Source organism: Hippopotamus amphibius, chromosome 1 (genome assembly GCF_030028045.1).
Source record: "Hippopotamus amphibius kiboko isolate mHipAmp2 chromosome 1, mHipAmp2.hap2, whole genome shotgun sequence".
NCBI lineage: Eukaryota > Metazoa > Chordata > Mammalia > Artiodactyla > Hippopotamidae > Hippopotamus > Hippopotamus amphibius.
In genome coordinates, this window is record NC_080186.1 from 109,181,336 (window position 1) to 109,253,424 (window position 72,089).

General features: G+C 40.9%; 1 protein-coding gene across 1 annotated transcript; it reads right to left on the reverse strand.

Moving 5' to 3' along the window:
* Window positions 1-12,770: 12,770 nt before the first annotated feature.
* LOC130834940 (myomegalin-like) lies at window positions 12,771-33,977 on the reverse strand. The gene is made up of 11 exons (XM_057706083.1): window positions 33,899-33,977; window positions 31,804-31,935; window positions 30,998-31,117; window positions 29,356-29,545; window positions 28,626-28,750; window positions 19,970-20,128; window positions 18,501-18,617; window positions 17,719-17,945; window positions 16,446-16,589; window positions 15,223-15,361; window positions 12,771-12,916 (listed from the first exon to the last, which is right to left on the reverse strand). The coding sequence occupies exons 1-11, from the start codon at window positions 33,975-33,977 to the stop codon at window positions 12,771-12,773; spliced, it is 1,578 nt and encodes a 525-aa protein (XP_057562066.1).
* Between the last annotated feature and the right edge of the window lie 38,112 nt (window positions 33,978-72,089).

Consider the following 72,089-nt stretch of genomic DNA (forward strand, 5'->3'; position numbering starts at 1 on the left):
CCTGTGTTCTGGTGTGTGGGGGTGAGTCTTTTCCCTCTGATGATCAGGGCCATGTCAGGTGCTGTGTTTTGGAGTGTTTGTGAGCTTAGGGTGACTCTAGGTAGTCTGTGCTGATGGGTAGGTTTGTGTTCCTGTCTTGTTTGTTGTTTGGTGTGAGGTGTCCAGCACTGACAGTTGGGTGGAGCCAGATCTTGGATTCAGATAAAGGCCTCGTGAGATCTCTTGGTGATTAATATTCCCTGGGGCTAGGAATTTTCTAGTGGTCCAGTATCCTGTACTCAGTGCTCCCCCCCGCCCCCCAGAGCTTCAAGCCTGATATCTGGCCAGGGAACCAAGGCCCCTCAAGTCACTCATCACAGCAATAAAGGGAATTAAAATTAAAAAGGCTAAGAAAACCCTAGACAAATGATAAACAGTAAAATCAAACAAACAAAAACAGAAACAAGGAAACATGCACATACACAAAAGAAACAAAAATAGAAACAAATAAAGGCAAAAGAGAACAACCAGAGAAACAAAAGAACCCAAGAATAAAATCAAACGATTAAAAAGAAAACTAAGGAAAACACAAAAACAAAATACAAAAGCAAAGTGCCAACTGAAGAGTAAAGCAAAGAAACAAACCAACAAAAATGATTTAAAAAAAAACAAAGGAAAAGGGGAAAGAAAACAGAACAAGACAAAAGCAACAACGAAATATTAAAAAAAATTTAAATATAGTAATAAAAAGGGAAAAACACAGAAAAGCAAAGTAGAAATGGGAATATTAAAAATATAAAATATATATTAAAGAAAACAAAAAGAAAAAATAAGGGAAAAGAACACAGAACAACAGAGAAACAAATTAAAAATAGAAATACATTTTTAAAAAATGTTATTAAACATGAAGATCCCAAAAGCCTAAATTAAAAAAAATACTAAAACAACAACAAAAAGCCCCAAACCAGCAACATAATAAATCAGAACATAATAAAAATATTAGTAATAATTATATTTCCCTGAGGTCTCAGCTATAAGTGTCCCTGCATATGCCATGATCCACAATCCACCTCTGCCTCCCCAAGAGGCCCTCCTCTGTCTCTGGGCTGGTCCCTGGACCTACTGTGGACCCTGTGAGGACCACTGAGACTCTCATCTGGCCCAATTCCTGTGTGTGCTTGCCCCTAAAGTTCACAGCTGCCAGAGCTAGACCATTTTCATTTGTGGGAACACTCATTGTTTACTCAGATATTCCATAGACACAAGGTCTACCTAGCTGATCATGAGGACTTAGTCTGCAGCTTGTGCAGCTGATGGAAAGATTTTCACTCCTCTTCCTTAGTCGCCCCATCACTGGGGTTCAGCTTTGGTTTTATCTCCACCTTTGCATGTGATCCACCCACAGGAGCCTGGTCCTGAGGCTGCCCTGGAGCTCTTGGGTCTGCCCCAGTAAGGACAGGGTGCAGAGGTGATACGACTGCTTGGATCACAGGAGCTCCAGTGGCACCAAATGTGCAGGAAGCCAGTGGCCACAGGCACAAAAGATATGGCCTTAATGAGGGCCTTTTCTGGTGTAAGGCATGTGAGGGCCAGCCTTGGCTGGGCTTTTTCTGGAGCCTGGAAGCAGGCTTGTGAAGGCTATCCCTGAGAGGGCTTCTTTTATTGTCTGTCAGCAGACATTGGCATGTCAGGGGAGAGAGAGGCTACAGTAGTGGCTTCACCCCTGCGTGTGACTCAGCAGTATCACCCTGCTTCCATGGCAGTCTGGTCTTCCTCTGAAGGCATTCCATGCTGTGGTTTTCCTCCCTCCCAACCCCTCAGTCCGTCTCCCCACAGCCAACAGCAATTCTCACTCCAGGCTTGTTCTCCAATACCCACACTCCGGCTCCCATCCCCCTCCCACACCTGTGAACACATGTCCAGTCCAGGGAACTTAGGGCCATGGAACGGACCATCTCTGTAGTTCTCACTCTGCCTCATCTGCCACAGATTGGCCACTTCATCCTCCTCTGACAGCCTCAAATGCTTCCCTTATGTCCCAATCAATCCCCCTGTTGGAACAGGCGTTTCCCCAGATTCAGGAATCGCTCTTCTGCTTCACCTCCCCCACCCTGGTGTGCAGGTCCCGTCCTGCTTCCTTTCCTCCTCCTTCTCCCTTCTTTTTTTTCATTCTACAGTTTTGAAGGGATATTTCCAGTCCTTTCTGGTGTCCAAAGTCTTCTGCTAGTGTTCAGCTAGTGTTCTATGAGAATTGTCGCATCTATAGATGCATTCCTGATGTCCCCCTACTCCTCCATGTCCCCCTACTCCTCCATCATCTTCCTTTGTTGAAGATAGACTGTAGGTGTGTGGGTTTATTTCTGGGTTCTCTGTTCTGTCCCACTGATCTATACATTTATGTGTTAATACCATGCCCATTTTGATTACTATCACTTTGTAGTATTGTCTGAAGTCTGGGAAGTTTATGTATCCAGTGTTGTTCTTTTTCCTCAGAATTTTGGCAATTCTGGGCCTTTTGTGGTTCCACATAAATTTTAGGATTATTCTAGTTCTGTTAAAATTATCATAAGTATTTTGATAGGGATTGCATTAAATCTGTACAGTTGCTTTGGGTAGCATGGTGATTTTAATAATATTAATCTAATGCAAGATCAGGAGCTATCTTTCCATTTCTTTGAATCATATTGTTTCCTTAATAATGTTTACAGTTTTCAGTGTATAAGTCTATCACCACCTTGATTAAGTTTATTCATAGTTTGTCGGGTTTTGTTTTTTGTTTTTGGACAGGATTTTATTTTATTTTTTAAAGCTCTTCACTGGAATATAATTGCTTTACACTATTGTGCCAATTTTTGAGGTACACCAAAGTGAATCAGCTGTATTTATACATATATCCTCATATCCCTACCCTCCCATGACTCCCTCCCACCCTCCCTATCCTGGCCCTCTAAGTCATCACCCATCATCGAGTTTATCTCCTTATGTTATGCAGGAACTTCCCACGAGCCATCTGTTTTACATTTGGTGGTGTATATATGTCAATGCTACTCTCTCACTTCACCTCATCCCAGCTTCCCCTTTGCATCCCCCCCACCCGTGTCCTCAAGTCCATTCTTGACACCTGCATCTTTATTCTTGCCCTGTTGCACAGGATTTTAAATGAGACATTTTTTTACTTTCTCTTTCTGATATTTCATTGTTAGTGTAAAGAAATGCAACAAATTTCTGTATATTAATCTTGTATCCTGCTGCCTTACTGAATTCATCTTTTAGTCCTAATCATTTGTTTGTGGGGTCTTTCAGGATCTCTATGTAGATATCTACAAATACTGACAGTTTTACCTCTTCCCTTCCAATGTGGATACATTTTATGTCTTTTTCTTGTCTGATTGCTGTGGCTAGGACTTCCAATACTATGTTGAATAGAAGTGGTGAGTGTGGGCATCTTTGTCTTGTTCCTGAATTTAGTGGGAAGGCTTTCAGCTTTTCCCCATTTGGTATTATGTTGGCTGTGGTTTGACATAAATGGTTTTTATTATGTTGAGGTATGTTCCTTCTATACCTACTTTGGTGAGTTTTTATCATAAATGGATGCTGACTTTTGTCAAATGATTTTTCTGAATCTATTGAGATGATCATTTGTTTTTGTCTTTTGTTTTTGTGGTGTATCACATTGATTTGTGTGTGTTAAACCATCCTTGCAACACTGGAATAAATCCAAATTGATTCTGGTGTATGATCCTTTTTATGTATTGTTGGATTCAGTTTGCTAATACTTTGTTGAGGATTTTTGTATCTATATTTATTAAAGATTTGGCCTGCAATATTTTTTCCCACATTGCATGGCTTGTGGGATCTTAGTTCCCCAATCAAAGATTGAGCCCATGCCCTTGGCAGTGAAAGCATGGAGTCCTAACTACTGGATCACTAGGGAATTCCCAGTAATTTTCTTTTTTGTAATGTCTTTATCTGGTTTTCGTATCAGGGTGATAGTGTCTTCCTAGAATGAATGTGAGAGTGTTTCCTTGTCTTTAATGTTTTGGAATAATTTCAGAAGGATATTTATAAGTTTTTCTTTGTATGTTTGGTAGACTACCCAGGAAAGCTGTTCGATCCTGGACTTCTGTTTGCAGGGAGTTTTTAAATTTTATTTTATTTTATTGGGGTATAGTTGTTTTACAATGTTGTGTTAGTTTATACTGTACAGTGGAGTTCTCTGTGCTATACATCAAGTTCTCATTAGTTATCTATTTTATACATATTTGTATATATGTGTAAATCCCATTCTCTCAATTCATCCCACCTCACCCCTTTCCCCACTTGGTGTCCATACATCTATTCTCTACATCTCTGTCTCTATTTCTGCCTTGCAAACCAGTTTCTATGTACCATTTTTCTAAATTCCACATATATGCATTAATATTATTTGTTTTTCTCTTTCTGACTTACTTCACTCTGTATGACAGTCTTTATATCCATCAACAGACAAATGGGTAAAGAAGATGTGGTGCATATATACAATGGAATATTACTCAGCCATAAAAAGGAAAAAAAATAGGTCATTCGTAGAGATGTGGATGTGGGTTTTTTTTTTTTTTAATTACAGATTCCACTTTACTTCTAGTGATATATGTCTTCAAATTATGTTTGTTCTTGACTCAGTTTTAGCAGGCCATGCACTTCTAGAATCTTGTCCATTTCTTCTAGGTTGTCCAATTTGTTAGCATACAACTGTTCATAGTATTCTCTTAAGATTTTTTGTTTTTATGTGCTATCATTTATTATTTCTCCTCTTTCATTTCTTATTTTTTTTATTTGAGTCCTTTCTCTTTTCTCCTTGGTGAGCCTGGCTAGAGGTTTGTCAGTTTTTGTTTATCTTTTCAAAGAACCAACTCTTGGTTTTATAGATTTTTTTGTTTTTTAATCTCCATTTATTTCCTCTCTGATCTTTATTATTTCCTTCCTTCTGCTGACTTTGGATTTTGTTTGTCCTTCTTTTGCTAACTCTTTTAGGTGTTAGGTTATGCTGCTTGAGATTTTTTTTTAATGTTTCTTCAGTGAGCCTGTATCATTATGAATTTCCCTCTTAGAAGAAGAGTGAAATTTCTATCTTAGGATGCTTTTGCTGCATCCCATAGATTTTTTCTAAGCTCTTTATTGGAATATAATGGCTTTATACTCTTGTACCAGCTTTTTGAGGTACACCAAAGTGAATCAGTTGTATTTATACATATATCCCCATATCCCCTCCCTCCTGTGACTCCCTCCCACCCTCCCCATCCCGGCCCTCTAAGGCATCACCCATCATCAAGTTGATCTCCCTTTGTTATACAGCAACTTCCCACTAGCTATCTATTTTACAGTTGGTAGTGTAAATATGTCTATGCTACTCTCTCACGTAGTCCCAGCTTCCCCTTTGCCCCCTGCCCCCACAGCCTCATGTCCTCCAGTCCATTCTCTGCATCTGCATCCTTATTCTTGTCTTGTCACTGGGTTCATCAGTACCACTTTTTTTTTTTTTTTTTTTTTTAGATTCCGTATATATGAGTTAGCATACAATATTTGTTTTTCTCTTTCTGGCTTACTTCACTCTGTATGACAGACTCTAGGTCTATCCACCTCATTACATATAGCTCCATTTCATTCCTTTTTATAGCTGAGTAATATTCCATTGTATATATATGCCACGTCTTCTTTATCCATTCATTTGTTAATGGGCATTTAGGTTGCTTCCATGTCCTGGCTATTGTAAATTGTGCTACAATGAACATTACGGTACATGTTTCTTTTTGGATTATGGTTTTCTCTGGGTATATGCCCAGTAGTTGCATCCCATAGATTTTTGAAAGGTTTTGTTCTCATTTTCATTTGTTTCAAGGTATTTTCTGATTCCTTCTTTTGATTTCATCATTCACCCATTGGGTTTTTAGTAGCATGTTGTTTAGTCTCCATGTATTTATCCTTTTCCCATTTTTCTTTCTGTGATTGATTTCTAATTTCATACCATTGTGGTCAGAAGAGATGCTTGAAATAATTTCTATCCTCTTAAATTTGTTGAGGATTCTTTTGTGACCTAGTATGTGATCTATCCCAGAGACTATTCCTCATGAAATTGAAAAGAATGTGTATTCTGGTTTGTGGGTATTTTTTGTTTTTATTTTTTTTGGTTTTCTGGATGTAGTGTCCTTTAGATAACAATTAACTCCAACTGGTCTGTTGTGTCATTTAGGACCTCTGTTGCCTTATTGATTTTCTGTCTGGAAGATCTGTCCATTGATGTTAGTGGGGTGTTAAAGTCTTCTACTCTTATTGTATTCCTTTCAATTTCTCCCTTTATGTCTTTTAGTATTTGTTTTATGTCTTCAAGAGCACCTATATTGGGTGCATATATGTTAGTGAGTGTAATATCTTCTAGTATTGATCCTATTATCATCCTATAGTGTCCTTCTTTGTCTTTCTTTATGGACTTTGTTTTAAAGTTTATTGTGTCTGATATGTGTTTTGCTACCCCCACTTTCTTGTTGTATCCATTTGCATGGAAATATCTTTTTCCATTCCCTTACTTTTAGTCTGTGTGTCTTTCACCCTGAAGTGTCTTTTGTAGGCAGAGTATTGTGGGTTTTTTTTTAATCCAATCTGCCACTCTGTCTTTTAATTGGAGCTGTTAGCCCATTCACAAAGTAATTATTGATAGGTATGTACTTATTGCCATTTAAATCCATATTTTCCAGTTGTTTTGTAGTTCTTTGTTCATTTCTTCTTTTTTGTTTTTCTTTTGTAGTCTGATGATTTCCTTTTATAGTATGCTTAAGTTCCTTTCTTACTGATTTTTGTGAATCTATTATGTATTTTTTATTTGTGGTTACCCTGGTTTTCAAGTATGTTGACCCATAACTATATCTACTTGCTTTAAACTGGAAGTCATACTAGTTCAAACACATTATAAAAGATCTACATTTTTACAATCCCCTCCCCCACATTTTGTGACTTTGATGTCCTATTTCATATCTTTGTGCTTATCTTCTTACTGTTACTTGTATTTATAATTGCCTTCATCATGCTTTTTTATTGTTTAAAATCTCTACTGGCTTATTTAAATGATCTTCAGTCCTTTTATGTATACCTTTCATATTGTGATTTTCATTTTCTATAGATTCTTGCTTCTTTTCTATTTAGAGAAGACCCTTCAATATTTCTTTTGGGGGAGGTTTAATATTGCTGAATTCTTTTAGTTTTCACTTGCCTGGGAAACTCTCTCTCTCTATCTATACTAAGTGATAATTTTGCTGGGTATAGTATCCTAGGTTGAAGGTTTTTCCCTTTCTGAACTTTGAATATATTATGCCACTCCTTTTGGCCTGCAAAGTTTCTGCAGAGAATTAGCTGATAGTATTATAGATGCTCCCTTGTAACTGACTCTCCATTTTTCTCTTGCTGCTTTTAGAATCCTCTCTTAAACTTTTGCCATTTTCAATATGATATGTCTTGGTGTGAATCTGTTTGGGTTCCTCTTGTTTGGGATCCTCAGTGCTTCTTGTATCTGGAGTTCTGTCTCTTTCTTAGGTTTGGAAAGTTTCAAGCCATAATTTCTTCAAATATATTTTCAATCCCCTTTTCTCTTTCTTCTCCTTCTGGAATCCCTATTATGTGAAGGTTGGCACGTTTCCTATTGTCCCATAGATCTTGTATGTTGCCTTCATTTTTAAAAAATTTGTCTTTCTGTCTCCTCTTCTGATTGGTTGATTTCCATTAGTCTATCTTCCAGATCACTTATTCATTCTTCTGTATCATTTAGTCTGGTATTCATTGCTTCTAGGTTGGATTTTTATCTTGGCAATTGAATTGTACATTTTTGACTGGTTCATTTTTATAGTTTCTAGATCCTTGTTACAGTGACCTGCATTTCTGTTGATAATTTTTCTTAATTCAGTTAGCATTTTATTACCTCCTTTTTTATTGAAGTATAATTGATTTGCAATGTGTTAATTACTGCTGTACAGCAAAGTGATTCCGTTACACATTTATATACATTCTTTATATATTCTTTTCCATTATGGCATATAATAGGATATTGAATATAGTTCTCTGGGCTATATAGTAGGACTTTGTTGTTTATCCATTCTACATATAAAAGCTTACATCTGCTAACCCTAAACTTCCATTCCATACCTCCACCAACACCCTCCCCCTTGGCAACCAAGAGTCTGTTCTCTGTGTCTGTGAGTCTGTTCCATAGGTAGGTTCATTTGTGTCATATTTTAGATTCCACATATGTGATATCATATGGTATTTGTCTTTCTCCTTCTGACTTCACTTAGTATGATCATCTCTAGCTGAATCCATGTTGCTGCAAATGGCATTATTTTCTTCTTTTTTATGGCTGAATAGTGTTGCATTGTGTGTGTGTGTGTGTGTGTGTGTCTGTGTATGTATCTCACATTTTCTGTATCATATCTTATGTATCCATCCATCTATTGATGGACATGGACATTTAGGTTGTTTCCATATCTTGGCTACTATGAATAGTGCTGCTATGAACATAGGGGTGAATGTATCTTTTTGAATTATAGTTTTATCCAGATATATGCCCAGGAGTGAAATTGCTGGGTAATATGGTAATCCTATTTTTAGTTTTCTGAGGAACATCCATACTGTTTTCCACAGTGGCTGCACCAACTTAAACTTCCACCAACACTATAGCAGGGTACCGTTTTCTCCACACCCTCTCCAGCATTTGTTATTGGTAGACTTTTTAATGATGGCCATTCTGACTGGTGTGAGGTGGTACCTCATTGTAGTTTTGATTTGCATTTCTCTAACAATTAACAATGTTGAGCATTTTTTCACATGCCTATTGGCCATCTGTTTGTCTTCTTAGGAGAAATGTCTATTTAGGTCTTTTGCCCATTTTTTGATTGGGTTGTTTGTTGCTGTTTTTGTTATTGAATGTAGGAGCTCTTTGTATATTTTGGAGATTGAGGTCTTGTCAGTCGCATCGTTTGCAAATATCTTCTCCCATTCTGTAGGTTGTCTTTTCATTTTGTATGTGGTTTCCTTTGTTGTGCAAAAGCTTGTAAGTTTGATTAGGTCCTATTTGTTTATTTTTGCCTTTATTTCTATTAAAAGACTGACCTAAGAAAACATAGGTATGATTTATGTCAGAGAATGTTTTGCCTATGTTCTCTTCTAGGAGTTTTATGGTGTCATGTCTTATGTTTAAGTCTTTAAGCCATTTTGAGTTTATTTTTGTGTATAGTGAGAGGGTGTGTTCTAACTTCATTGATTTATGTGCAGCTGTCCAACGTTCCCAGCATCACTTGTTGAAGAGACTGTCTTTTCCCATTGTATTTTCTTGCCTTTTTTGTCAAATATTAATTGGCCATGGGTGTGTGGGTTTATTTCTGGGTTCTCTATTTTGTTCCATTGATCCAGATGTCTGTTTTTGTGCCAATATCATGCAGTTTTGATTACTATTGGTTTGTAGTATTGTCTGAAGTCTGGGAGGGTTATGCCTCCAGCTTTGTTCTTTTTCCTCAGAGTTGTTTTGGCAATTCTGGGTCTTTTATGGTTCCATATAAATGGTAGGATTATTTGCCTTCTTATGTAAAAAATGTCATGGGTAATTTGATAGGGATCACATTAAATCTGCAGATTGCATTGAGTAGTATGGCCATTTTAACAATATTAATTCATCTAATCTGAGAGCATGGGATAGCTTTCCATTTCTTTGCATCATCTTCAGTTTTCTTTATTAATGTTTTATAGTTCTCAGCAAAGAAGTCTTTCACCTCTTTGGTGAGGTTTATTCCTAAGTAGTGTATTTTGGGGGTTGTAATTTTAGAAGGTATCATTTTCTTACATTCCATTTCTGATAATTCATTGTTGGTGTGAAGAAATGCAACCAATTTCTGTATGTTAATCTTGTATCCTGCTAACTTGCTGAATTTGTTTATCAGTTCTAGTAGCTTTTGTGTGGAGTCTTTAGGGTTTTCTATATATAGTATCATGTTATCTGCATATAATGACAATATTACATCTTCCCTTCCAATTTGAATACCATTTCTTTTTCTTGTCTGATCACTGTGGCTAGCACTTTTAATACTATGTTGAATAGAAGAGGTGAGCATGGGCATCCTTGTCTTGTTCCAGATTTTAGCAGGAAGTCTTTTGAGTAGTATATTGGCTGTGGGTTTGTCATAAATAGCTTTTATTATCTTGAGTTTATTACCTCCTTTTTGAACTCCAGGTCTAGTAGACTTGTGAGGTCTGTTTCATTATTTGTTCTTTCAGGGGATTTCTCTTATTCTTTTAATTGGGAGTAGATCCTCTTCCTTTTCATTTTACTTAAATTTCTCTGTCTCTATGATTTTAGGAGAAATATTTACCTACTATAGGAGTGTCCCTGTGTAGCCTCCATAAGTCTAATATTTTTGGTGTGAGAGCTGGTTTCAGTAGGGATGCCAGCCATGCCTTTCCTCTGTGTGTGCTGACCATTATCCCCTTGTTAGCAGGGTGTGATTGGTGGTGTAGTATCTATAGCCTGTGCTGGATGTGAGGTGGAGCTTCCTCTCTGCACCATGTCATGGCCTGGTCAGGGGGCCAGGTGTGCTCTCCAGTTGTTGAAGTAGAAGCCTTGAGGGCTGAGTTTGATCAGACTCTGTTGCACTTGGGTACATGCCCTGCCCCAAAGGAGGTGAGTGCTGAAGCAAGTGAGGCCTGTGTGGTCACAGAGGACCTATTCTCCACCTGTGTAGGCATCTACAGCTCCACTCAGAGGCAGCCCAAGATGGTGTCCTTATTGTGTTTGTTCCACATCTAGTGTAAGACTGTGGTGTGGAGTGAGCTGGGGCTGGAAGTTGGGGGGTTGTGACTGTAGGGATTGAGATGGCTGCACTGCCACCTGAGATCTAGGCTGCCTCTCTGGCAGACTTCACCCAGGACCTGTCTGCCCCAGATCTAGTGCAAAGCTGGAAGCCCAACCACTGTGTACTCCTGAGTGTGCTCACAATGGCTGTTGCAGCCCCAACTGGACCACACCCCAGGCCCTCTGGGCTGTCTCTGCCTAGCTAGATCATGTCTTCTCCCAGGGCCTGTCTGCTCAAGATTCATTGGTTGGCCCTTGCACACTCCTGTTTTGCCACCTCCCACACTAATGTTCACCACGTCTACACCTGTCACTCTGAGCCCTTGCTGACTATGGCATCTGAGGCCACACTTGGGTCACACCCCATGTGTCCTGGTCTGTCTCTGTACAGCTAGATTGAGTCACTGCCAAGATCTTGTGCCAGGTTGTAGCATGGAGTGAGTGGGGCCAATGTGTTTGCCCCTTTGGATTGGGAAGTACAGCAAGGAAGGTGCTCCTGATGCAAGACTCTCTGCCCTGATTGTTGACAAAGCCAGCATGTACTCTTGGTGAGTAGAGTCTAGCCTTCTCCAAACCTTCTGTCTCAGCAGATGTCCCAAGAGGCAAGGGGGCCTGGCCAATCCATATAGGATCCCATGACTGGGATACCCAGATTGTGATTCTACCTGCTCACTCCCCAGAGCCAGGGTCCACCCTTGTGAACCCTTTCCTCCTTGCAGATGCCTCCCAGGGACCCAGGTCCTGACCTGATTCTTCTTTTTTTTTTCCTTCTGTCCTACCCAGTTAGAAGTAGATCTTTCTTGCAGCATTAGTTTACAAGAGTTCTTCTGCCAGTTTTCAGTGAGAAGTGCTCTACATGTCAATGTATTTTTTGATGTGTTTGTGGGGGATGGGAGCGCCACATCTACCTCCTCCACCATTTTGATTCTGTTTCAGATGGTGAGCTTTTAAATGACAGTTTGTCTTTCCTATTTCTACACTTTCGCCCTGAGGACTGGTATAGAAATTAGAAACTAAGCAGGTAAAGAAAACTTTATTTCTTTATACACATTTTGCTTTAATAGCCACCAAAAAGACTGTTTCATTTCCTCTCACTGACCCTGTCCATCAGTTATGTAGCCTTCAACATATCGCTATAGCAACATATATAAATATATATCATACATTTATACACACATACACACATTCAAAAGCACTGTGGAGACACAGACTAGGCTTTAGCACAACTGGGGGCCCCTCACATGTCACTTAAAAATGATCACTGGTTTGCTTTACACAAGACTTTCAGTGGGCTTGGTGTGGCCATCAGTCCCCAGTTTGCAGAGAAAATTTGGGATGACAAAATTGGACAGCATATTTAGAGTAAGGTCAGTACACTTTTTGGAGATCATAATAGAATAGAAATAGGAGATCTAGGCTAAGCATGAGATGGCATCTGGAAGTCATCCCTTTCACCATGTGGATTCAAAGCTCTCAGGTGCTGCCGTGTAGACTGACCCCCAGTGTAACTGTGACCCAGCTGTACTGACCCAGGTCAGGGCATCAGGGCCCTGCCAACACTGTCCTACAGGGCACTGCTGCTCAGTCCTGTGCTTTTAGATCTGCCATGGCGCTCCAGTGTTGGGACCACATGCTCCACTGCTGGGGAGCAGGTCCCATTTCCCCTGAGTTGACCTTCTGGGGATAGATGATGAGGGGTGAGAAATGTACTGTTCCTGGTTCCCATGCCCCTTGGGTGTTCAAAGCAGTGTCACAAGGTCCTTACAAACTGAGCCTGTTTTGCTTAGTGCTGGGCCCAGTGGTCCTTGGCTGGTTATTCCTCAACCACAGAAAAGCCCTTCTGCCTTTCACCCTGCACCACCAGGCCACATCTGTGACTCCTTCCAGACCCTCCAGCAGGTGTGGAGGAGGGGGGCCCAGATCCTCCTCAGCAGACAGGGAGCTGTGAAAAAGGGGGGCAGGCCCATCCTTCCTGCTGTTTGGAGGACCTCTGGTGGCTACGCTTCGTGCTTGGCTCCTGGAAGGCAAGGGTCACAGGACTGGAGTGCATGGAAGAGCCCTTAGGGATTTCACCTGGAGGCCAAAAGAACACAATCAAATTGAGTCCATTATCAGGCCTTGCTGGTGGCTAACTGAGGCTGGAGCGAGCGCTGAGTGGTGACAGAAGCCAGAAGCATGGTGAGAGCCTGTCAAGAGGATGAGCTGAGGGGTGGGCTGAGGTCTGGAGGAGCAACTGGTGCCACCAGGTTAGAGGACAAGCTTCCCACCACCTCCTGTGGTCATATCTCTGCTCAAAGCCACTGCACACCAGGTGGCCAGATCCTACCACCCCCTCTTCAGGTTCCAGTTCACTCTCCAATTCACTTTGGAGCAAAAGGATGGCTTTTGTGATTGCTCAGGAAAAGACGTGCTTAGTATGAAACAGGCACATATAGACACCCTGTTGTAGGAAGGAGAGGACATTTTGCATGGAGGTCCCCCTGTTACATTCACGTTCTGTTTACTTGATGAGGAGAGGGAGGGGCCAGGTCAGCAGGGACCTCAGAGTTCATCTAAGTCTAGTGCCCCATCTTACAAATGAGGATCAGCAGTCTCACAGAGATTGGGTCTCTGTGAGAGACCACAAAGCCACACAGGCAGTTAGTGAGAAGCCTGGGATTAGAACTCAGGCTTCGGGATCTTTCCAATGGCCTAGGGGAAGTGGGAAGGATACTTCCAAACTGGGGAAGCCAGCGGGTAGGAGAGGCTGTTGGGTTACCTTTGCTGGGACAGGAATAAGGCTTTACAGAGGCAATCTTGTAAGTATTCTTCTAGAAAGGCTCAGGAAAGAAAGGAATCATCAGAGAAAAACAGAAGAAATTAGAAAATAAAAAATCGAAACCAAAACAAACAAACAAAAAAACAGAGTTAAATTATGGCCCAAACTATTTTCACACTGTGGGGTCAACATTCCCTTAGGTTACAATTTACGAACATTCCTAGGAATACACTCAATTGCTTATGGTAAAGCTTTAAAGTCCAAGGTAAAAGGTTTAATTTTGATTTCTAAGCCATTTCTAAGACCTCAAGTTTTTCTTCAAAGTGGTTGCTAAAGAATATGTTAATGTTTTAAATAAATGTAGAGAAATGTCTACCATAGAGATAATATCTTTCCCTTTAAGTTTCAGTTTTTACTTATTACCAAATTCTCTTTTAGATCACTAAAACCCAACGATTTTCTTTTGTGTTGTTGCTTAAAGAAAAATATGTCAACATTAAATTGCTGTTTTCAGCCCAATAGTGTGCAGTGAAATCAACTTATTAGGTTGCATCTTTCCATGATTTTTTCACATAGTGGTTTAGGAAACCCCAGAACACATGAGTGCCCTCAGGATCCCTTTACTGAAAGCTCACAGGGCAGACTCCATATGTCCTCTGACCTCGATAATCAACTGAACTGCATTTCTCCCCACTCCTGACCTGGCATAAAGGAAAGAGAATTGGGGTAAAGAGAGAAGATTATGGCAAAGTGAGAGTCAACTGAGAGGTCAGGGGAGATTGCTGATTTGAGTGGGAGGGCTGATAGGGATGGAATCTAGAGGGATGCTCACTGAGGACCTGTGCTCCTACAGATGGACCAGCAATCTCCTCCCGGAAGGTCAGAGCAGGTCAAGGATCACCTGCATGCTCTGATGACACATGGCAATAAGTTTGGGGTGGGCTCTATGGCTCTGACTGTTGCAATGGTTTCCTTACCTCCAGATTAGTCCTTGTCTTCTTTAAAACATCATGTGTCCTGGTCACTGAAACAACAAAACAGCCCCCAAAGGCAAAATTACCAGCATGGCCTATACTTGCCTTATGTGTTCTAAAGCCTGTCTTTTATTTATTTATTTATTTATTTATTTATTTATTTATTTATTTATTTATTTATTATTTTTGGGGGGTACACCAAGTTCTATCATCTGCTTTAATATACATATCCCCGTATTCCCTCCCTCCCTTGACTCCCCCCCCACCCTCCCTCGAGTCCTCCCCACCCTCCCCGTCCCAGTCCTCTAAGGCATCTTCCATCCTCGATTTGAACTCCCTTTGTTATACAACAGCTTTCCACTGGCTATCTATTTTACAGTTGTTAGTATATATATGTCGGTGCTACTCTCTCGTAAAGCCTGTCTTACTGGCCACTCAGCTCGGGGTCTCCTGCCGCCTGCCCCCTTTCAACTGCCCACATCCCCTCCTCTGCCTCCATGATTACTGATGGCACAGGAGGTTCAGGGACATCATATCAGTCTCCCCCACCCCCTAGGCTCTCTGGTCACTGTCCATTCACAGCACAAGTGGGGAGCCTGGAAGGATCCCCTCATTCCCTGCCCCATTCCCTGGCTGGGAGCACCCACACTGGCTGAAGATGAACTGCTCCAAGCTCTCCTTCTGCTGGTTGGCGGTCTTCAGATGCTCAGCTGTGCTCTGAAGGAGACTCTCCTGTCTGGATAGTTTGGTTCTCAGTTCCAGAAGCTCCCTTTTCATGGACTCTCCCTGGGAAGAAAAGCAGGCTCTCTGTCAGAAGGCATAAGCACCCTGTGTTTCGTGGCTCTTTACAACTCTAAATAGGGTTCTACAATCTTCTTAACTATTTCTGGATCAGATTCCCCTCGTTAAAGCCTCTCAAACCATCCAGCTGGTGATGGCTCAGGATGGGCCATGAGGTGGGAACACTGAGGACCTGGAAGCCCCCGTGCAGATTAGCACAGGCTACACGCCTGTTGCTGCAGAGAACCTGACTCCAGGCCACACTGAAACCCAGCTGTGAACAAGAGCTCCGATTTAGTGCTGACATGGTTATATCACTTGGGCATCACAAGTAAGACTTGATCATTAGGAATATTATGCCTGAGAGACAGGTCTGACCTGAGAGAGTCAGCAAGTTTGTAAATGTATCTGGGAACCTCAAGATGGGAAAACACTGCCTCCTTGGACTTAGCATAAATGAGTCCCCTAAAGTGTCAGTGATCTTAGTCTGGAGTTAGATCCCCTGGGAGGGATTCTCAAACCTGCCTATCTAAGTTCACCAACCAGAGAGCTGCGTGAGATCTGAGAGCACCTTGGGGAGGCTGGCTCTCCCCAGGCCTGACCCAGAGATGCAGATTTAAGTGATTTTCTGGGATTCCAGTGGGGGGCTGAAAGAGGCTGGGCGACTGCTGGTGACATTTTGTGATCCTGCCTGACGATGTGGACCTGGGGGTGGGGGTGGGGTTAGGTTGGGAAAGGGAATGTTGATGTTTTAACACGGCCCTGAAGTTCAGCTCAGCGAGACTTCAGAAAGTTAAAGAGATGGAACATTTATGGGTTACCAGGGCTCTCATGTCTCTGCCTCCTCCATGTCCTTTCCTTTTCCTCTTTGATTACTTCTCCTGGGGGTCAGAGGTGGGGGAGAGGGGATGTAGTCAGAGCTGCACTGAAAGCAGCCACCACAGAGGAGAGGTCTCCCTCCCTCCAGGGACACTCTCTTCAAGTGCCCTTTGTTCCAACTGACCATTTGGCTCCTTATCTTCAAGATCTGCCGACCAAGGAGGCAGGGGATATTTGGGGGCAGATCCAGTAGAGAATGCTGGCTTCTTACCACTTTGCCACCCAGTGCAGGGCCATGGGAGCTTGGCAAGGCTGCTCGCCAGAACATGGTGAGGAGGGAGGCGGACTCCTCCAGCCGGTGGTGCAGGGCATTGGCGCTGCTCCTGAGCTCATGGATGGCTTCACTGCCCATCATCTGGGAAAAGAGGGTGGTAGCCATGGGCATCTCTGCAGCTGAGAGATCATTTTTTTTTTTTTGCTGAGCCCAGGCCTCAGCTTCCTTTGTGAGTGAGGTATGGACATGGGCCTGCTTGAACCTGTGAAATCCTTTCCTAACCTGGAAGCCAAGGTTCTTTGACCTCAGGAGGGACCACCCAACTTGCAAGAATTCATTTGATTCCAGCTTCCCGCACACTCTTTAGCTTCTAGTCCTGCTTCATGCTCAAGAGTCTATGGTCCCTATTTTTGCACTGGTCCCCCTTGCCCTTCCCTGAATCACACCTTATGCTTCAAATTTGCTGCACCATTTGTAGTTCAAAGGACTGAGGTGCCGCTCGCTTTACCTGGCATGTTCTCCTTCCCAGAGAACCTGAACATTCCCTAGTTGCACCCCTTACCCCATGAACCTGTTACTTTCCTTGCCTGGGATAATAGCTGATTCTGGGTTCATGCCCTCATACCCAGAGCACTTCTAACACTGCCTGGAGCTCCTTGTTGTATGGTGTGGGGCTCCCTCTCTAGTGTGGGGGCTCCAGGGGGCAGGGCTGTCCCTGCATGCCTGTGCATCTCCAGTAGCTCAGCAAAGCAGCTGGTACCTGGATCTCTCCCTGGGAAAGGGCTCTGAGAAACCTTGCTGCCTGCTCTCCTCCCCTCCTCAGTCTGCCACGCTCCTCACCCCTTCTACACATCTGTCCATATGGATGCAGATTCTCCATCTCCAGCCAACTGATTAAGTGATTTTATGCTGCCCACAGATGGTCATATGCCAGCGTGACTTTAGCAGATAATAAGCTACCAAAGGGTACTGGGTGCAGCATTGCATGTATGTTGATGCTTAATGTGCTCTACTGATGAGGATGGCAATGCTGCACCTGCTATTCTGTGGTTCTGAGGGGAAATATCAAGTCAGCTGCATCTGGAACCAGAACAGAGCTTGTAGTGAAATTAGCAGATGAAGATGAAAGGCCTAGCTAGATTAAATGGAAAATGTATCCTCAATTGGTAGGAGATGTGGAGCAGGCAAAAAAATAGTGGGAGAAGGAGCTAAAATCAGAAGAAGAAACGGCCTAAGGAAAAGGTGCACCTAAGAGCTCAAACATGATTACCTCTGTGCCTAGAGCTTCAAGGCCAAGGAAGTTGCAGGTTGATCTCACAAGGGATGCTACCTTCTTGACCAGCAGTCTGTCCTCTTCAATCTGCTGTCTTAGGGCACTATAGTCATCAATGTGGCCAATGACATGGCGGCCATGCTTATTGGCAAAGGAGCCATCAGTAGCATCACCCTCCAGCTTGGGAGGGTTCTTCATTACTGGAGAAGCATCCAAACCCAGCTCTGAACATAAAACCACAATAACACAGAATACACTGTTATTTATAGTCATCCTTAGTTCAATCCAAAAGGGACATCAGATAGTGAAAGAGGCCACAGACAAGAATGACAGTCTTGGAAAGTACAAGGGTGAAGTCCATAGATATTCTGGGTTCTAGATTTTTATAATCTTTCTTACATCATCTCATAATGATAAAATTGCCAGGAGGCAAATTTTATCCTTATTGACAAATGAAATATTCAGGACAGATACTTAAAAATTTTAAATTTGGGGGTTGAGAAGACACAGACAAGGAAATTAAGCTGGATACAGAGAGCACTTTCAAGAAGGAAGAGATTATAGTGCAATGAAACAATACCAGAACAATAGGAAAACCACAGGAAGAAGAAAAATGACCAAAAAGGCAGCCACAGAAGGTGGAATGAGTAGGGCTAAAGGCCATGGGACATGTGGAGAAAAATCTCTAAATTCAGATAATGTGCCTATAGAGAACCAAAAGTTACTTGCAGTGTCATTTCCCATCATTAGACCCTGAATCCCATAGTTGCCCTATTTACCATTTTTCCTGTTGGAGGTTGTGGTCTCTGAGCCAGAAGCAGCAGAAGAGGAGCTGGGGAGGACCAGAACTGGAGAATTCATGCCCACATCCCGAACTGGAGGGGAGGCAACTGAATCTAGGGAGTACACATAACCACAACTTTAGAAACCCTGGAACACACTGCTCCCCAAACACATGCACAGCCTGTTTTCACCACTGGGGTCTACGGCAACATGACTCTCCTCTTACAAAATCATCACCCATGTACCACAATCAAAACCAATAGCAAACAAATCACTTAGTTTGGATCAAGTTCCTATAATTGAGGGCTGTTCCATGAGAAAGCAACTTCTAGTTTGAAACATTATTAGGTACATTTTTCTAACCCCAGATTTGAATATAATATTGTATGTAGTATGTCTAATACAATGCTTTGTAATTAAATATAAATATGCATAAATATATGCAGTATACATGTTAAAAATATTTGATCAAAGAATGAATGGATTTATGGGCAGATTAAACTCAGCACTCTAATCACCATTCTGGTGAGTCAGTACTAGAAAATATGTAGTAGTATAAGAAGGGAGACATACTAGAAGGCATGTAGTAGTATAAGAAGAATAGGAGACATAAGCCTTGGTGAATTTGAGGTGCCCTATTGGAGACCAGACAGCAATCCTCCAGGGGAGTAATTGGAAAATATCTGAAGAGACAGAAATAATCCTGCTCAGGCAACTGTGACTTAGAACCTGCTTTCCAGCTCAGGCCTCTGTGCTGTAGGATGGGGAGGAGGAGTGACTGAGCCAGTGGGGATGAGTCCTGGCTGGTGTTGCGCAGAGGCACTGAGAAGGGAAAGCCTGAGAGGGAGCAGAAGCAATACCAAGACAGAGCATAGGGAGGCAGAAGGAACAGACAGGAAATCAAAACCTCTGCTTCGAATCCTGGGTTGGCCTCTTAACTCCTTAGCACGTCAGTTAATTGTCTCAATGCCTAAGTTTTCTCATGTGAAATACAGAGATAGTAAATCCTCCCCTAGCTCTGATGAAATTATTTGAAAAATTATCTGAAAACATGGTAAATTTTAAAGCACTCTGCAAATATAAGGAATAAGCATTAACATATATAGCTGTTAATTGTTGTGTACTTATTGTGACAGGCAGTTGTAAATTATTTCATTTAATGCTCCATATAACTATGCACAGTATATATTATACATATCTTCATGTTAAAGATGAGGAAACTAAGGCTTAAATGCCTGAGGAGTTTAAACACTTTTCCCAAGACAAACAGCATGTAAGTGGCAAACTCAGAATCTGGAGTCAGATCTGACCTTAAATCCCATAATCTCAGGCACTGTATCAAAGCATCTTTGATTTCACCATGATCTTAAGGAGTGTGGAAGAAGTAAGATTGTCCCTTCCACCACAGACATCCTGGGGACCTCCTCATTGGCTGAGGGCTTGCTGATTTCCTTTTCCTTCCTACCTTGGAAGAGCAGCTGCTTGTTTCCAGGGTCAGTGTTGTTGGGGAATTTCTGGTTAACAGAGGAGGGGCTGAGGCTGGCTTTGCTGGCACCACCATCCAACTGCTGTTCAAGCTGCAGTCGCAGACAGTTGTTCACCTGAATGCTCTGCTCCAGCTGCCCTCTCACAGCTCAGATCTCTGCCACCAGGCAGCTCAAGTCACTGCCCAAAGGGACTTGGTGACAGGTATCCCAGGTGTAAGCTGAAAGTAGAGAGAGGAGGGAGTCTGGTGGCACTGAACCAAATATTTCCAAGCATTTGTCAGAACACTCCTCCCTGATATTCCTTTCTACCAAGGTCCCAGGAACACACCTATGACAGATGTCACTTTTCCTGTGTGGGGTCTGGCACACACTGAAATGGCATACACTCCAGCATGGAGTTTCCTTGAGGCTCAAATGACCCTTGTGCATCTAGAGAGCATTTGATTGGCAGATGAAGTCAAGCCTATTATTTCATCTCCTTATTAACCTTAGTCTTGCAGGCTAGAGAGCAGGGTCTTCTAGGGCAGGAGATCAATACTGAACTAGAGAAGGGAACGGGCTGAAGGAGAAGGAGATGGATGACCTCCACATTTAGGAATCAAAAGGACAGGAGGAAGACATCAGGCCTTTGGGCAGCAAATAATAATGGGAGTGGGGTACCACAGAGCAGGGATCATAACTAATTGGACTTCTCAAGTTCTTTTTACCTTCACTCACCACTCATAGCCTGTTTCTATGTACTGGGGGAAGAAGAGATCTAAGAAATATTTTACAAGACCATAAGTGCTCATCTAAAAATGTTGAAGTCAAATGTATTTAAAAAGGTAAAATTTGTTTTGGTTTTTAGCAAGGCAGTAGGATGCATATACCACATAATACATGTACCCAGTTGCATCAGGGCCACAGCCTTAACCAAACGCATCAATATTTATGCAATGTGCTATGTGAATATTCCCACTAAAAGGGATAAATGAAGAGGAGAGCAGGACAAGATGGCAGAGTAGAAGGACCTGAGCTCACCTCTTCTCATGAAAACACCAAAATCACAACTAACTGCTGAATGACCATCAACAAAAAAAATCTGGAACCTACCAAAAAAGATGTTCTGTATCAAAGACAAAGCCACAACGAGATGGTAGGAGGGATGCTTTCATGATATAATCAAACCCCATATCAGGTGGGTGGGAGACCCGCAAACTAGAAAATAATTATAGGAGTGAGAGTTCTGAGCCCCATGTCAGGCTCCCCAGCCTGAGGGTCTGTAATAGGAAGGAGGAGATATCAGAGCATTTGGCAAGTGGGGCTTCAGTGTAGGATCTCCACAGAACTGAGGGAAACAGAGACTCCAGTCTTAGAAAGGGCACACAAGGTTTCATGAGCACTGTGACCCAGGGCAAAGCAGTGACTTTATAGGAACCTGGGCCAGACCTACCTCCAGGTCTTGGAGGGTCTCCAGGGGAGGCAGGGGTTGGCTGTGGCTCACTGCAAGGACACAGACACAGGTGGCAGAAGCCCCAGGCAATAGTCAACAGCGTGAGCTCTCCTGGAGGTTGCCATTTTGGCACTGAGACCTGGTCCCACCCAACAACCTACAGGTGCCAATGCTGGGTTGTCCCAGGTTAAACAACCAAGGGGATGGGAACAAAGGACCACCCATCAGCAGACAGGCTCCATAAAGTTGTGCTCAGTCCAATGCTGCCTCTAAACATACCCCTTTACCTGGCCCTTTCCACCAAAGGGACAAGACCCAACTGCACTGACTAGTCAGCAGGCACCAGTCACTCCCACGAGGAAGCCTGCACAAGCCCCTAGACCAACCTCATCCACCAGGAGTCAGACATCAGAAGCAAGAAGAAATAAAATCCTGCAGCCTGCAGAAAATAGACCACAAACACAGAAAGTTAGAAAAAATGAGACAGCAAAGAAATATGTTCCAGATGAAGGAACAAGATAAAACCCCAGAAGAACAACTAAATGAAGTGGAAATAGGCAATCTACCTGAAAATGAATTCAGAGTAATGACAGTAAAGATGACTTGAAATCTTGGAAAAAAGAATGGCGACACAGATTGGGAAGATACAAGAAATGTTTAACAAAGAGCTAGAAGATACAAAGAACAGAGTTGAATAATACAAGAACTGAAATGAAAAATACACTAGAAGGAATCAGTACCAGAATAAATGAGGCAGAAGAATGGATAAGTGAGCTGGAAGACAGAATGGTGGAAATCACTGCCATGGAACAGGATAAAGAAAAAAGAATGACAATAAATGAGGACAGTTTAAGAGATCTCTGGGACAACATTAAATGCACCAACATTCGCATGATAGGGGTCCCCGAAGGAGGAGAGAGAGAGAGAGAAAGGGCCTGAGAAAATATTTGAAGAGATAACAGCTGAAAACTTCCCTAACATGAGAAAGAAAATTATCACCCAAGTCCAGAAAGCACAGACAATCCCATATAGGATAAACTCAAGGAGGAACATACTAAGACACATAGTAATCAAACTGATAAAAATTAAAGACAGAGAAAATATTAAAAGAAACAAGGGAAAAGCAACAAATAACATATAAGGAAATCACCATAAGGTTATCAGCTGATTTTTGAGCAGAAACTCTGCAGGCCAGAAGGGAGTGGCACAATATATATAAAGTGATGAAAGGGAAGAAACTACAACCAAGAATACTCTACCCAGCAAGGCTCTCATTCAGATTTGACAAAGAAATCAAAAGCTTTACAGAGAAGTAAAAGCTAAGAAAATTCAGCACCACAGACCAGCTTTACAACAAATGCTAAAGGAATTTCTCTAGTCAGAAAAGAAAAGGCCACAACTAGAAGCTAGAAAGTTATGAATGGGAAAGCTCACTGGTAAGGCAAGCATACTGTAAAGGTAGGAAATCATTTGCACACAAATATGATATCAAAACCAGCAATTGTGAGGAGAGTACAAATGCAGGATATTGGAAATGCATTTGAAAGTAAGAGACCAGCAACTTAAAACAATCTTTATATATATAAAGATTTTTATATATATATAAATTTAATTTTTGTCAATTTGATTACAATCTTTATATATATATATATATATATATATATATATATATATATATATATATAGACTGCTATCTCAAAACCTCATGGTAACTGCAAATCAAAAATCTACAATTAATATACAAACACACAAAAGGAAACATCAACCCAAACACAACACTAAAAACAATCATCAAGTCGCAAGAGAAGAGAACAAAAGAGGAAGGGAAGAAAAAAGACCTACAAAAACAAATCCAAAACAATTACCAAAACAGCAAGGAGAATATACATATCAATAAGTACCTTAAATGTAAATGGATTAAATGTTTCAACCAAAAGACACAGACTGGCAGAATGGATACAAAAACAAGACCCATATATATGCTGTCTACAAGGGACTCACTTCAGATCTAGGGACACATTCTTACTGAAAGTGAGGGGATGGAAAAAGATACTCCATGCAAATGGAAATCAAAAGAAAGCTGCAATAGTAATACTCATATCAGACAAAATAGACATTAAAATAAAAATTGTCACAGGAAACAAAGAAAAATACTACATAACGGTCGAGGGATCAATCCAAGAAGAATATATAACAATTGTAAATATATATGCACCCAAAATAGAAGCACCTCAATATATAAGGCAGATGTTAACAGATATAAAAGGAGAAATCAACAGTAACACAATAACAGTGGGGGACACCCCACTTACATCAATGGACAGGTCATCCAGACAGAAAATCAATAAGTAAACAGAGGCCTTCAATGACACATTAGACCAGATGGAATTAATTGATATTTATAGAGCAATTCCATCCAAAAGTAGCAGAATATACATTCTTCTCAATTGCATACAGAACATTGTCCAGGATTGACCACAGGCTAGGCCAGAAAGTAAGCCTTGAAATATTTAAGAAAATTGAAATCATATCAGGCATCTTTTCTGATCACAACACTATGAGATTAGAAATCAGCTATACAGAAAAAAAAAACTGTAAAAAAACACAAACACGTGGAGGCAAAACAATATGCTTCTAACCAACCAATGGATCACTGAAGAAATCAAAGAGGAAGTAAAAAAAAAGAAACCAAGAAACAAATGAAAACAAAAATACAATGATCCAAAACCTATGGGACACAGCAAAAGCAGTTTTAAGAGGGAAGTTTATAGCAATACAGACTTACCTCAGCAAAAAAGAAAAAGCTCAAATAAACAACCTAACCTTACACATAAATTTATTTATTTCTCCTCTGAAAAATAAATAGAGATAAAGAAAACAGTAGAAAAGGTCAATTAAACTAAAAGCTGGTTCTTTGAACAGATACATGAAATTAATAAACTTTAGCCAGACTCACCAAGAAGAAAAGGGAAAAGGCTCAAATCAATAAAATTAGAAATGAAAAAGAAGTTACAATGGACACCACAGAAATATAAAGATACATAAGAGACTACTGCAAGAAACTATATGCCAATAAAATGGACAACCTAGAAGAAATGGGCAAATTCTTAGAAAGGTACAATCTCCCAGAACTGAACCTGGAAAAAATAGAAAATATGAATAGACCAATCACAATTACTAAAATTGAAACTGTGATTAAAACACTTTCAGCAAACAAAAGCCCAGGACCAGATGGTGTCACAGGCAAATTCTATCAAACATTCAGAGAAGAGTTAACACCTATCCTTCTGAAAATATTGCAAAATATTGCAGAGGAAGGGACACTCCCAAACTCGTTCTATGAGTCCACCATTACTGTGATACCAAAACCAGACAAAGATACCACAAAAAGGAAAATTACAAGCCACTATCACTGATGAATATAGATACAAAAATACTCAAGGAAATACTAGCAAACCAAATCCAACAATACATTAAAAAGGTCACACACCAGGATCGAGTGGGATTTATCCTAGGGATGCAAGGATTTTTCAATATCCATAAATCAATCAGTGTGATAAACCACATTAACAAATTGAAGGATGAAAACGATATGATCATCTCAATAGATGCAGAGAAAGCTTTTGACAAAATCCAATGCCATTTATGATAAAAACTCTCCAGAAAGTGGGCATAGAGGGAACCTACCTCAACATAATAAAGGCCATATATGACAAACCCACAGCTAACATCATACTCAATGGCAAAAAGCTGAAAGCATTTCCTCTAAGATCAGGAACAACACAAGGATGTCCACTCTCACCGCTTTTATTCAGCATAGTTTTGGAAGTCCTAGGCATGGCAATCAGAGAAGATAAAGAAATAAAAGGAAACCAAATTGAAAAAGAAGATGTAAAACTGTCACTGTTTGCAGATGATATGATACTATACATAGAAAATCCTAAAGATGCTACCAGAAAACTATGAGAGCTCATCAATGAATTTGGTAAAGTTGAAGGATACAAAATTAATGCACAGAAATCTCTTGCATTTCTATACTCTAATGACAAAAGATCAGAAAAAGAAATTCAAGAAACAATCCCATTTATCATCACATCAAAAAGAATAAACTACCTAGGTATAAACCTACCTAAGGATGCAAAAGACCTGTACTCTGAAAACTATAAGATGCTGATAAATAGAAGATGACACAAACAGATCAAAAGATATACCATGTTTTTGGATTGGAAGAATTAATATTGTCAAAATGACTATACCACCCAAGGCAATCTACAGATTTGATGCAGTCCCTATCCAATTACCAATGGCATTTTTTGCAGATCTAGAACAAAAAATCTTAAAATTCGTATGTAGATACAAAAGACCCCAAATAGCCAAAGCAATCTTGAGAGAGAAAAATGGAACTGGAGGAATTGGGCTCCCTGACTTCAGACTATACTACAAAGTTACAGTAATCAAAGCAGTATGGTATTGGCACAAAGACAGACTTATAGATCAATGGAACAGGATAGAAATCCCAGAGATAAACCCATACATCTATGGTTAATTAATCAACAACAAAGGAGGCGAGATTATACAATGGATAAAAGATAGTCTCTTCCATTAGTGGTGCTGGGAAAACTGGACAGCTACATGTAAATGAATGAAATTAGAACATTCTAACACCATACACAAAAAATAAACTCAAAATGGATTAAAGATCTAAATGTAAGACCAGATACTATGAAACTCTTAAAGGAAAACATAGGCAGAACACTCTTTGTCATAGGCTGCAGTAATATCTTTTTGGATCCATCTCCTAGAGTAATGAAATAAAAACCAAAATAAATAAAAGGGACCTAATTAAACTTAAAAGCTTTTGCACAGCAAGGGAAACCATCAACAAAATGAAAAGACAACCCACAGATTGGGAGAAAATATTTGCAATCAATGTGACCAACAAGGGATTAATCTCCAAAATACACAAACAGCAAATGCAGCTCAATATTGAAAAAAATAAACCACCCAATCAAAAAATGGGCAGAATATCTAAATAGACATTTCTCCAAAGAAGACATACAGATGACCAAAAAGCACATGAAAAGATACTCAACATTGCTAATTATTAGAGAAATACAAATAAAACCACAATGAGGTCAGAATGTCCATCATCTAAAAATTTACAAACAATAGATGTTGGATATGGTGTAGAGAAAAGGGAACCCTTCTATACTGTTGGTGGGAATGTAAATTGGTACAGCCACTATGGAGAACAGTATGGAGGTTCCTTAAAAAATTAAAAGTAGAGCTACCATATGATCCAGCAATCCCACTCCTGAGCATATATCCGGAGAAAATCATACTTCAAAAAGGTACTTGCACCCCAATGTTCACCTCAGCACTATTTACAATAGCCAAGACATGGAAGCAACCTAAATGTCCATCAACAGATGAATGGATAAAGAAGATATGGTACATATATACAATGGAATATTACTTAGCCATAAGAACAAAATAATGCCATTTGCAGCAACATGGATGGACCTACAGATTATCATACTAAGTGAAGTAAGTCAGAGAAACACAAATATCATGATATCACTTATATGTGGAATCTTAAAAAATGATACAAACCAACTTATTTACAAAACAGAAACTGACTCATGAACTTAGAAAACACAAACTTATGGTTACTGAAGGGGAAAGGAGGTGGGAGAGGGATAAATTAGGAGGCTGGGATTAACATACATACATTCTAATATAAAATAGATAATTGACAAGGTCCTACTGTATAGCACAGGGAACTCTACTTAATACTCTGTAATAACCTATATGGGAAAAGATTCGGAAAAACATAGATATATGTATATGTATAACTAAATCACTTTTCTGTACATCTGAAATGAACACAACATTGTAAATCAAATATACTCCAATATAAAAAATAAATTTTAAAAAATTTTTAAAAAGAGAAAAAAAAATAAAAAGAGAAAAAAGTGTGAAGACTTAACCTGATTTCAAAATTTACTATAAAACTAACAATGAAGACAGTTTGGTACTGGTGTAAGAATAGGCATATTGATTAACGGAACAGAATGGAGAATTCAGAAGTAGACTCACATATATTGGCTAGTAATTTTTTTTTTTTTGCCTTGGCAATTGTTTTTCAATAGAGATGCCAATCAATGTCATGGTGATGAAAAATCAATTGTGTTTCTATATCTTAGCAAAAAATTGTATTTGGCAATTGAAATAAAAATGTTATCCCACACACATGTATCCCACACATGAGAAATATTTATATATAAATTAAAATAAGAATGATGAGTATACCAAAAATTACAAAATCCTACTAACAGCAGTTATGGTCAACTGATTGTCAACAAAGCTGCCAAGGTAATTCAGTGGGAAAAGGGTAGTCTTTATAACAAATGGTGCTGGAAAAACTGGATATCAATATGGGACAAAAAGAACTTTAACCTTTTTCTCACATCATATACAAAATTAACTCAAAATGAAATGTACGCCTAAACATAAGAGCAAAAGCTATAAAACTGCAAGAAGAAAAATACAAGGAAGTCTTTATGATCTTGAGATAAAGATTTTTTAGCTACAACATGAAGAAAAGCATAAATGATAGAAAAAAATGGATTAATTAACCTTCAACAAAATTTAAATGTTTTGCCTTTCAAAGACACTAAAAAGACTTGGAGAAAATATCTGCAAATTATTTTTCTGGTTAATTATATCCAGAATAAAAATTTCTTTAAAAAATCTTTGAATTTTCTCACTGGGGAAAGGTCAGGGTGGGAGCAGGTTGCCTGCAACATTGGCTGCATGGGTGATCAGAATTCACAACATTTGAGACGTCTTCAAATGATGATACCATCAGGACAGTTCTTTGCATTTTTTTTTTTTTTTGAATCATTGTATAATCTGGACTTTGATTAACTTGTCTCAGACCATCCAGGTGGGTGAAGTTTGACTCTTGTGGCCTATTTTTAAGGATGTGTAGGCTGTATCTTGCTCATGTCACCAACCTCTGGGCTTTGTGTGTGAGAGTGCCCCTCTCTTCTTATTGGGACCCTCAATGACTGAGGTTTTTTTCTGAGACAGAACAAGGTAGGTTTCCAAGATCTCCACAACTCCCAAGGTAAAGAATTCATCAGGATCCTTAGCGAGAGCAGGGAAGCTCATAGGGTGGGGAAGAGGGGAAAACATACCTTTCAGCCCCTTCTTGGAATTGCCATTAAGTGCCTCGTAGATCTGCAGCTCTGACTGGAGGGACTGGAAGAGCTGCTGTTTCTCTTCACACTGTTGCTGCAAGAGGGCCAGCTTATGCTGCAGCCTGTCAGGGGAGAAGCAAGGGACCACTGAGCTGGTAGGGCCCCACCAGGGCAAGAGGCTATGAGCCAACTTTGGCATCATAGAATTTCAGCCCTAGATGTCAACTCAGGGGTCATGAAAACCATTGCTTTTAATTTACGGATGTGGCAACAGAGGCTCAGGAAGGTAAAGTAACTTTGCTTGGAGTCATGCCATTAGCTACCATACCTAGGACACACTACCTGGTATTCTTACTGCCCCACAGTGCTCTTTTCATGTTGTCAAGAAGTTACAGGGTTTATGCTGGGGACTACCATTATGGCTGGTGTAGAAGCTTCCTAGGTTATGGAGGGACTAACATCCTAAAACTAACTGGAAGCACAAGAATGTACTTTCTGTAGAATCTGATATGCTGAAGGCTTCCATAACAGGGTTTTACTGTCTCAACTTTGGAGTGAAAAAGGCATTCCCAGAGAAGTCCTTCCTTCTGTTCAAAGTTACCCATAAATCCAGATTAGCAGAGGGGATATTGAGGTTTCCAAAAAGGACCATTAACTGTCTTGCCAATATCCCTTTTTCTAAATCCGAAAATGGGGCCACCTTCCTTATCAATGGGCTCCCTCTAACCTGGAGTCTTTCTCCTGGAGAGATAGCCGTTCCTCCTGGAAATGCAAGATCTCCTGTTGCTTCTCCTTCAAGTCTTCCAAAAGCTGCTGTCGTTCCACCTTTTGGTGCTCTAGCTCCATTTCCAGCTCTTGAAGTTGGGATCGAGAGGTCAGCAGAGCCTCCCTCAGACATTCTGTTTCCTGGGAGTGCTCTGGTGAGCAGAACACAGGAGTACTTATATTGTAGGGCCAAAGGTCACAGGAAGATGAGCCCAAGCATATCCATCATGACAATCAGAACTAAGGCAAAAGGAAGGCCAGCTTATGCTGCCAGGGGAGGCAAAGTGACTGTCTGACTGTCCACACACTCAGGGGAATGGGAACCTCTTTCTCTGCAATGCCCTTTGATCCCCTGATTTAATACGGCCCACCATGCTTTTAGAGAAAACACTCTGCTTCCTAACGCTCTTTATTTTCTAACCACTCACATACCTACTGTGCAATAATCCATTCTTGAGTTTTTCCAGGGATCAACATAAAAATTTCTTGACTACAGTTTTTAGTATATAGTATTTTCATCATATTGAAAAGAGAGCCATCTGTTCTTTCCTGGTCTGGCAGCATCTCTCTGATCTTCAGGATTTCTCAAAGGCTATTGACAGGGACTCTGAGAACAGGGCTCTGGTGCTGTCAGTCGTCTGGGGTGGAATCACCTGGGCCTGGCGGACTGAGCTCATTTAAATCTTCCTGTCTTCTCACCTGTGAGGTCTGTTCTGGTCTTTCCAGGCACACAGTGGTAGTTTAGTAGTTCTACCTTCTCCCTTATCTATGGCTTTTGTTATCTTCCCAAATGGTGACCTTTCCTCTCACATCTCTTGCTCCGAGGAGGCTAACTTGGCAATATCTCTTGATGTCTTTTTCCTTTTCCACAAGCATTCTTTCATTCTGGGCTTCATCCTCTTAGCCACTATTCTTTGTCTGTTATGGCTATTCAATAAATATTTGTAAATAAAAATAATTTGTGATTGAAAACATTGATTTCATTAAGTCAACTAACACTAAGGTCAGCTGTCCCCCAGGCCACACAGGAAATGATGCCCACACGTGGATGCCCACTGAATAGTGTTGGGAACGCTCTGGAGGACGTTTTGGTAGCACCTCCAGACACAGAGTCATGAGGACTAGGGACCAAAGAGGAGCCCTGGGTATATGAGTAGGGAGGTGGTGAGGAGACATGGGGATAGCAGATCAGCACTGGGAGGGACACAGAGAGCTGCAGCAAAGTCTGGAGAAACCTGAGAGAGCACATAGGCTTCATGTTCCTTCCTTTCCTGGGTCCAAACTAGCTGTGAGTTGTGTGCAGGTAGAACAGGCACTAACTGGTATCCAGTTTGATAGCTAATGACTGAATGTGGGTTGCACAGAAGTGGTGGGTTTACTAGAGCTCCTCATCCTTGGAGCCTAGGAGTCTAAGGACCCATGGGTGGGAATTGTCAGGAAGCAGCCCTTTCTAGGCTGATAATAGCTCTGGGAGTTGGGGTTGATGGGTCTGGGTAGCTCAGTTCTCTCTTTTTTGTCTCTTTGCTTCTCCAGTTGCTGACTGGTGTGGCCAGGGAAAAAAGGGACCCAAGAGTGACCACAGTTTGTGGCTTTTGACCACTCACCTCTGGAAAGATGACTGAGCTGAGCCTGAAGGCTCCGGTTTCCTTCCCTAAGGACTCTGTTCTCACTGCAGAGCTGAGGCGTGGACTCCAGGCTTGGATTGTAGAAGTTAGAGGTGGGTCCTGTCTCGGGAAGTGCAAGCAGGCAAGTCACACAGTTGGGTATCAGAGCCTCCCTGTGTTGCTCACTCTGTGTCTCCAAACACACTGTCTCAACCCAGCAGAAAACCCTGAGGACTTGAGTCCTGGGCCTAAAGCCTGTTGGGCCGAATGCCTGGCTTTCGAGGGGCTCCTCTGCATGGGTTCTTTGCATGCATTTCACATGCCCTGGCTGCAGCTGTTCAGGAGGCTCTCCTCCCTAAATAGCGGCTGCTGCGGTGTGGGCAGGACAAGGGCGTGTGGAAGGGACGGCCTCCAAGTGTCAGCAGCCTGCGGGAGAGTGTGGGGAGGAAGGCCACCTCGGGAAGCGGCTGGGGGAGGCCCTGCAGACCTGGCTCTACCACTTGCCAATCACAGGACCAGGGCACAGAAGTCAGCAGGCAGCATGTGAGCAGGTTAAGGATGGATGAGAGAGAGGATTCTGGGGACCATAGCTGGTTAGATGTGCAGTGAGGAAAGCTACTCTCTGAGCTCAGATGCAGCTGCAAAGGGAGGAGAATAGTACTTACCCCCCTGCCTTGTTGACTGTAAGGAGCAAGTGGAGGGAAGCAGACCAAGGTGCTTTGAAAATTTTGAAGCTCTGCCCAAGGGCAACTTTCATATTCTCCCTAATTTATGACCAGAAATAGGAAGCCGAGGGCCTCTCCTACCGCTTCCGTGGGCAGTGGAGCTGAGCCTGTGTTCCAGCCGCTCCCCCAGGCAGTCGTTAATGCAGATGGACTCCTCCAGGCGCTGGCGCAGGTTCTGGATTTCACCACGATGCTCATGTAGCAGGTCAGTCCCTGCAGCCACCCAGCAGGGCAGGAGGAGGTTGGAGATGAGAAGCTGGCCCCCTGCCTTTGGAGCCCACGTTAGGGGCTGGGGCTCTGCCAGCAAGATCCCTAAACATCACTGTCCTCTCACAGGGGCATCTAGAAGCTCAGGTGACTTGTTTAAAGAGTCAGTTGGCTTCAAACACAGGACAGCTGATGCTAACCAAGCCCCATGGGCCTCCTCCATACAGGGGTGTGTGTAAGGGAGTTGTAAGTGCACATGTACAGTTACTAGGGTAGGTGCTAAGTGTCAGGGGTTTCACATGGTTTAAAGAAAAATCACTGAAGGGACTCTCTTGGTGGCGCAGTGGTTAAGAATCCCCCTGCCAGTTCGGGGACATGGGTTCGATCCCTGGTCTGGGAAGATCCCACATGCAACTAAGCCCATGCGCCACAACTACTGAGCCCATGTGCCACAAGTACTGAAGCCCATACGCCTAGAGCCCCTGCTCTGCAACATGAGAAGCCACCGCAATGAGAAGCCCACATGCAGTAACAAAGACCCAATGCAGCCAATAAATAAATACATTAATAAATAAATTTTTAAAAAATCACTGAAGGCTGTGGAAGTCGGCCTAGCACTTGCTAAATGTCTGGCCATCTCCTGAGCTAAGTTTGCATGTAATGAGGCAGGCCTCTCCTCTACCCTACTACCTTTCCTCTTACTGACCCTTGACTGAACATTTGTTAGCAAAGGACAAAGCCCTTCCTCCACCCTTACAGAGAAGGCCTAAGGTAAAAGTTAGGTCCTCACGTCAGCTCATCCTATGTGGTTAATGACTACTACTCAATGCTTCCCTCAAATTACTTTTAACGTGAAAGGAAGAAAGCCCACTTAACTGTTTCCACAGGGACATGTCAGGTGGTGTCCACTGCAGAGGAGCTGGAGTGATTGTACTACTGCCTTCTCTTAGTGTTTCAACGAACCGTTCCATTGCCTCGTCAAGGCCAGTGCCTTTGGTGGCTGAAGTTTTCAATACTTGCCATTCCTAGTCCTCCAAGCTGGTAACCCAAGTGAATATGCCATCTCCAAGGGAGACATGGCCTGGCCCATGTCTTTTTTACTAGCAAACAGCACTAAAATGGCTTTTCTCTGCTCTTCTTCCTCCAACACAGAAACTAACTCTGATTTAGAAAAGCCAGTTAGGTCTCGGTCACAACTGTCCACCACACGAATGGCTGCATCTGTGTTTGCCTAATAACATCTCCAGTAGGGCCTGCTCCTTGTCAGTATGGCACCGATCCAGGGCTCTGAAAGCTGATTAGAGAGTTGGGAAAAACACCCCCAAGAAAAGAAAAAGGATGCAGAAAAGAGCAGTGGGAGGGGTGCCAATGACAGACTACGTCAACTGCCTCATTTTGCTTTAGACACAGCCTTTTTCTGAAGATCACAGTTCTCTTGCTGTTGGCACTGAGCTGCATCCCAGCGTTCTCCCATACAGCTACACCTGTCCAGGTGGTGAGATGCCTCTTGGACCTGACCAGGGGAGCTAGGAGTGAGAGGGAGAGTTTGAATTGGGTTTTCTCCACAAGACATGTTTATGGGGTGGGGATCTGTGTAGAAACGCCTCCCTTTCTGTACAACTCCTGACTGATGGAAGAATGTTCTGTGACTGTTGGTGGCTGGCATTCTGGAAGGGTCTGAGAGTGGGCTGCGAGGGGCCCAGGCTGCAGGGACAGAGAAGGACATGAATGTGAGAGCACAGAGGTGGCCGCGGACTTGCTCCTACCCCTGCTCAGCACCGAGGCCCTGGACAGGGAGGATAACGGATGCACTCAGGAAGGACTAAGCACTGAAAGGGCCCTTTCCTTTTATCCCCACGCCGTGAGCCAGACACCAGAGGAGAAATGGAAGAGCCACCCAGGTAGGAAAGGGGTGGCTCCTCAACGAGATGTCACTTCACAGGCTGAGCTGCTCGGCTGTGTGCTTTACCTGTGGGTTTGGATCTGGGCTGATACCCGCAGGAGCCCGGGGAGAGGTCCCCACATATGCTCTCTGCCGGAGGCCACATCCTGTCCCATGGCCACTGCTGCCCAGTGCTGTGCTGCCCCTGGAGGAGAGTGGGGCTGGGCGGGGTTGGGCCCCCATCCTGGGAAAGGAGACATTTCTCCTTGAGAGGCCACCTTGCCAAGGGACGTGCTGTACTTAAGCTGCGTCATCCTTGTTGCCACTGGGGAGTCCTAGGCTGTTTCTTTAATGGTTCGGCCTTTCCTTGCGTGAGAATCTCCTTCAGATTTTTGTCTGAAATGCAGTTTCTTGTGCCGTCTCCCCAGAAGTTTTTAACAGTCCCATAGTGACCGTGACGTAGTGTTCTATAGGGTGCAGCTAGTGCCCAGGGATTGGAGCCTGTCTGCTGCATGATATCACAGTTACTCATCCAAGGTTAATACTATTTTCTCTCTTTTACATTGTACAGTGTTCTCTATTAAACTTGCGATCCATATGTTCCAAGGGGGTAATGAAATCACCATGTAAAGCAAGCTAGGTGCATGGTGGAGTTGGTATTTGCATCTTGGACTGCTTTTCCTAGGACTGTGCTTTCATTGCTTTTGCACAGACCTAGGGTAGAAACTGATCGGAATTAGGGTAGAGAGTAGATGACACTGGTAAAAGTTAGTAACTCCTGGTAACTAGCAGTACATAAATACTGCTTGACAAGTATTTACTGAATGTTCTATGTGGCAGGCTCTTGAGCAGGCACTGGGGAGGAGGGGGGAACAAGGCACGCAGAGCACCTGCTCTCAGGAAGATGACCCATAACACAGGAGCCAGATGTTTGTAGAGAATCACATACATATTGATATATTTTTTAAATTAATGACGATGATGTATTTAATACTCATGGGTACCTTGGTCCCATTGTGTCAGCCAGGATTGATAACTGAGTATCAACAGAAGACTATTGAACAGCAATAAAATTATTTTTGGAGAATGTCCTTCAGTTTTTTTTTTAATTACTTGACATTTTTTGGCTGCATTGGGTCTTTGCTGCTACTTATGGGCTTTATTTCTAGTTGTGGCTAGCGGGGCTACTTCATTGCAGTGTGCAGGCTTCCCATTGCGGTGACTTCTCTTGCCGCAGAGCACAGGCTCTAGACCTATGGGCTTCAGTAGATGTGGCTCGAGGGCTCTAGAGCACAGCCTTAGGAGTTGTGGCGCACCGGCTTAGTTGCTCTGCAGCATGTGGTATCTTCCCCGCCCAGGGATCGAACCCGTGTTTCCTGCATTGGCAGGTGGATTCGTAACCACTGTGTAACCAGGGAAGTCCCCCTTCAGATAGTTTTGTCTTACTAATGGAAATACGTATGTTTGATCTAATGTCCCCTGAAATTCAACCATGGGTTCCTGGTGCTTTTGGACAGAAAGGCTTATGGTCAAGGTTTGTGTGGTGACTCTGCTGCCACCAAGTGGTATGGGCATGTAGGGAACATCTCCATACAGATCTCAGCTTCCTCGTCAGGAAGATAAGGTTATTCAGGTTCTCCAAACTCCCTTCTTGCTGAATTTTTTTCCGAGGGCACGAGAGACTGAGATGCATGTTAAATGTGCGCTGGGACCCGCAGCCAAGAGCTGACCTTGGTCCCTTCTCTGTGTGTCCCCTACAGGAGCCTCAACTGAGCTCACACACCAAAAACACAGAAATGAGGGAGGAGATGGAAGAAAGAAAATCAACTGGTCTGAAGGATGAGAAAAATCCAGAGAAAAACAAGGTAATGGTATGGGAGGTGGTTGCCAAGGGAGGTGAGACGAAGGACAAGCTGAGTCCAGAAACATCAAGGGATAGTGAGGCGTGCACAGAGCATCGTCCAGGTCCTCAAGGAGCACCTCAGCTGAGCAGGGAGGACTGGGAGAGTAAGTTACTCCACAGTGAACTTGCGCACCTGCCGAGGAGATCCACAGGTTGGTTCAGGGTTGGCTTATACTTCTGGGAAGCACCAACTCCAGGGGGAAGAGGATGGGACCTTGATGCTCTGTCCTAGACCCCCCAAACTCAAACTTGGAGCTTCCCAGTGGTGGATGCCCTCCCAAGTAAGTGTTCACTAAGACGGATAAATAGTGTGTGGAGAAGAATTAGAGATATTCATTCTTCCCAGGGACCAGGCTAATGGGACCCTTGTTTCTGAAGCAGAGATAGTAATAATATTCTTCTGCATTTACCGTTTCAAAGGCTTTACATACAACATCTCTGAACTATATGTTGAGTGCTTAATTTGCCTTATGTTGTGTTAACAATTTGGAGTTGGAGTTCCTCTATGAGTAATATTTCCATGAGGAGATTAAAGCAGTGAGAGGAAGAATACAAGTGCATAGTTTCAACAAAACGTGGTGGCCCTCAGTTGGGATTTTGTGGCAGCCCAGAGGATGGGAGGGGAGGCCAAGGACTTCTCTTCCTAATGACAGAGTGAACCATTGAGAGGAATCCCTGAGGACAGTTGTGTCTTCATCAGAGTCACCACAGGCAGGTGTCCTAGGATGAGGATAGCGTAGGGAAGGCTCCTATTAAGGAAAGGGATGCTACATCCTGGGAGAAAGCAGAGCATCCCTGACAGGACAGTTGGACAGAAATGTCGTTAAGATGAGTGGAGACTTGCAAGCATGTTTATTCAGTCAGTGAACAAATATTGCCGAGAGCCTCCTCGGTTCTTGACTCAGTGCCAGGAGTCATGCACACAGACGAATCAAATGTTGTCCCAAACTTCATGGAGCTCTCCATCGAGTAACAACAAAATCATGAGAGGTGTAGTGGTGGTGGGCTCATTGGAAGAGATGATCAGCGCTGCTTAGGGATGACCTCATGGGTGGTCCTGGTCCCCCTTCTCTTTTTTCCAACAGCTACATGGTCTCTCCTGGCCCAAGAACCCTGGTTCTCAGCCAGATTTCAGCTTCTCAGGATACAACTCACACCTGGGCTCCATGTTGGCTCAAGGCATTCAACACTGTCACGGTCTTCAGAGATAACTGCTAATATCTGTAGCTACTGACTATGTCCTGGGCAGCTGGAGAGACAACGAGGCAAGTTTGATTTGTCCTATACGTTCATCCTTGTCATCATGATGCGTGATTAGCTGTTTCCTCTCAAAGTTAAATACTCTCCAGTCTTCAAGATTCTCTCTCCATATCAAAAATCATTTAAATATCAGCCATATTTCTAGACTTGTAGAATTTGGTGTTTTATCTCTAATTGTAGATCAAATAACTAAAGTGAAAAGGAGTAAAGCAAACTCCAAGTTTGCAGTGAGATGTAGGATGGTCTGGGATTGAAATCCTGGCTTTTGATATGCAGATGGTTGATAAACCCAATGACTTTTGTTTTCTTAAAAACAGAATTACCTAACACTCCCGAATTCCCTCCTCTTCTTTGTCCTATCAAGTTCTATGAAATATAACATTTCTGCTCGTCTAGATAACTTGGATTCTCAGTTAGTGGAGCTCCATGAAGACATTACTGAGCCCTTGTGAGTAAATCACTATGGTCATTCCACTGGAGGATACAAAAGGAGGATACATAAATCTTTACTGAAAGAAGTTGAAAGGTGATGGTGCCCAGCTCAGCCTGGGTGTCTGTAGGTGAGAACATCAATAGCGGACAGCAATAGCCTCATCCTGATCAAAGGGAAGATGTGAACAGGAGCAATGACAGCACCTGGCTTTCTACCTCCTGAAGAGTCAGGTTACAAAGCACCTAGAGAGTCTCCTCCAGAAAGTGTCCTGGGTACCAACTGTCATATTTGACTGTCACAAATTCTTGGCATGGGCTCCCTCGCTGTGTTTCCTTTCCCAGATTCTGTTTAGATGGTAGCAAATTCAAGAGAAAAAGCAGAGGGTTGGACTTGAAAAGAATGAATAATGTGTGGTTTGGCAATGAATCTTTAAAAGATCAAGATCCCACTCAGAATGTGAGGTTTCAGGGAATGCAGTGCATGGGTGGGGTTTAGTGTCATGTAGTGAGAGAAAATTTATTGCCTTTAGAGGCACCTAATGACTTGTGAAGGCAGCACATTCCTCAAATAACCCAAATGATAACCCTTCCTACCAAATGACAAACAGAGCCTTTCACTTCCACTGGTCTTATGGAAACAAGGGGCCCTTAATGCACTTAAATTAGATGAGCTTGAAAATGGCTCTTCCTCTAGGGCCATGGAATGAAACAGATCCCATGGTCGGTGACCTAGGAAGAGGCAGAGCAGGTTTTATGACAATAGCCACAGGTGGTGTCGAAAATTGTCTTGAGCTTTTGGAGCTGCAAATGAGTTCGCTCAGAAGAACCTTCCATGTAACAAAAACATGTTTAGCAAAATTTTGTATCCCATGGACACTAACTGTTCAGCCCATTATCTGCAATCATCCTGTACATAATTAATCTCTATTGTCTTGGACCACCAAGGACCTTTGAGAGGAGTTCAGGAACCTGCACATCAGCACACATACCTGAAATGGAAATGGCATATTTTTTTCACAAGCTAAAAATAATAAAGTTCTTTCTCATTTTCAAATTATAGTCTTTGACCTAACTGAAGAGTTGACTACCAAAATATTAATGGGTAATCATGCTCACTAATATGCAGCTTTACACACAGCTTATGATGATTTTGATAAACAACAATGTATAGCAATTGTTTGTACAGATTGCCACAATGTCATCCTGGAATGTCAATGGAAGTAGTGAGTGACATTATACCACCTGTCAGACCCCCCACAGGAAACAGGTAAAAAGGACGGGGTCAGCCAGCTCACTGTATACAATGGTATGTAATGTACATAACTCTTAAATTGGTTGATCATAAACCACTGAGAGTAAATCTATGTTTATACTGAGTTTTGGGTCCAGTCAAATAGGCAGAACATTCAGAAACAACTGTTTGGACTGTGAAAAGAATGGAAATAAATTCTTTGCTCATGAGTTAGAAAACTCACTATTTTTGAGGTGTCAATTTTCCCCAGTTTGATTCAGTGCAATCCAACTAATAAACACAGTGAGCACCTTTGATGGTAACTGATCAGCTGATTTTAAAATGAATTTGTAAATGCACAAGACATAGCAGAGTCAAAACACTTTCTATAAAATGAGGAACAAAGTTGGATGGCTAACTCTACCTGGTTTCAAGAACTATTTTCAAGTTGTAGTAATCAAATCACTATGGTATTCTGTAGTGGTCAGTCAACAGATTAATGGAAGAGAATAAAGAGTCCCCAAATAAACCCATATTTATAAAGAGCCTGACCTTTTTTGACCAATGAAAAAAGGTAATCCAGAAAAGATACTCTTTTCAACAAATGGTGAAGAAATCTTTCAAACGGTGATGATCTCTTTCAACCTTTTCAGCTAGTGGATATCTATATCCATATGAAAAGTAGTTAACTAAATGAGCAGAATCCATATCTCACACCATGTACAAATAAGTAACTCAAGATAGATCATAGATCTAAATATAAACCTGAAAACTGTAAAACTTGTAGAAGAAAACATCGAGGAAAGTAGTTGTGACTTCAGCTTAGACAGAGATTTCTTAGCTCATTACCAAAGATATAATCAATAGAACAATACATTGATAAAAAAGACTTCATAACCATTGAAAACTTTTGGTCTTTAAAAGGCACTAGGGGGCTTCTCTGGTGGCCCAGTGGTAAAGAATCTGCCTTCCAATGCATGGGACACAAGTTCAATCCCTGGTCCGGGAACTAAGATCCCACATACCATGGGACAACGTAGCCCACGAGCTGCAACTACTGAGCATGCAAGCCACAACTAGAGAGCCAGTGTGCCACAACTACAGAGCCCACGTGCCGTAACTACTGAGCCCACACACCACAACTAGAGAGAGAAGCCCACATGCCACAACAAAGAACCTGTGCGCCACAACAAAAGATCCTGTATGCCACAGTAAAGATCCCGTATGCCCCAGCTAAGATCCAGTGCAGCTAAATCAATATATATTTAAAAGGCACTGGTAAGTAATGGCAAGTCAAGCCACAGTTAGTAAAAAATATTTATAAATTGCATATTTGATAGAGGACTTATACCCAGACTATACAGAAACTCTTAAAACTGGAAAAGAAGACAAAGAGATCAACTTTACATTGGGGAAAAGATTTGTATAGTAATTCTGGAAACAGGCAATGTAAGTCATCCACCTAACTCTTCTCTTGTAAAACTGCTTTGATGAATCAAGAACATTCAAATTTCTATATATCTTTTAGATTAGCTTATAAATGTCTACCAAAATATCTTCTGGAAGTTTGGTTGGGTTTGTAGAGATCTGTTGATTAATTTGGTGAGAATTGACATTTAAAACATTGAGTCATCTAATCTACAAGTTTCCCATTTATTTATTCTCCATTTATTCAGTTCTTTAATTTGTCAAAGTAATGTTCTGGGTTTTCATTGTACTGTTCTTACACATGTTTTGTACGATAAGACAGTGCAATAAAAAAATTGGTTGGGGGTTGGGGTGGGATGAATTGGAAGATTGAGATTGCCATATATACATTACTAATAAGAAAATAATTATCAAATTGTACACTTTAAATATATGCAGTTTATTGTGTGTCTATTGTACTTCAATAAATGCTCTAAAAAATTAAAAATATTAAAATAAATAAATTAATTTAAAAAAAGAATTGGTCAAAAGACCTGATGAAATATGAAGTTTTTGCAGAGTCTCGACAGTGTGGGCAGAAATGTGCAGATGTGCATTGTCATGCAAGATTACCATGCCCTTGGATAGCAGTCCTCTGCATTTAATCTGAAGTTTAGGCTTCAGCTCTTCAATAAACATCTCACTGTAAGGAGCACTGTTGATTGTTGAACATTTTTCCTGGCAATGTTCCAATATTGGCCCTTGGGAATCACAGGAAATTGTAAGCATCAATTTTCCTGATGATGGTTGAGTTTTGAACTTTTTCTTGGTCAGTGGTTGAGGATGTTTCCATTCCATCCTCTTCCATTTACTCTGAAGCTCGTAGTGATGAACCCACAGCTCATCACCAGTAATGATTCTCTTTAAGAAACTTTCACCTTCCTTAGAGTATGGCTCCAAATTTTCTTTGCAGATATCCAAGCACTTCTGTTTATGCTGTTCCATGAGTTGTTTTGGGTACCCATCTCACAGACACTTTTTGAAACCTAAGTCTATCATGGATTACTTCGTTTTGAGGTGTTAAAGTGGCCTCCCTATAGTTCTGATCTTGCTCCATTGAACTTTCACCTGTTTGGTCCCCTGAAAACATCCCTATGAGGACGAAGATTCACTTCTGATGAAGAAGTGAAGACAGTGGTGCATTCGTGGCTCGCAGCTCAGCCTAAAACATTTTTTAATGAGGCAATATGAAAGTTTTTTAACACACGGACAAAGTGTATTGAAAAGCAAGGAGATTATGTTGGAAAATGATGTATGTGTCTTTTCTAAAACTTAAACTAAATTCTACAGCCAGAACGTGGATAATTTTTGACTCACCTTCTTGATGACTCTACAAAGCTACAGTAGTCAAGACAGTATGGTACTGGCACAAAAACAGAAATATAGATCAATGGACCAGGATAGAAAGCCCAGAGGTAAACACACGCACATACGGGCACCTTATCTTTGACAAAGGAGGCAAAAATATGCAATGGAGAAAAGAGAGCCTCTTCAATAAGTGGTGCTGGGAAAACTGGACAGCTACATGTAAAAGAATGAAATGAGAACACCAAACACAGAAATAAATTTGAAATAGACTAAAGACCTAAATATGAGGCCAGACACTATAAAACTCTTAGAGGAAAACATAGGCAGAACACTCTATGACATAAATGACAGGAAGATCCTTTTTGACCCACCTCCTAAGAGGAATGGAAATAAAAACAAAAATAAACAAATGGGACCTAATGAAACTTGAAAGTTAAGAAGATGAAAAGACAACCCTCAGAATGGGAGAAAAAATTTGCAAATGAAGCAACTAACAAAGGATTAACCTCCAAAATATACAAGCAGCTCATGCAGCTCAATATCAGAAAAACAAACAACCCAATCCAAAAATGGGCAGAAGACCTAAATAGACATTTCTCCAAAGAAGACCTACAGATAGCCAAGAGGCACATGAAAAGATGCCCATCACTTATCATTAGAGAAATGCAAATCAAACCTATGTATCACCTCACACTGGTCAGAATAGCCATCATCAAAAACCCTAGGAACAACACATGCTGGAGAGGGTGTGGAGAAAAGGGAAAGTAAACTGTTGGTGGGAATGTAAATAGATACAGCTACTGTGGAAAGCAGTATGGAGATTCCTTAAAAAACTAAAAATAGAACTACCATATGACCCAGCAATCCCATTACTGGGCATATACCCTGAGAAAACCATAATTCAAAAAGATACATGTACCACAGTGTTCACTGCAGTACTGTTTACAATAGCCAGTACGTGGAAACATTAGCACTGTTTACAATAGCCAGGACATGTGTCATGTCTATCGACACATGAATGGATAAAGAAGATGTGGCACATATACACAATGGAATATTACTCAGCCATAAAACGGAATGAAATTGAGTTATTTGTAGTGAGGCGGATGGACCTAGAGACTGTCATACAGAGTGAAGTAAGTCACAAAGAGAGAAACAAATACCGTATGCTAACGTATATATATGGAATCTAGAAAAATAATACTGGCGAATAGCATGGCAGAGTGGGAATAAAGATGCAGGTGTAGAGACCGGACTAGAGAACACAGAAGGAAAAGGGAAAAATGAGGTGTAGTGAGAGAGTAGCATTGACATATATACACTACCAAAGGTAAAATAGATAGCTGGTGGGAAGCTACTGCATACAGAGGGAGATAAGCTTGGTCCTCTGTGACAATCGAGAGGGATGGGATAGGGAGGGTGGGAGGGAGGCTGAAGAGGGAGGAGATATGGGAATATATGTATACATATAGCTGAGTCACTTAGTTGTATAGCAGAAATTAGCACAACATTGTAAAGCAATTATACTCCAATAAATGTGTATAAACAATAACCAATAAAAAGAAAAGATGCATGTATAAACAGAGCTGATATATTCATACAAATGGAAAACTACTTAGCAATAAAAAGAACGAACTGTTGATGCATATAGTAAGATGGATATACTTTAATCATTATGCTGCATGAAGGAAAGCAGACAGAAAAGAGTATGTATATGGATCCACTTATATAAAGTTGTTAAAAAGGCAGATTCATCTATTCTGGCAGTGGTTGCCTGTGGCTGAGAGTTGAGGGAGTGCTGGACTGCAAAGGGGCACAGGAAAGTTGTGACAGAAGGGAAATACCCTGGATCTTGATTGTAGCTGTGGTTTTAATAGTATATACATCTATCAAAATGCGTTGAATTGTATACTTTATTTTTTTCAGCATCTACCCAGAAGTGAAGCATGTCACTTCCACGCATATTGCTTTGGCCAAAGTAAGTCACAGAGCTATTCCTAACTTTTTTTTTTGGCAAAAATTTATTTATTTATTTATTTATTTATTTATTTATTTACTTACTTACTACCTTACTTACTTACTTATTGGTTGTGTTGGGTCTTCGTTGCTGCACACAGGCTTTCTGTAGTTTTGGTGTGTGGGGGATACTCTTCATTGTGGTGTGCAGGCTCCTCATTGTGGTGGCTTCTCTTGCTGAGGAGCACAGCTCTAGGTGTGCAGGCTTCAGTAATTGTGGGACACAGGCTCAACAGTTGTGTTGTACAGGCTTAGTTGTTCCACAGTATGTGGGATGTCATTGGGACAGGGATCGAACCCGTGTCCCCTGCAATGGCAGGCAGATTTGTCACCACTGCGCCACCTATGAAGTCCCTTATTGTATACTTTAAAGTGGTGCAGTCTCTTCTACCTGTATCATATCTCAAGAGGATCCATATAAAAATCCACTGCAATTCTTTCTTCATACTAGCAGTGTTTAGAAAATAAAATTCAGTGAAACATAATAGAGATTCACATCCATAATCATTAAATGCTTAAGAACACATATACTGAAGACTCCTGAAAACCATTGCTGAGAGAAATTAAAGACCTAAATAAATGGAAACATATGTCATATACATAAATTAGATGAGTCAATATTTTTAGAATGTCAAATCAATGTTATTCCGAATAATATTGCAGCAGGCATTTTGTGGGGGAATTTGCAGGCTAATTATGAAATGTATATGAAGTCAAAGTATGTAGATTGGCCAAGACACACTGAAGAAAAATTAAGTTGGAAGACTTACTCTACTGGATTTCAAAATTCAGGTGAAAACTATAGTAATTAAGACACTATACTATTGGTGTATGTAAACACAACACAATTATATCAATGTGAAAGAGTAGAGAGTAAAAAATTTACCCACATCCATATGCAATTATTTGATTTTTTAAATAAAGTCACCAATATGCATAGCAGAGTAATGAAAAGCTTTTCTGCAAAATATGATAAAACAAATGACTATTCATTTAGAAATAATTTAATATTAAAAATCACTTCTTTATAAAAACAGATGATTGAACTTGGTGTACCCCCCCCCAAAAAAAAAAAAAAAAAGAATTCCAGCCAACACATGGGACAGGATAACAGAAAAAAAAAAAATCACTTCTCTCCATATACTAAAGTTAATTGGAGATGTTCTTTTTAAAATTGCAATGCTTTTTAAAGAATGATGGAATGTTTTCTTGACTAAGGCATAGACAAAAATTTCTTATACAAAATGCCAAGGCACTCACCACATATTAAAAAATTGAATAAACTGGATTTCATAAATTATTGAATCTTTAACTTACCATAATTTCCATTTAAAAAGTGAAAAGGCAACCCATAGACCCGCAGTTATTCCTTGCAATACATATATCTGACAAGAGACTTCTGTAAAATATATAAAGAACTTTTATATATCACAAAGAAAATTACAAACAATGTAGTGTATTTTTGAGCAGGAGATTTGAAGCAGCATTTCTCAGTAGAAGATAGCCAAATGACCAATCAGCTTTTGGAAACCGAAATGGGAAGCCACTATAGACATCAGAATGGCTAAAATTTAAAGACTGAATATATAAAGTATGTGGGAACATACAGAAACTGGAACAGCTCTATATTGGGGGGAGAAATGTAAAATGACGCAACGATTTTGCAACCTCTGTGTCAGTTTCCATTCATTGACCAAGCAATTCTCTTCTTAGGTGTATGTACCTAGGAGAAACACGTGGATGTGTGGACAAAATAATTTGTGCACCATTATTCATACTTACTTTGTGCAGAGTAGCCAAAAACAAATCTGTTTATTACCTGAAAAATGGATAGTCCAATTGTGCTATAATCATAAAACAGAATATTTCTTAGCATAAAAATAAAGCCAAATTATCGACGTGGCCAATTAAGATTGAACGTCAAAACCAGATATCGTGTGAAAGAACCCAGGAAAAAGAGAACATACTGCATCATGCCATTCATATGAAGTGCAAGAGTAAACAAAATTATCTCTGATGAGGAGATCAAAACATGTTTGTCTTTGGCAGAAGGGGATGGTCTGGCAAGTAACGCAACAGAACTTTGGGGAATGGTGGGGAATGTTCTATACCTTGATCTGGATGGTGATGATACAATGCATCCGTATGTTAAATTCACTGATCTGTACTTCTAGGTTTTGTGCATTTTGTTCTAGGCAAATTACACCTCAATGTAGAACTGAAGGCATTGAAAAGAGGGATGACAAAGGGTAAAACAAGTGATAAACGACAGAAAATAGATGAGATATTCAACATATAAATAACAGGCTCCCTTGAGAAGAAACCCAAAGCAATGGAACAAAACAAACACTCAAAAGTATACTTAATGAGAAAAGTAATAAAATTTAAAAGTCCAAATGATATTAAAATGACACACTGCCCCCTTGGGAAAAATCACCCTAGAACAACAAATGCAGATGTAGTCTTGTAAAAGTACTGCCATTCAGTTTAATGTAAAGGTACAGGGTTGCCTTTGAAGGACAAATTGAAATGGTTTCTAATGATCAAAGCTCTCCTTGCCAAATTTTGATGTCAGGAAGTTTTATAACCATTCTGAGCTTTTGTGTCATGAGGAAAAGAACAACACCTGACTTATAAGATTGTTCAGAGGATTAAATATGATCACTTGAACTATAACAAGTGCTAAGAACATACTTGACTTTGTTCTCCTTTATTCACCTTAAACTGATAGAATGCAATTGGCAGAGAACACATAATGTGTCCTAAAATAACTATTTTCCCACCATTTCTAGAAAGAAGTCCTGTTAATAGTAGAAAGAATTGGAGAGGGACAAGAGCCTTTTGAACAGCCATCCTTCAACCCTGGAGCATGGCTAGTTTCCTTCTAAAAGAGAGATGAAAGTCTTGACCAGGGCTCACCCCTGCAGTCTTCCCTGTCTGGAATGAAATGAGGAAGTCCACTATAGCTTTAGAACAACCTTGACTCCCAAGTGTTCCTCAGAAAAACAATCAGTTGTTCCACTCTAAAGATACTGAACAATTTTTGAAACCAGGAGGGGTCAAGGCTAAACTGAACCACATCACCAGAACTCTCACTTGAATCACAGCCCGGATATTAATACGGTTTCCCAGATCGCTGTTATAGCACATGAAGGATCCACTGCAGTGGGTGACAAGCCTGTGGATATCAATCAGGTCTGTCATTGTATATATACAATGTATATATATTCATTGATAGGAAACAAAATTCAAACATGTCCCCCATCCTAAAAACCCAAGGAAGTTCTCATTCGAAGCAATGCGTTGGAAAACACCCAGGCATAATCTTTGTAATCTTTGATGAGGTAATGATTTCTTAGATGACATCTTAAGCAAAAACAACAGTGAATAAATAGATCAAAGGATTTCATCAAAATTAAAATCTTTTGTGCTTCATGGTGTCTTAACCCTGTGAGCTACCGAGGGGAGTGGTATGATTTGTCAATAAGAACGCTGACCAATACAAGGTCTTTATTTTCCAGCCCTGACAAGTTTCTTCAGCCTCCCTCTTGGCCCTTTCCCCACGTTCTTCATGCTATGATCTGACTGATTAAAAATATCTGAAGTCACCAAACACTTCATTCTTTCTCTGGCTCCTGGGTTTTTCTACATGATGTTCCCTGTGTTTGAGACATTCTTACCTGCCCTTTATTTACCTATTTATTACTCTTATTCAGTTTTCAGGGTCTATCTTGTTGTCACTTTGCCTGGAAATTCTTTCCTGACTCTCAAGCCTGTGTGAAAGGTCCCTTTCTGACCGGTACTTCCTGAACTGCAACCCATAAACTATTGCATTTTCATAGACTATTAACTCATTTATATCTAACTCTGGATTATGAGAAAATAACATGCTTATATGATTCATCCTTTGCAATGAACACCTATTGTTCTGCCTGCCCATACTTGCTCTTATTCTGGAAAATATTCTGTTTAATTCAGAATGGGACTGCTATCTTTTTACTGATTCCAACCTCCCTGGTAATTAGTAGGGTGGAAACCTGATGCAAGCTGGGCCATTCAGAGCCCTCTGTTAGGATTTTTGAACAAGAAAGGTGACAAAGTGGCCTTCAGATCCATTCAAGTTCCAAATTTTGAGATGCGGGTCTGGGGATTTTAGAGGCCATACCTCTTGTGTTATTTATCTATTGTACAACAAAATACCACAAACCAAAACACATTAAAACAGCACACATTTATAAAAAAAAAATTAAAATCTTTTGTGCTTCAGTGGATATGAATAAGGAAGTGCAAAGACAATCCACGCAACCAGAGAAAATTGTTGCAAAACTTATATCTGACAAAGTGTCTAGTATCCACAAGATGTAAAGAACTCTTACAATTCAAGAGGAAAAGGAGAAAAAACCGAATATATTAATGCAAAAGGGATTTGAACAATCATTCTCCTTAGAAGACTTAAAAATGGCCAGTAAGCATGTGAAAAGATGCTCAACACCATTAGTCATTAAGCAAATGGAAATGAAACCCACAATAAGATACCACTTCACCCCCGCTAGTATGACTGTGATAAAAACATACACAGGGAGATGTGAAAGGTGTGCAGAAACTGGAATCCTCTTACAGCGCTAGCGGGAATATAAAATGTTGCAATTGTCTTGGAAACAGTTATCAGTTTCTCAAATTCAATATAGAGTTGACACTGACATACTGGGAGCAGTTCCACTCCCAGGTTTGTACCCAAGAGAATTGAAAACATATGGTCACAAACTTGCACCTGAATACTCAAAGCAGCATTATTCGTAGACGTCAAAAGTAGAAACAACACCAAATGTCCACCAACTGAGGAATGAATAAACACAATGTAGTAGAGTCATAAAGTGAAATATTATTTAGGTGTAAAAAAAATAAAATAATGAGACATGCAAAAACATGGATGAACCATGAAAACATTATGGTAATGAAGAAGCCAAATACAAAAGGCCATATGTCTGATGATTGCATTTTATTTTTATTATTTTATTTTATTTTTTGGGGGGTACACCAGGTTCAATCAACTGTTTTTATACACATACCCCCATATTCCCTCCCTTCCTTGACGCCCCCCCCCCTCGAGTCCCCCCCACCCTCCCTGCCCCAGTCCTCTAAGGCATCTTCCATCCTCGAGTTGGACTCCCTTTGTTATACAACAACTTCCCACTGACTATTTTACAGTTGGTAGTATATATATGTCTGTGCTACTCTCTCGCTTCTTCTCAGTTTCCCCTTCACCCCCCGCCCTGCCCAAACCTCGAGTTCTCCAGTCCATTCTCTGCATCTGCTTCCTTGTTCTTGTCTTGTCACTGAGTTCATCAGTCCCATTTTTAGATTCCGTTTATGTGAGTTAGCATACAATATTTGTCTTTCTCTTTCTGACTTACTTCACTCTGTATGACAGACTCTAGGTCTATCCACCTCATAGCATATAGCTCCATCTCATTCCTTTTTATAGCTGAGTAATATTCCATTGTATATATATATATATGCCACGTCTTCTTTATCCATTTATTTGTTGATGGGCATTTAGGTTGCTTCCATGTCCTGGCTATTGTAAATAGTGCTGCAATAAACATTATGGTACATGTTTCTTTTTGGATTATGGTTTTCTTTGGGTATATGGCCAGTAGTGGGATGACTGGATCATATGGTAGTTCTATTTGTAGTTTTTGAAGGAACCTCCAAATTGTTTTCCATAGTGGCTGTACCAACTTACAGTCCCACCAACAGTGCAGGAGAGGTCCCTTTTCTCCACTCCCTCTCCAGCATTTGTTGTTTCCAGATTTTGTGATGATGGCCATTCTGATCGGTGTGAGGTGATACCTCATTGTGGCTTTGACTTGCATTTGTCTGATGATGAGTGATGTTGAGCATCTTTTCATGTGTTTGTTGGCCATCTGTATGTCTTCTTTGGAGAAATGTCTATTTAGGTCTTCCACCCATTTGTGGATTGGCTTATTTGCTTTTTTGGTATGAAGCTGCATGAGCTGCTTGTATATTTTGGAGGTTAATCCTTTGTCCGTTGTTTCATAGGCAATTATTTTTTCCCATTCTGAGGGTTGCCTTTTAGTCTTCTTTATGGTTTCTTTTGCTGTGCAAAAGCTTTTAAGTTTCATGAGGTCCCATTTGTTTATTCTCGATTTTATTTCCATGATTCTAGGAGGTGGGTCCAAAAGGATCTTGCTTTGATGGATGTCATAGAGTGTTCTGCCTATGTTTTCCTCTAGGAGTTTTATAGTGTCTGGCCTTACATGTAGGTCTTTCATCCATTTGGAGTTGATTTTTGTGTATGGTGTTAGGAAGTGTTCTAATTTCCTTCTTTGACATGTTGCTGTCCAATTTTCCCAGCACCACTTATTGAAGAGGCTGTCTTTTTTCCATTGTATATTCGTGCCTCCTTTGTCAAAGATAAGGTGCCCATATGTGTTTGGGCTTACTTCTGAGTTCTCTATTCTATTCCATTGATCTTCCTTTCTATTTTTGTGCCACTACCACACTGTCTCGATCACTATGGCCTTGTAGTATAGTTTGAAGGCAGGAAGCCTGATTCCACCAACTCCATTTTTCCTTCTCAAGATTGCTTTGGCTGTTCCGGGTCTTTTGCGTTTCCATACAAATCGTAAGATTTCTTGCTCTAGTTCTGTGAAAAATGCCATTGGTAATTTGATGGGGATTGCATTGAATCTGTAAATTGCTTTGGGTCATACAGTCATTTTCACTATGTTGATTCTTCCAATCCAGGAACATGGTATGTCCCTCCATCTGTTTGTGTTGTCTTTGATTTTTTTCATCAGTGTCTTAAAGTTTTCTGCATACAGATCTTTTGCCTCCTTAGGCAGGCTTATTCCTAGATATTTTCTTCTTTTTGTTGCAATGGTGAATGGGAGAGTTTCCTTAATTTCTCTTTCTGCTCTTCCGTTGTTCGTGTATAGGAATGCAAGAGATTTCTGTGCATTAATTTTGTATCCTGCTACTTTACTAAACTCATCAATTAGTGTTAGCAGTTTTCTGGTAGAGTCTTTAGGGTTTTTTATATATAGTATCATGTCATCTGCAAAGAGTGACAGTTTTACTTCTTCTTTTCCAATTTGGATTCCTTTGATTTCTTTTTCTTCCCTGATTGCTGTGGCTAACAATTCCAAAACTATGTTGAGTAATAATGGTGAGAGTGGAAACCCTTGTCTTGTTCCTGTTCTTAGAGGGAATTCTGTCAGGTTTTCCCCATTTAGAACGATGTTGGCTTTTGGTTTCTCATATATGGCTTTGATTATGTTTGCTGATTATTCTATTCATGGTAACATTTTTATACAGAACAGATACTACTTTAGTTGAATCATTCAGAAAATGATTTCCATGAGACAAAAACTAAAAAATAAATCATCACTCCGAAAACTAGCTTTCTGCACTGAGCAAGTTCTGCCTAGGGCTCCAGAGGTTTTGAATAAGCTTGGTGCTTAATTGCTTTAATATATGGTCTATGGGGTTTAGGCTATTTTAATAGCACTTCAAATAAATCATTGCAATGTGACTTTAAGCAAGTCACTTAACTTTGATTAGGTTTCAATTGCTGAAGTTTAGGAAGAATTTGGCCAACTATTGTTTTCCTGCCATAGAATGTACTCTTGAGCTTCCTCACACCCTAAATTCACCCCTCAGTTTGCATGGGGGTTGTGATGCAGGTGGAGCCCCAGTGCAGAAAAACAATCTGCTTGCTCCTTCCTTCTAATCCATAGCCTCTGAGATGTTTTGCAGATACTGAAAACCCCGCCAGGTGGTAGAAGTTAACTACAAGGTGACCAGACAGTAGCCATGACATAAGCTGCCCCATCTTACACAATTCTGAGAACTCGCCTCAAGGGAATGGGAACAAAGCAACTCTGGACCTGAAGATTAACCGTACTTCAAACAATCAAGGTGACACTCATCAGGCCACCGCAGGAACAATTTCAAGTTGACTGTCAGAGCCAACTGTCCTGTTCTGCACAAAGCCCCCTCCCTCAACCTATACATTCGTGAAACTGCCCTTTAAAAGCTCTTGCCCACTGATTGGCAGTTGGGGAATTGGCTTATGGACAGAAGACTGCGTTCTCCTCGTGTTACTGGCCTCCTGAATAAAGCAACCTTCCCTTTCCTACCAACACTTGTCTTTCCAGTACTGGCTTTTGAGCAGCAAACAGCTGAACCTGAGTTCATTATCAGATGTGGGGAGGCTACAGGAGAGTGCAATTATACAACTCAGTATAACGCAGATAACAACATCTTCCACGCTTCATGCAGTTTTTCTTTCATTTTTTCTGAGGCCATGGTCTCATGCATAAGTCTAAATACATTTGTACCAAGAAAGTTGATATCAATACAAAACACACAAAATCTGCCATTACATTCGGCAGTGCATGTTCCTAATGGTACTGTAGCCGGGTTTATACCAGCAAGTAGCCAAATTGTGGCTAACTTTGAATGCAGCCCCAAGATAGCCATGTGTTTGCTTCTCCTTGGCCCCACCTCTAGCTTAAGCACTACATCTGAGCTGGCTCCATTACTGGGGGAAGATGTAGGTCAAATAGTGCATAATGCAAATGGGGGAAAGCATAGCAAAAAGCAGGCATGCTCATAAGTGAGTTAGGATTCCAGAGAGGAGTGTGATCATGCTATTGTGAAGAAAAACATGTCTAGCTCTCTCTCTGAAATATGGCACTGACTAATCAGAGATGCTGGGAGAAACCACTGTACCTTCTCTCAAAGAAAGACAAGTAAATCCCTACTGATGTATAAACTGTGCCTAAAATCTCCACCTAGACAGTTTAGGGATAGAAGGGAAACAGTATTTCTTCTAGTTGCTATCATTTCCTTTCAGTGGGGGATGGCCTGGAAAGAAAGAAAAATATCCTGGTCAACTTCCCTTGTAAATAGTTAGCGAGGAATCTCCTGGCAAATGCATTAATGCTGGTTACTATTGGGAGACTATTTACCTATGGAATACTTTCAGTGGGATGTATCTAGTCTGTGTTGAACTCTTTAGGGGATCAAACCTAGAATCCCGGGATTTAAGTGGACTAGTTCCCTGGAGACTGTCACATTGATTAAGTAAGTGTCAGCATAGGAGATGACCCCAAGAGCTCCATTCTGTGTAACTGATGACCTCATACATCACTTAGAGACCACGTGTGTTGAGGCTGGGCCGGAGCATGTGCTAATGTGGGAAGAAGGTCCTTGCAGGCAGTGCTGGTGAGCTCAGACGTTCTGTTGCTTTGCTCATCCTTCACAATTAACTTCCTCCTTGAAAATGTGAGTAAAACTCGACACTGGGCAAGATTTACGATTTTTTGTGTTTTTCATGTTATCTCCATTTCAGGTGGATGTGCTCGTATACCATTCACTGACATTTTATATATCACAGTTTTAACTTCGTTAAAAGTCACTGTTGGCCAAAGTCAAACCAGGCTAATCAGTGTACAAATTGATTGGCACATCACGGATTAAACATTCAATGGCCTTTATAACCACGTATTTTGCTAGAGTGTCTTCCAAAATCACTACTGTTCTTCTGCAGGTACCATGAGCAGCTCCAAAATCCCAAGGCCATCTTTGCCTGATACCTTGTGGTCACTGTCATCAACTTCAGTCACTTTATCCTGTACATTGAAGGTCTCTGTATTATTACATGATTTGAGAGACAGAGATGGAATGTATAGTTTGTTTAAGTGCAGCAAGAGACTCCTGTTTCTCTGTGGATCAATGGAGTTGAATAGCACTCTTTGTTCCACATAAGCTTTCTCAGAGATTTTTTCCTCAAGAATTGTTGATTACTCTTTTTTTTCCCCCTGCTTATTGGTCTGTATCTTTAGCCAATAATTTTTAGCTTTGAAAATATCCTTCTCTTTATTTTTTTTAAATTTATTTATTTTTTGGGGGGGTACACCAAGTTCAACCATCTGTTTTTATACACATATCCCCATATTCCCTCCCTCCCACAACTCCCCCCCACCCTCCCCGTCCCAGTCCTCTAAGGCATCATCCATCCTCCAGTTGAACTCCCTTTGTTATACAGCAACTTCCCACTAGCTATCTGTTTTACAGTTGGTAGTATATGTATGTCTATGCTGCTCTCTCACTTCGTCGCAGCTTCCCCTTCACCCCCCGCCCTGCCCAAACCTCGAGTTCTCCAGTCCATTCTCTGCATCTGCATCCTTGTTCTTGTCTTGTCACTGAGTTCATCAGTCCCATTTTTAGATTCCGTATATGTGAGTTAGCATACAATATTTGTCTTTCTCTTTCTGACTTACTTCACTCTGTATGACAGACTCTAGGTCTATCCACCTCATAGCATATAGCTCCATCTCATTCCTTTTTATAGCTGAGTAATATTCCATTGTATATATATATATATGCCACGTCTTCTTTATCCATTTATTTGTTGATGGGCATTTAGGTTGCTTCCATGTCCTGGCTATTGTAAATAGTGCTGCAATAAACATTATGGTACATGTTTCTTTTTGGATTATGGTTTTCTTTGGGTATATGGCCAGTAGTGGGATGACTGGATCATATGGTAGTTCTATTTGTAGTTTTTGAAGGAACCTCCAAATTGTTTTCCATAGTGGCTGTACCAACTTACAGTCCCACCAACAGTGCAGGAGAGGTCCCTTTTCTCCACTCCCTCTCCAGCATTTGTTGTTTCCAGATTTTGTGATGATGGCCATTCTGATCGGTGTGAGGTGATACCTCATTGTGGCTTTGACTTGCATTTGTCTGATGATGAGTGATGTTGAGCATCTTTTCATGTGTTTGTTGGCCATCTGTATGTCTTCTTTGGAGAAATGTCTATTTAGGTCTTCCACCCATTTGTGGATTGGCTTATTTGCTTTTTTGGTATGAAGCTGCATGAGCTGCTTGTATATTTTGGAGGTTAATCCTTTGTCCGTTGTTTCATAGGCAATTATTTTTTCCCATTCTGAGGGTTGCCTTTTAGTCTTCTTTATGGTTTCTTTTGCTGTGCAAAAGCTTTTAAGTTTCATGAGGTCCCATTTGTTTATTCTCGATTTTATTTCCATGATTCTAGGAGGTGGGTCCAAAAGGATCTTGCTTTGATGGATGTCATAGAGTGTTCTGCCTATGTTTTCCTCTAGGAGTTTTATAGTGTCTGGCCTTACATGTAGGTCTTTCATCCATTTGGAGTTGATTTTTGTGTATGGTGTTAGGAAGTGTTCTAATTTCCTTCTTTGACATGTTGCTGTCCAATTTTCCCAGCACCACTTATTGAAGAGGCTGTCTTTTTTCCATTGTATATTCGTGCCTCCTTTGTCAAAGATAAGGTGCCCATATGTGTTTGGGCTTACTTCTGAGTTCTCTATTCTATTCCATTGATCTTCCTTTCTATTTTTGTGCCACTACCACACTGTCTCGATCACTATGGCCTTGTAGTATAGTTTGAAGGCAGGAAGCCTGATTCCACCAACTCCATTTTTCCTTCTCAAGATTGCTTTGGCTGTTCCGGGTCTTTTGCGTTTCCATACAAATCGTAAGATTTCTTGCTCTAGTTCTGTGAAAAATGCCATTGGTAATTTGATGGGGATTGCATTGAATCTGTAAATTGCTTTGGGTCATACAGTCATTTTCACTATGTTGATTCTTCCAATCCAGGAACATGGTATGTCCCTCCATCTGTTTGTGTTGTCTTTGATTTTTTTCATCAGTGTCTTAAAGTTTTCTGCATACAGATCTTTTGCCTCCTTAGGCAGGCTTATTCCTAGATATTTTCTTCTTTTTGTTGCAATGGTGAATGGGAGAGTTTCCTTAATTTCTCTTTCTGCTCTTCCGTTGTTCGTGTATAGGAATGCAAGAGATTTCTGTGCATTAATTTTGTATCCTGCTACTTTACTAAACTCATCAATTAGTGTTAGCAGTTTTCTGGTAGAGTCTTTAGGGTTTTTTATATATAGTATCATGTCATCTGCAAAGAGTGACAGTTTTACTTCTTCTTTTCCAATTTGGATTCCTTTGATTTCTTTTTCTTCCCTGATTGCTGTGGCTAACAATTCCAAAACTATGTTGAGTAATAATGGTGAGAGTGGAAACCCTTGTCTTGTTCCTGTTCTTAGAGGGAATTCTGTCAGGTTTTCCCCATTTAGAACGATGTTGGCTTTTGGTTTCTCATATATGGCTTTGATTATGTTTGCTGATTATTCTATTCATGGTAACATTTTTATACAGAACAGATACTACTTTAGTTGAATCATTCAGAAAATGATTTCCATGAGACAAAAACTAAAAAATAAATCATCACTCCGAAAACTAGCTTTCTGCACTGAGCAAGTTCTGCCTAGGGCTCCAGAGGTTTTGAATAAGCTTGGTGCTTAATTGCTTTAATATATGGTCTATGGGGTTTAGGCTATTTTAATAGCACTTCAAATAAATCATTGCAATGTGACTTTAAGCAAGTCACTTAACTTTGATTAGGTTTCAATTGCTGAAGTTTAGGAAGAATTTGGCCAACTATTGTTTTCCTGCCATAGAATGTACTCTTGAGCTTCCTCACACCCTAAATTCACCCCTCAGTTTGCATGGGGGTTGTGATGCAGGTGGAGCCCCAGTGCAGAAAAACAATCTGCTTGCTCCTTCCTTCTAATCCATAGCCTCTGAGATGTTTTGCAGATACTGAAAACCCCGCCAGGTGGTAGAAGTTAACTACAAGGTGACCAGACAGTAGCCATGACATAAGCTGCCCCATCTTACACAATTCTGAGAACTCGCCTCAAGGGAATGGGAACAAAGCAACTCTGGACCTGAAGATTAACCGTACTTCAAACAATCAAGGTGACACTCATCAGGCCACCGCAGGAACAATTTCAAGTTGACTGTCAGAGCCAACTGTCCTGTTCTGCACAAAGCCCCCTCCCTCAACCTATACATTCGTGAAACTGCCCTTTAAAAGCTCTTGCCCACTGATTGGCAGTTGGGGAATTGGCTTATGGACAGAAGACTGCGTTCTCCTCGTGTTACTGGCCTCCTGAATAAAGCAACCTTCCCTTTCCTACCAACACTTGTCTTTCCAGTACTGGCTTTTGAGCAGCAAACAGCTGAACCTGAGTTCATTATCAGATGTGGGGAGGCTACAGGAGAGTGCAATTATACAACTCAGTATAACGCAGATAACAACATCTTCCACGCTTCATGCAGTTTTTCTTTCATTTTTTCTGAGGCCATGGTCTCATGCATAAGTCTAAATACATTTGTACCAAGAAAGTTGATATCAATACAAAACACACAAAATCTGCCATTACATTCGGCAGTGCATGTTCCTAATGGTACTGTAGCCGGGTTTATACCAGCAAGTAGCCAAATTGTGGCTAACTTTGAATGCAGCCCCAAGATAGCCATGTGTTTGCTTCTCCTTGGCCCCACCTCTAGCTTAAGCACTACATCTGAGCTGGCTCCATTACTGGGGGAAGATGTAGGTCAAATAGTGCATAATGCAAATGGGGGAAAGCATAGCAAAAAGCAGGCATGCTCATAAGTGAGTTAGGATTCCAGAGAGGAGTGTGATCATGCTATTGTGAAGAAAAACATGTCTAGCTCTCTCTCTGAAATATGGCACTGACTAATCAGAGATGCTGGGAGAAACCACTGTACCTTCTCTCAAAGAAAGACAAGTAAATCCCTACTGATGTATAAACTGTGCCTAAAATCTCCACCTAGACAGTTTAGGGATAGAAGGGAAACAGTATTTCTTCTAGTTGCTATCATTTCCTTTCAGTGGGGGATGGCCTGGAAAGAAAGAAAAATATCCTGGTCAACTTCCCTTGTAAATAGTTAGCGAGGAATCTCCTGGCAAATGCATTAATGCTGGTTACTATTGGGAGACTATTTACCTATGGAATACTTTCAGTGGGATGTATCTAGTCTGTGTTGAACTCTTTAGGGGATCAAACCTAGAATCCCGGGATTTAAGTGGACTAGTTCCCTGGAGACTGTCACATTGATTAAGTAAGTGTCAGCATAGGAGATGACCCCAAGAGCTCCATTCTGTGTAACTGATGACCTCATACATCACTTAGAGACCACGTGTGTTGAGGCTGGGCCGGAGCATGTGCTAATGTGGGAAGAAGGTCCTTGCAGGCAGTGCTGGTGAGCTCAGACGTTCTGTTGCTTTGCTCATCCTTCACAATTAACTTCCTCCTTGAAAATGTGAGTAAAACTCGACACTGGGCAAGATTTACGATTTTTTGTGTTTTTCATGTTATCTCCATTTCAAGTGGATGTGCTCGTATACCATTCACTGACATTTTATATATCACAGTTTTAACTTCGTTAAAAGTCACTGTTGGCCAAAGTCAAACCAGGCTAATCAGTGTACAAATTGATTGGCACATCACGGATTAAACATTCAATGGCCTTTATAACCACGTATTTTGCTAGAGTGTCTTCCAAAATCACTACTGTTCTTCTGCAGGTACCATGAGCAGCTCCAAAATCCCAAGGCCATCTTTGCCTGATACCTTGTGGTCACTGTCATCAACTTCAGTCACTTTACCCTGTACATTGAAGGTCTCTGTATTATTACATGATTTGAGAGACAGAGATGGAATGTATAGTTTGTTTAAGTGCAGCAAGAGACTCCTGTTTCTCTGTGGATCAATGGAGTTGAATAGCACTCTTTGTTCCACATAAGCTTTCTCAGAGTTTTTTTCCTCAAGAATTGTTGATTACTCTTTTTTTTCCCCCTGATTATTGGTCTGTATCTGTAGCCAATAATTTTTAGCTTTGAAAATATCCTTCTCTTTATTTTTTTTAAATTTATTTATTTTTTTGGGGGGTACACCAAGTTCAACCATCTGTTTTTATACACATATCCCCATATTCCCTCCCTCCCACAACTCCCCCCCACCCTCCCCGTCCCAGTCCTCTAAGGCATCATCCATCCTCCAGTTGAACTCCCTTTGTTATACAGCAACTTCCCACTAGCTATCTGTTTTACAGTTGGTAGTATATGTATGTCTATGCTGCTCTCTCACTTCGTCGCAGCTTCCCCTTCACCCCCCGCCCTGCCCAAACCTCGAGTTCTCCAGTCCATTCTCTGCATCTGCATCCTTGTTCTTGTCTTGTCACTGAGTTCATCAGTCCCATTTTTAGATTCCGTATATGTGAGTTAGCATACAATATTTGTCTTTCTCTTTCTGACTTACTTCACTCTGTATGACAGACTCTAGGTCTATCCACCTCATAGCATATAGCTCCATCTCATTCCTTTTTATAGCTGAGTAATATTCCATTGTATATATATATATATATGCCACGTCTTCTTTATCCATTTATTTGTTGATGGGCATTTAGGTTGCTTCCATGTTCTGGCTATTGTAAATAGTGCTGAAATAAACATTATGGTACATGTTTCTTTTTGGATTATGGTTTTCTTTGGGTATATGGCCAGTAGTGGGATGACTGGATCATATGGTAGTTCTATTTGTAGTTTTTGAAGGAACCTCCAAATTGTTTTCCATAGTGGCTGTACCAACTTACAGTCCCACCAACAGTGCAGGAGAGGTCCCTTTTCTCCACTCCCTCTCCAGCATTTGTTGTTTCCAGATTTTGTGATGATGGCCATTCTGATCGGTGTGAGGTGATACCTCATTGTGGCTTTGACTTGCATTTGTCTGATGATGAGTGATGTTGAGCATCTTTTCATGTGTTTGTTGGCCATCTGTATGTCTTCTTTGGAGAAATGTCTATTTAGGTCTTCCACCCATTTGTGGATTGGCTTATTTGCTTTTTTGGTATGAAGCTGCATGAGCTGCTTGTATATTTTGGAGGTTAATCCTTTGTCCGTTGTTTCATAGGCAATTATTTTTTCCCATTCTGAGAGTTGCCTTTTAGTCTTCTTTATGGTTTCTTTTGCTGTGCAAAAGCTTTTAAGTTTCATGAGGTCCCATTTGTTTATTCTCGATTTTATTTCCATGATTCTAGGAGGTGGGTCCAAAAGGATCTTGCTTTGATGGATGTCATAGAGTGTTCTGCCTATGTTTTCCTCTAGGAGTTTTATAGTGTCTGGCCTTACATGTAGGTCTTTCATCCATTTGGAGTTGATTTTTGTGTATGGTGTTAGGAAGTGTTCTAATTTCCTTCTTTGACATGTTGCTGTCCAATTTTCCCAGCACCACTTATTGAAGAGGCTGTCTTTTTTCCATTGTATATTCGTGCCTCCTTTGTCAAAGATAAGGTGCCCATATGTGTTTGGGCTTACTTCTGAGTTCTCTATTCTATTCCATTGATCTTCCTTTCTATTTTTGTGCCACTACCACACTGTCTCGATCACTATGGCCTTGTAGTATAGTTTGAAGGCAGGAAGCCTGATTCCACCAACTCCATGTTTCCTTCTCAAGATTGCTTTGGCTGTTTAGGGTCTTTTGCGTTTCCATACAAATCGTAAGATTTCTTGCTCTAGTTCTGTGAAAAATGCCATTGGTAATTTGATGGGGATTGCATTGAATCTGTAAATTGCTTTGGGTCATACAGTCATTTTCACTATGTTGATTCTTCCAATCCAGGAACACGGTATGTCCCTCCATCTGTTTGTGTTGTCTTTGATTTTTTTCATCAGTGTCTTAAAGTTTTCTGCATACAGATCTTTTGCCTCCTTAGGCAGGCTTATTCCTAGATATTTTCTTCTTTTTGTTGCAATGGTGAATGGGAGAGTTTCCTTAATTTCTCTTTCTGCTCTTCCGTTGTTCGTGTATAGGAATGCAAGAGATTTCTGTGCATTAATTTTGTATCCTGCTACTTTACTAAACTCATCAATTAGTGTTAGCAGTTTTCTGGTAGAGTCTTTAGGGTTTTTTATATATAGTATCATGTCATCTGCAAAGAGTGACAGTTTTACTTCTTCTTTTCCAATTTGGATTCCTTTGATTTCTTTTTCTTCCCTGATTGCTGTGGCTAACAATTCCAAAACTATGTTGAATAATAATGGTGAGAGTGGAAACCCTTGTCTTGTTCCTGTTCTTAGAGGGAATTCTGTCAGGTTTTCCCCATTTAGAACGATGTTGGCTTTTGGTTTCTCATATATGGCTTTGATTATGTTTGCTGATTATTCTATTCATGGTAACATTTTTATACAGAACAGATACTGCTTTAGTTGAATCATTCAGAAAATGATTTCCATGAGACAAAAACTAAAAAATAAATCATCACTCCGAAAACTAGCTTTCTGCACTGAGCAAGTTCTGCCTAGGGCTCCAGAGGTTTTGAATAAGCTTGGTGCTTAATTGCTTTAATATATGGTCTATGGGGTTTAGGCTATTTTAATAGCACTTCAAATAAATCATTGCAATGTGACTTTAAGCAAGTCACTTAACTTTGATTAGGTTTCAATTGCTGAAGTTTAGGAAGAATTTGGCCAACTATTGTTTTCCTGCCATAGAATGTACTCTTGAGCTTCCTCACACCCTAAATTCACCCCTCAGTTTGCATGGGGGTTGTGATGCAGGTGGAGCCCCAGTGCAGAAAAACAATCTGCTTGCTCCTTCCTTCTAATCCATAGCCTCTGAGATGTTTTGCAGATACTGAAAACCCCGCCAGGTGGTAGAAGTTAACTACAAGGTGACCAGACAGTAGCCATGACATAAGCTGCCCCATCTTACACAATTCTGAGAACTCGCCTCAAGGGAATGGGAACAAAGCAACTCTGGACCTGAAGATTAACCGTACTTCAAACAATCAAGGTGACACTCATCAGGCCACCGCAGGAACAATTTCAAGTTGACTGTCAGAGCCAACTGTCCTGTTCTGCACAAAGCCCCCTCCCTCAACCTATACATTCGTGAAACTGCCCTTTAAAAGCTCTTGCCCACTGATTGGCAGTTGGGGAATTGGCTTATGGACAGAAGACTGCGTTCTCCTCGTGTTACTGGCCTCCTGAATAAAGCAACCTTCCCTTTCCTACCAACACTTGTCTTTCCAGTACTGGCTTTTGAGCAGCAAACAGCTGAACCTGAGTTCATTATCAGATGTGGGGAGGCTACAGGAGAGTGCAATTATACAACTCAGTATAACGCAGATAACAACATCTTCCACGCTTCATGCAGTTTTTCTTTCATTTTTTCTGAGGCCATGGTCTCATGCATAAGTCTAAATACATTTGTACCAAGAAAGTTGATATCAATACAAAACACACAAAATCTGCCATTACATTCGGCAGTGCATGTTCCTAATGGTACTGTAGCCGGGTTTATACCAGCAAGTAGCCAAATTGTGGCTAACTTTGAATGCAGCCCCAAGATAGCCATGTGTTTGCTTCTCCTTGGCCCCACCTCTAGCTTAAGCACTACATCTGAGCTGGCTCCATTACTGGGGGAAGATGTAGGTCAAATAGTGCATAATGCAAATGGGGGAAAGCATAGCAAAAAGCAGGCATGCTCATAAGTGAGTTAGGATTCCAGAGAGGAGTGTGATCATGCTATTGTGAAGAAAAACATGTCTAGCTCTCTCTCTGAAATATGGCACTGACTAATCAGAGATGCTGGGAGAAACCACTGTACCTTCTCTCAAAGAAAGACAAGTAAATCCCTACTGATGTATAAACTGTGCCTAAAATCTCCACCTAGACAGTTTAGGGATAGAAGGGAAACAGTATTTCTTCTAGTTGCTATCATTTCCTTTCAGTGGGGGATGGCCTGGAAAGAAAGAAAAATATCCTGGTCAACTTCCCTTGTAAATAGTTAGCGAGGAATCTCCTGGCAAATGCATTAATGCTGGTTACTATTGGGAGACTATTTACCTATGGAATACTTTCAGTGGGATGTATCTAGTCTGTGTTGAACTCTTTAGGGGATCAAACCTAGAATCCCGGGATTTAAGTGGACTAGTTCCCTGGAGACTGTCACATTGATTAAGTAAGTGTCAGCATAGGAGATGACCCCAAGAGCTCCATTCTGTGTAACTGATGACCTCATACATCACTTAGAGACCACGTGTGTTGAGGCTGGGCCGGAGCATGTGCTAATGTGGGAAGAAGGTCCTTGCAGGCAGTGCTGGTGAGCTCAGACGTTCTGTTGCTTTGCTCATCCTTCACAATTAACTTCCTCCTTGAAAATGTGAGTAAAACTCGACACTGGGCAAGATTTACGATTTTTTGTGTTTTTCATGTTATCTCCATTTCAAGTGGATGTGCTCGTATACCATTCACTGACATTTTATATATCACAGTTTTAACTTCGTTAAAAGTCACTGTTGGCCAAAGTCAAACCAGGCTAATCAGTGTACAAATTGATTGGCACATCACGGATTAAACATTCAATGGCCTTTATAACCACGTATTTTGCTAGAGTGTCTTCCAAAATCACTACTGTTCTTCTGCAGGTACCATGAGCAGCTCCAAAATCCCAAGGCCATCTTTGCCTGATACCTTGTGGTCACTGTCATCAACTTCAGTCACTTTACCCTGTACATTGAAGGTCTCTGTATTATTACATGATTTGAGAGACAGAGATGGAATGTATAGTTTGTTTAAGTGCAGCAAGAGACTCCTGTTTCTCTGTGGATCAATGGAGTTGAATAGCACTCTTTGTTCCACATAAGCTTTCTCAGAGTTTTTTTCCTCAAGAATTGTTGATTACTCTTTTTTTCCCCCTGATTATTGGTCTGTATCTGTAGCCAATAATTTTTAGCTTTGAAAATATCCTTCTCTTTATTTTTTTTAAATTTATTTATTTTTTTGGGGGGTACACCAAGTTCAACCATCTGTTTTTATACACATATCCCCATATTCCCTCCCTCCCACAACTCCCCCCCACCCTCCCCGTCCCAGTCCTCTAAGGCATCATCCATCCTCCAGTTGAACTCCCTTTGTTATACAGCAACTTCCCACTAGCTATCTGTTTTACAGTTGGTAGTATATGTATGTCTATGCTGCTCTCTCACTTCGTCGCAGCTTCCCCTTCACCCCGCGCCCTGCCCAAACCTCGAGTTCTCCAGTCCATTCTCTGCATCTGCATCCTTGTTCTTGTCTTGTCACTGAGTTCATCAGTCCCATTTTTAGATTCCGTATATGTGAGTTAGCATACAATATTTGTCTTTCTCTTTCTGACTTACTTCACTCTGTATGACAGACTCTAGGTCTATCCACCTCATAGCATATAGCTCCATCTCATTCCTTTTTATAGCTGAGTAATATTCCATTGTATATATATATATATGCCACGTCTTCTTTATCCATTTATTTGTTGATGGGCATTTAGGTTGCTTCCATGTTCTGGCTATTGTAAATAGTGCTGAAATAAACATTATGGTACATGTTTCTTTTTGGATTATGGTTTTCTTTGGGTATATGGCCAGTAGTGGGATGACTGGATCATATGGTAGTTCTATTTGTAGTTTTTGAAGGAACCTCCAAATTGTTTTCCATAGTGGCTGTACCAACTTACAGTCCCACCAACAGTGCAGGAGAGGTCCCTTTTCTCCACTCCCTCTCCAGCATTTGTTGTTTCCAGATTTTGTGATGATGGCCATTCTGATCGGTGTGAGGTGATACCTCATTGTGGCTTTGACTTGCATTTGTCTGATGATGAGTGATGTTGAGCATCTTTTCATGTGTTTGTTGGCCATCTGTATGTCTTCTTTGGAGAAATGTCTATTTAGGTCTTCCACCCATTTGTGGATTGGCTTATTTGCTTTTTTGGTATGAAGCTGCATGAGCTGCTTGTATATTGTCCTTTGTCCGTTGTTTCATAGGCAATTGTTTTTTCCCATTCTGAGGGTTGCCTTTTAGTCTTCTTTATGGTTTCTTTTGCTGTGCAAAAGCTTTTAAGTTTCATGAGGTCCCATTTGTTTATTCTCGATTTTATTTCCATGATTCTAGGAGGTGGGTCCAAAAGGATCTTGCTTTGATGGATGTCATAGAGTGTTCTGCCTATGTTTTCCTCTAGGAGTTTTATAGTGTCTGGCCTTACATGTAGGTCTTTCATCCATTTGGAGTTGATTTTTGTGTATGGTGTTAGGAAGTGTTCTAATTTCCTTCTTTGACATGTTGCTGTCCAATTTTCCCAGCACCACTTATTGAAGAGGCTGTCTTTTTTCCATTGTATATTCGTGCCTCCTTTGTCAAAGATAAGGTGCCCATATGTGTTTGGGCTTACTTCTGAGTTCTCTATTCTATTCCATTGATCTTCCTTTCTATTTTTGTGCCACTACCACACTGTCTCGATCACTATGGCCTTGTAGTATAGTTTGAAGGCAGGAAGCCTGATTCCACCAACTCCATGTTTCCTTCTCAAGATTGCTTTGGCTGTTCAGGGTCTTTTGCGTTTCCATACAAATCGTAAGATTTCTTGCTCTAGTTCTGTGAAAAATGCCATTGGTAATTTGATGGGGATTGCATTGAATCTGTAAATTGCTTTGGGTCATACAGTCATTTTCACTATGTTGATTCTTCCAATCCAGGAACATGGTATGTCCCTCCATCTGTTTGTGTTGTCTTTGATTTTTTTCATCAGTGTCTTAAAGTTTTCTGCATACAGATCTTTTGCCTCCTTAGGCAGGCTTATTCCTAGATATTTTCTTCTTTTTGTTGCAATGGTGAATGGGAGAGTTTCCTTAATTTCTCTTTCTGCTCTTCCGTTGTTCGTGTATAGGAATGCAAGAGATTTCTGTGCATTAATTTTGTATCCTGCTACTTTACTAAACTCATCAATTAGTGTTAGCAGTTTTCTGGTAGAGTCTTTAGGGTTTTTTATATATAGTATCATGTCATCTGCAAAGAGTGACAGTTTTACTTCTTCTTTTCCAATTTGGATTCCTTTGATTTCTTTTTCTTCCCTGATTGCTGTGGCTAACAATTCCAAAACTATGTTGAATAATAATGGTGAGAGTGGAAACCCTTGTCTTGTTCCTGTTCTTAGAGGGAATTCTGTCAGGTTTTCCCCATTTAGAACGATGTTGGCTTTTGGTTTCTCATATATGGCTTTGATTATGTTTGCTGATTATTCTATTCATGGTAACATTTTTATACAGAACAGATACTGCTTTAGTTGAATCATTCAGAAAATGATTTCCATGAGACAAAAACTAAAAAATAAATCATCACTCCGAAAACTAGCTTTCTGCACTGAGCAAGTTCTGCCTAGGGCTCCAGAGGTTTTGAATAAGCTTGGTGCTTAATTGCTTTAATATATGGTCTATGGGGTTTAGGCTATTTTAATAGCACTTCAAATAAATCATTGCAATGTGACTTTAAGCAAGTCACTTAACTTTGATTAGGTTTCAATTGCTGAAGTTTAGGAAGAATTTGGCCAACTATTGTTTTCCTGCCATAGAATGTACTCTTGAGCTTCCTCACACCCTAAATTCACCCCTCAGTTTGCATGGGGGTTGTGATGCAGGTGGAGCCCCAGTGCAGAAAAACAATCTGCTTGCTCCTTCCTTCTAATCCATAGCCTCTGAGATGTTTTGCAGATACTGAAAACCCCGCCAGGTGGTAGAAGTTAACTACAAGGTGACCAGACAGTAGCCATGACATAAGCTGCCCCATCTTACACAATTCTGAGAACTCGCCTCAAGGGAATGGGAACAAAGCAACTCTGGACCTGAAGATTAACCGTACTTCAAACAATCAAGGTGACACTCATCAGGCCACCGCAGGAACAATTTCAAGTTGACTGTCAGAGCCAACTGTCCTGTTCTGCACAAAGCCCCCTCCCTCAACCTATACATTCGTGAAACTGCCCTTTAAAAGCTCTTGCCCACTGATTGGCAGTTGGGGAATTGGCTTATGGACAGAAGACTGCGTTCTCCTCATGTTACTGGCCTCCTGAATAAAGCAACCTTCCCTTTCCTACCAACACTTGTCTTTCCAGTACTGGCTTTTGAGCAGCAAACAGCTGAACCTGAGTTCATTATCAGATGTGGGGAGGCTACAGGAGAGTGCAATTATACAACTCAGTATAACGCAGATAACAACATCTTCCACGCTTCATGCAGTTTTTCTTTCATTTTTTCTGAGGCCATGGTCTCATGCATAAGTCTAAATACATTTGTACCAAGAAAGTTGATATCAATACAAAACACACAAAATCTGCCATTACATTCGGCAGTGCATGTTCCTAATGGTACTGTAGCCGGGTTTATACCAGCAAGTAGCCAAATTGTGGCTAACTTTGAATGCAGCCCCAAGATAGCCATGTGTTTGCTTCTCCTTGGCCCCACCTCTAGCTTAAGCACTACATCTGAGCTGGCTCCATTACTGGGGGAAGATGTAGGTCAAATAGTGCATAATGCAAATGGGGGAAAGCATAGCAAAAAGCAGGCATGCTCATAAGTGAGTTAGGATTCCAGAGAGGAGTGTGATCATGCTATTGTGAAGAAAAACATGTCTAGCTCTCTCTCTGAAATATGGCACTGACTAATCAGAGATGCTGGGAGAAACCACTGTACCTTCTCTCAAAGAAAGACAAGTAAATCCCTACTGATGTATAAACTGTGCCTAAAATCTCCACCTAGACAGTTTAGGGATAGAAGGGAAACAGTATTTCTTCTAGTTGCTATCATTTCCTTTCAGTGGGGGATGGCCTGGAAAGAAAGAAAAATATCCTGGTCAACTTCCCTTGTAAATAGTTAGCGAGGAATCTCCTGGCAAATGCATTAATGCTGGTTACTATTGGGAGACTATTTACCTATGGAATACTTTCAGTGGGATGTATCTAGTCTGTGTTGAACTCTTTAGGGGATCAAACCTAGAATCCCGGGATTTAAGTGGACTAGTTCCCTGGAGACTGTCACATTGATTAAGTAAGTGTCAGCATAGGAGATGACCCCAAGAGCTCCATTCTGTGTAACTGATGACCTCATACATCACTTAGAGACCACGTGTGTTGAGGCTGGGCCGGAGCATGTGCTAATGTGGGAAGAAGGTCCTTGCAGGCAGTGCTGGTGAGCTCAGACGTTCTGTTGCTTTGCTCATCCTTCACAATTAACTTCCTCCTTGAAAATGTGAGTAAAACTCGACACTGGGCAAGATTTACGATTTTTTGTGTTTTTCATGTTATCTCCATTTCAAGTGGATGTGCTCGTATACCATTCACTGACATTTTATATATCACAGTTTTAACTTCGTTAAAAGTCACTGTTGGCCAAAGTCAAACCAGGCTAATCAGTGTACAAATTGATTGGCACATCACGGATTAAACATTCAATGGCCTTTATAACCACGTATTTTGCTAGAGTGTCTTCCAAAATCACTACTGTTCTTCTGCAGGTACCATGAGCAGCTCCAAAATCCCAAGGCCATCTTTGCCTGATACCTTGTGGTCACTGTCATCAACTTCAGTCACTTTACCCTGTACATTGAAGGTCTCTGTATTATTACATGATTTGAGAGACAGAGATGGAATGTATAGTTTGTTTAAGTGCAGCAAGAGACTCCTGTTTCTCTGTGGATCAATGGAGTTGAATAGCACTCTTTGTTCCACATAAGCTTTCTCAGAGTTTTTTTCCTCAAGAATTGTTGATTACTCTTTTTTTTCCCCCTGATTATTGGTCTGTATCTGTAGCCAATAATTTTTAGCTTTGAAAATATCCTTCTCTTTATTTTTTTTAAATTTATTTATTTTTTGGGGGGGTACACCAAGTTCAACCATCTGTTTTTATACACATATCCCCATATTCCCTCCCTCCCACAACTCCCCCCCACCCTCCCCGTCCCAGTCCTCTAAGGCATCATCCATCCTCCAGTTGAACTCCCTTTGTTATACAGCAACTTCCCACTAGCTATCTGTTTTACAGTTGGTAGTATATGTATGTCTATGCTGCTCTCTCACTTCGTCGCAGCTTCCCCTTCACCCCGCGCCCTGCCCAAACCTCGAGTTCTCCAGTCCATTCTCTGCATCTGCATCCTTGTTCTTGTCTTGTCACTGAGTTCATCAGTCCCATTTTTAGATTCCGTATATGTGAGTTAGCATACAATATTTGTCTTTCTCTTTCTGACTTACTTCACTCTGTATGACAGACTCTAGGTCTATCCACCTCATAGCATATAGCTCCATCTCATTCCTTTTTATAGCTGAGTAATATTCCATTGTATATATATATATATGCCACGTCTTCTTTATCCATTTATTTGTTGATGGGCATTTAGGTTGCTTCCATGTTCTGGCTATTGTAAATAGTGCTGCAATAAACATTATGGTACATGTTTCTTTTTGGATTATGGTTTTCTTTGGGTATATGGCCAGTAGTGGGATGACTGGATCATATGGTAGTTCTATTTGTAGTTTTTGAAGGAACCTCCAAATTGTTTTCCATAGTGGCTGTACCAACTTACAGTCCCACCAACAGTGCAGGAGAGGTCCCTTTTCTCCACTCCCTCTCCAGCATTTGTTGTTTCCAGATTTTGTGATGATGGCCATTCTGATCGGTGTGAGGTGATACCTCATTGTGGCTTTGACTTGCATTTGTCTGATGATGAGTGATGTTGAGCATCTTTTCATGTGTTTGTTGGCCATCTGTATGTCTTCTTTGGAGAAATGTCTATTTAGGTCTTCCACCCATTTGTGGATTGGCTTATTTGCTTTTTTGGTATGAAGCTGCATGAGCTGCTTGTATATTTTGGAGGTTAATCCTTTGTCCGTTGTTTCATAGGCAATTATTTTTTCCCATTCTGAGGGTTGCCTTTTAGTCTTCTTTATGGTTTCTTTTGCTGTGCAAAAGCTTTTAAGTTTCATGAGGTCCCATTTGTTTATTCTCGATTTTATTTCCATGATTCTAGGAGGTGGGTCCAAAAGGATCTTGCTTTGATGGATGTCATAGAGTGTTCTGCCTATGTTTTCCTCTAGGAGTTTTATAGTGTCTGGCCTTACATGTAGGTCTTTCATCCATTTGGAGTTGATTTTTGTGTATGGTGTTAGGAAGTGTTCTAATTTCCTTCTTTGACATGTTGCTGTCCAATTTTCCCAGCACCACTTATTGAAGAGGCTGTCTTTTTTCCATTGTATATTCGTGCCTCCTTTGTCAAAGATAAGGTGCCCATATGTGTTTGGGCTTACTTCTGAGTTCTCTATTCTATTCCATTGATCTTCCTTTCTATTTTTGTGCCACTACCACACTGTCTCGATCACTATGGCCTTGTAGTATAGTTTGAAGGCAGGAAGCCTGATTCCACCAACTCCATGTTTCCTTCTCAAGATTGCTTTGGCTGTTCAGGGTCTTTTGCGTTTCCATACAAATCGTAAGATTTCTTGCTCTAGTTCTGTGAAAAATGCCATTGGTAATTTGATGGGGATTGCATTGAATCTGTAAATTGCTTTGGGTCATACAGTCATTTTCACTATGTTGATTCTTCCAATCCAGGAACATGGTATGTCCCTCCATCTGTTTGTGTTGTCTTTGATTTTTTTCATCAGTGTCTTAAAGTTTTCTGCATACAGATCTTTTGCCTCCTTAGGCAGGCTTATTCCTAGATATTTTCTTCTTTTTGTTGCAATGGTGAATGGGAGAGTTTCCTTAATTTCTCTTTCTGCTCTTCCGTTGTTCGTGTATAGGAATGCAAGAGATTTCTGTGCATTAATTTTGTATCCTGCTACTTTACTAAACTCATCAATTAGTGTTAGCAGTTTTCTGGTAGAGTCTTTAGGGTTTTTTATATATAGTATCATGTCATCTGCAAAGAGTGACAGTTTTACTTCTTCTTTTCCAATTTGGATTCCTTTGATTTCTTTTTCTTCCCTGATTGCTGTGGCTAACAATTCCAAAACTATGTTGAATAATAATGGTGAGAGTGGAAACCCTTGTCTTGTTCCTGTTCTTAGAGGGAATTCTGTCAGGTTTTCCCCATTTAGAACGATGTTGGCTTTTGGTTTCTCATATATGGCTTTGATTATGTTTGCTGATTATTCTATTCATGGTAACATTTTTATACAGAACAGATACTGCTTTAGTTGAATCATTCAGAAAATGATTTCCATGAGACAAAAACTAAAAAATAAATCATCACTCCGAAAACTAGCTTTCTGCACTGAGCAAGTTCTGCCTAGGGCTCCAGAGGTTTTGAATAAGCTTGGTGCTTAATTGCTTTAATATATGGTCTATGGGGTTTAGGCTATTTTAATAGCACTTCAAATAAATCATTGCAATGTGACTTTAAGCAAGTCACTTAACTTTGATTAGGTTTCAATTGCTGAAGTTTAGGAAGAATTTGGCCAACTATTGTTTTCCTGCCATAGAATGTACTCTTGAGCTTCCTCACACCCTAAATTCACCCCTCAGTTTGCATGGGGGTTGTGATGCAGGTGGAGCCCCAGTGCAGAAAAACAATCTGCTTGCTCCTTCCTTCTAATCCATAGCCTCTGAGATGTTTTGCAGATACTGAAAACCCCGCCAGGTGGTAGAAGTTAACTACAAGGTGACCAGACAGTAGCCATGACATAAGCTGCCCCATCTTACACAATTCTGAGAACTCGCCTCAAGGGAATGGGAACAAAGCAACTCTGGACCTGAAGATTAACCGTACTTCAAACAATCAAGGTGACACTCATCAGGCCACCGCAGGAACAATTTCAAGTTGACTGTCAGAGCCAACTGTCCTGTTCTGCACAAAGCCCCCTCCCTCAACCTATACATTCGTGAAACTGCCCTTTAAAAGCTCTTGCCCACTGATTGGCAGTTGGGGAATTGGCTTATGGACAGAAGACTGCGTTCTCCTCATGTTACTGGCCTCCTGAATAAAGCAACCTTCCCTTTCCTACCAACACTTGTCTTTCCAGTACTGGCTTTTGAGCAGCAAACAGCTGAACCTGAGTTCATTATCAGATGTGGGGAGGCTACAGGAGAGTGCAATTATACAACTCAGTATAACGCAGATAACAACATCTTCCACACTTCATGCAGTTTTTCTTTCATTTTTTCTGAGGCCATGGTCTCATGCATAAGTCTAAATACATTTGTACCAAGAAAGTTGATATCAATACAAAACACACAAAATCTGCCATTACATTCGGCAGTGCATGTTCCTAATGGTACTGTAGCCGGGTTTATACCAGCAAGTAGCCAAATTGTGGCTAACTTTGAATGCAGCCCCAAGATAGCCATGTGTTTGCTTCTCCTTGGCCCCACCTCTAGCTTAAGCACTACATCTGAGCTGGCTCCATTACTGGGGGAAGATGTAGGTCAAATAGTGCATAATGCAAATGGGGGAAAGCATAGCAAAAAGCAGGCATGCTCATAAGTGAGTTAGGATTCCAGAGAGGAGTGTGATCATGCTATTGTGAAGAAAAACATGTCTAGCTCTCTCTCTGAAATATGGCACTGACTAATCAGAGATGCTGGGAGAAACCACTGTACCTTCTCTCAAAGAAAGACAAGTAAATCCCTACTGATGTATAAACTGTGCCTAAAATCTCCACCTAGACAGTTTAGGGATAGAAGGGAAACAGTATTTCTTCTAGTTGCTATCATTTCCTTTCAGTGGGGGATGGCCTGGAAAGAAAGAAAAATATCCTGGTCAACTTCCCTTGTAAATAGTTAGCGAGGAATCTCCTGGCAAATGCATTAATGCTGGTTACTATTGGGAGACTATTTACCTATGGAATACTTTCAGTGGGATGTATCTAGTCTGTGTTGAACTCTTTAGGGGATCAAACCTAGAATCCCGGGAT

Excerpts from the sequence above, each read along its gene's own strand:
- LOC130834940 (XM_057706083.1), bottom strand. The coding sequence starts at position 33,977 with ATGTGGCCTCCGGCAGAGAGCATATGTGGGGACCTCTCCCCGGGCTCC. Across the intron at positions 31,936-33,898 it reads GCCCAGATCCAAACCCACAG|GGACTGACCTGCTACATGAG; the intron begins GTAAAGCACACA and ends GGGTGGCTGCAG. Across the intron at positions 17,946-18,500 it reads AACCTCCAACAGGAAAAATG|AGCTGGGTTTGGATGCTTCT; the intron begins GTAAATAGGGCA and ends TTTTATGTTCAG.